This window comes from Miscanthus floridulus, chromosome 3 (genome assembly GCF_019320115.1).
Source record: "Miscanthus floridulus cultivar M001 chromosome 3, ASM1932011v1, whole genome shotgun sequence".
Lineage (NCBI taxonomy): Eukaryota > Viridiplantae > Streptophyta > Magnoliopsida > Poales > Poaceae > Miscanthus > Miscanthus floridulus.
In genome coordinates, this window is record NC_089582.1 from 60,216,886 (window position 1) to 60,288,974 (window position 72,089).

Below are 72,089 nucleotides of genomic sequence, written 5' to 3' on the forward strand. Positions count from 1 at the left end.
CCTACACAAATAGAATTTTGGGACTTTAAACAATTTCAAATAAAAAAGTCATCAACTACAAGGTTGTAGATCTCAACTTTGATATAAAGTTTGTTTTCATTCAACTTTGTTTGAAAAAGTTATGAATTTTATTGTGCTGCAGCATAAATCATCACCGCCGGTTCATATTATGAACCGTTAGTAAAAAGATTTTCACCACCGGTTGGTACCACAAACCAGCAGTACAAATGGGTCCACCATCACTATCGGTTGGTAACACAAACCAGCTATAATGATAGGTTTATCACCGCCAGTTCGTATTACCAGCCGGCGGTGATAACCGCCCAAATTTTCACCAACGGTTCATAACACGAACCGGCGTTGATGAGTATCACCGCCGGTTTTTAGCAAACCGGCAATGAAAGTGGCGGCGGTGATTACCCATTATGTAGTAGTGTCCTCTCGTATCCAGAGCAAACAGGTGTAGCTCAAGCTTAGCCTACGACATCCATGTGGACAGTGAGCGACCATCGGAGGTCATGGCGAGGCTTCATGGCAGGGTTCTCATGACGGCCATTGCATGTGGAACGGAGACCACGTGTGACGAGCCTGCACGAGATCTCACAGCAAAACATTAGCTGATGCGGAGGCTTGCTGCATCTCCCGATGGATAGAACCCTACACTTTTTCTGATTCGACGATGATGGATGACCTTGCATGTTGCACGGACACTACTATTTGTGACTGAGGGAGAGTGAAGGTGAATAGATGAGGCCAAAGGAGAATTTAAAGGGAGGTGATTGGAAGGAGAAGCGATGACGATTGGTTGGTTGCAAGCAGCAGTGGTGATTCAAACCAAGAGGCATATGCAATTAGAGCACGAGTAATCATCGGTTATAGGAGATATTGTAGAGGATTGAATAGTGTGTGTGCGGAGGTCATGTGGTTGTTTGTTTCCCTTTCTCTTTGGATGTGGGCTTGCTTGTTGGGGCATGGGTCTGGCTAGATGAACGGATGGATTAACTAATGGTGCAAATCAGATGGCTTATATTAATTGATGATGCGGGTCACTGTGGGATTAGATAGAATTGCTAGTGGTGTTTATCTTTGTAAGAGTGATTCAGACAAGAGGCATATGCAATTTGAGCATGAGTAATCATCGGTTACATGAGATATTGGAGAGGATTGAAATGGCATGTGTGCAGAGGTCATGCGGCTTTTTGTTTCTCTTTCTATTCGGATGTGGGCATGGGTCACATGGTGGTTTGGCTAGATGAATAGATGGACTAACTGATGATGCAAATCAGATGGCTTATATTAGTTGATGATGTGGATCGCTGTGGGATTAGATAGAATTACTAGAGGGGTTTATCTTTATAAGAGATGTAGATAGATACAAATGGCTAGTCTAGGTCGCAACATGTTAAAAAGAGGCCCAATGCCGTACGTAGGATAGGCCTAAGCCCAGTTTCTTTGTGATGGACCATGAATGCCAGAGACAACTAACACATGTGCATTTTGGGTGTTTTTAGGTTGCCTGATAGCCTGGATGGTGTTTGGATACATGGCATGACTTGATTGGTTGGCTTCTAAAATATGCCAAGCTAAAGATTTGGCAAGCCATTATTTTGGCACGCTTCCTACTCTGTAGACACCTGAAGTTGCCGTCCACTTCAAGCGATGCCCATGACGCTCACAACACCTGCGCCTATGCTCGACCAGTGCTTGCGCCCATGGCTAGGGTGCCTGTGAGACCTCGTCGGAGTCGGAGACGACGACCTCACCGGTATCGGGTAAGTCTAGCTTGATACCAGCTGTCACAGAACCGACCAATTTATAAGAGCACAAGTACAAAAACAATCGCCGAAACGATCAAATTCTCGAACTTGAGCCCATATAAACCCGGTAGTCAACAAAATCTCGAAGGATTTCAAACCAACTTGCATACAACCAAGATCACAGTAATTCAACATAACATATCGTACGTTACACATTTCGCATACGTTCGCAAATAGGTTACATCATCACAGAGTCATTGTTATTACAAAACAAGTCTTGTAAACATGCAGAAGCAAATAGTTTACTCACACCCCGAGTTCAAATACACATACTGGTTTGCTGATTACGGCCTGCAAAAGCATTCAGATAAGAGAACGGAGATCATGCCCATGATCTAGTTTTCATCACCCGCCGGGTGGAGACAATACTTGTAGAATCCCTGATATAGAAGGTCATCTACAACAAGAGGGAATAAACCCTGAGTACGGGAATATACTCAGCTAGACTTACCCATCAAAAACCAAACAAATGACACCAAGGATTATGCATAGCTTAATGTAGTGGAGCTGGCTGACACTTTCTTTTTGCAGAAAAGCATAAGTAGTATGATCAACTCTTATCCTGACTAGCAGTGACTTTTTAACCATTAACCTGTTAACTACATTAGCACCTATACTAAGCAATCATTTTATTAGGGTGCAAACATTAATAACCATATTAGGTATTCATTGTGGCAACCTTATCATCATCATCCATTTAACCATATCGTTAAATTAATTGAATCTATGTTGCCGCTGCTCAGTCAAGTTCTCACTATTCGGGAGAGATGGCGATTCGAATCGATTCCTATCTAGCTGGAGGGGTGTTCCTAAACACAAACCCTGCTTCCCCCATCAGGGTCGCAACAAATCACCTTTGGTACAATTCAGGAGTCATGGGTCCGAACAGATTGGCATTCTCAGAGAACTACTCCGCCAAGGTTGTTCGGGACTCTAACCCACCTTGGACTTATGCCAATGGCTCTCTGCACATCCTTACTACCTCCAGAATGTCGCCACTGCTCACGTCCCTGGCCTGAGTCGAGCTACTAGGCTTCATGGTTGGAACGACTTATCCGGCCAGCTAAGTGTTAGGCTGCGTTCAACATGACATGAGAACGTACAGCGTATCGGTCCTTAAATGACTCAGACAGAGTCACTATGTTCAAACCTACACAAGACCCCGCCCGGTCTTAATTCATTATTCACATGGTTCTTTTCCATAATAGCAAATATAGCCAACTGTGATCCACCTCATCCTAAAGCTCTCAGGTGATAGGAAATCACCTGACTTCTACCACACTAAGCATGGCTAAGCATTTAAACCGTTCCTGAACTTAAATAGGATTCCAGTGCGATATCTGGACAAGGAAGGATATATAATGCAGCAATTGGTTCCAACTAATTCCTATACTTAATGCATCATCAACAATAAAAGATACTCAATGTATTTATAAACACATGGGAGGCTTAATATGCTCCGGAGCTTGCCTTTCAGAAACGAGGAAGGCTGGTGGTTAGGGCACTCGGGCAATTCCTCCGCGGCGACTGCTTCGTCGGCTTCCTGCACCTCGGGCTCCTCCTCCTGGTTGGCTCCCTCGAACTCTAGCAACGTCACTCCCTCCGGCACACCTATTGCATGATTGTGCAAGATAAATATCATCGATGCACATGAACGAATGTCAGGGATGCTCGGGGAATGCACATGTTCGCTGTAGTTGCATATTCCAACTTAAGCCCTATTCAAATCACTTTACTTACCAAGTTTATACAACCTAATGTATAATTGCTCATCTTTAGTTAATGACCTAGCACCTACACCTAAGCATATTCTCAAGTTAGGCTAACCCCTAAACAATCAACGAGAACATTGCACAAGCATACACTCAAGCATTTGTATTTCAACAAAATGGAGACTATGTAGCGGTACAGTAAACTAGCCATAACTAGAGATTTATAAATCCAATTGACATACAATAAGACAATCTGGAAAGCCTATAAAATTGTCTACAATTCATTTTCAGACCTTAGAGCATGATTCAAACCTTTACTAGATCGAATTCATCAATCAACAGAGTTCTACCCTCACAAGGCAGAGAATAAGCAAAAACTGAAACCTAACTTTAAACAGCTGTAGTTTCTAAACTACTGGGCCAAATGCCCTCAAATTTTGACAGGAGCTAGATACATAAATTATCTACAACTCTTGTATTCATTACAATCATAGAAAACCAAAATATCATGGGGAGCTTTCTAAAGTCCCCAGATCTGTCCAGAGGGACATAATGCAAACGAAATAATTAGTAACTCATGATGTAAACATATAATTGGACAAAACTAAATCTACTCACATGTCACACATATTACAATAACACCAGAAAGTATGGTGTTCATTCCCAAAACATTTCCTCTAATACCTTTCTTAATTTATTTAATTAATTAGAGGAAATAGTAAACATATATGAAAACTACACCATTAAATCTACAAACATTACAGTAGCCACTACATGCCCTAGGTAGACTACCATAAAAATTTCACACCATTTTAGTAAGTACAACAGCCTACACAAAAATGGTAAGGCAGAATGGCTCAAAATGGCATAATTAGGAAACCTTAGTGAAAAGTGTCAAGCAACAGATTTCATATTTTTCCTAGCATTCTTAAGGTACTAAGATACTACCTACCAAGTTTCATGGCCATAGGATTCATAGATAATTTACAAAAATTCACACAAGTATCTACCCATGATAAAAGGAAAATCTATAGCTCAAAAACTACACATGCAATGTCTCTCAAATTTTAACCAGAGCTCCTACTAAGCAATACTAGCTTACCCACAAAATTTCACAATTTTTGGATCACAGAAACTCTAGATATGATTTAAACAAGTTTGCATGCATTCAAAAACACTTTTCAAGTTCCTATTTAATTCATCCAAAATTTCTACATAAAATGCTCAAGACATATTTTTCTTAAATACTAGACCTAACTGGGAGTCTAACAAAATTAGAAGTACTCAATTTGGATCTACCAATTTGGAGTTACAAAAATCACAAATCAGCATTCAAAACTGCATTTTTGAACTAGCCCTAGGAATGCACAGCCACTGCCGTGTGGGTCCCGGTGTCAGCCGACCCCACCCGTCAGCGAGACGAAAACAGAGGACACGGCTGCGACGGCGTAGAAGACGGCGTAGCTCACTGGTGGTGGCTCTACGGGCGACGCGAAGGGTACCTCCGTGCTCTCCATGACCTACCACGTCCAATGACCTACTAACCCTAAGCTCTAGCGGACTCTAGGTACCCCGGCCTCGGAGCGCGGTGGCTCGGCCATGGCGCACGGCGGTGCGCGGTGAAGTCCGGCCATGTAGGGCGTGGCCAAGCACGGTATGAGCTTCAGGGGGTCACAAGGAAGCTAAGGGGAGGAAGGAAGGAACATGAGAAGGCTCCGGGGGTGGTCGGCCACGTAGAGCTCCACTCCGACGAGCCTCGGTCATGGTGGGCGACGGCGGAGGGGATGCGATTGGTCCTCACCTAAGCTCGATTGACGCCGTGAATGGGTGGAGATGGTGAAGCTAAGCAAGGTGGAGCTTCAAGCGAGCTGGCTCAGGAACTAGTGGGGCTGTGGTGGCGCACGAGCTCAGCGATGGCAGTGCGCTCGGCAGCAAGGCGGAGGCGCTGCGCTCGGCTTCAGACGAAATGGCGAGGTGCAGAGGCATGGATGGAGTAAATAAGCGAGCAACCGGGTGCATGGCGTCTTCGTGGCAGCAACAGCCTGTCCGGCGGGGGCAACGCCGGTGTATGGCCACCACTTGGCCATCGTGGCCTGATGATGTCGGCCAGCTGGCTCGCCGGAACATTACGTTTCAGAGCCCAACGAAACCGACTGACACAGCAAAAACATTGATCCATATCATCTAAACTGTGCTGATTTCGTTCATGTCATAGTTGACAAAGTTGGAGTACTAAGTGAGATCTTTAACTTTGTCAATTGGAGCTCGAGCTACTATGGCTTTGTTTGGGATCTACAAGGTGAACAAGTTGGGTACACGAAACTGAAATCCAGCCCTTATACTTAGAAAATTTCTAAGTGTCAAATACAACCCCAAAACTGACTTGTGGGTCCTTTTTGAACATGTTGTGCACATTTTTATGACTCGGCTTCTAAACAAAGTTTGTTCCTTATAAAATTTTCCACAACTTTGTTTTAGGTTGCTCAGACATGCAAATAACCTAAGCCACACTTTTTAAATAGTCAAACAAAAGGGTTCATGGGTCAAATTTGGTCAAACCATGACTTGGGAACCTAATTAGTCAAAGTGACCAACATGAACAATATTCCAAATGACATTCTATGTGTAACTAAGTCCCTTACAAGAGTTTTTAGCCACACCATACATTGGTCATACAAGAGTCAAGCAACGTATGTACTGAAACAATAAAAAACACATGAAATGTTACAACTGTTTCATAGTCATGTTTCACTTGTTTCCTAATCTTGTTGCATAGTAATAACTAACTTCGTTTCACTAAGTGAGTGGCACATGTTGCACTTAAGTGTTGCACACTTTACATTTCATAAAAGAAACAACACACATGAAATATACATGTTGCAATGTTTCGAAATCATGTTTCATGTGATATAAGTTCGTGAATGGATGCATGATGCTCATGTTCATGAAATGCAGTGCAAATGTGGAAGCTAAACACCTGGGGTGTTATAGCCCTCCCCCCTTATAAAAATCTCGTCCTGAGATTTGAAAAGAGTACCATTGTTGATAGAATTTCTTATAACCATCCCTCAAATAATCTTCCCTTTCCCACGTTGCATCGCGTTCACTACCCTGATTGCTCCACATGACTTTGTAGAACTTGACTACGAGAGAGTTCCATTGGGGGATATCGAGTTAAAATCTGATTTGACCTTTGAAGAAAAGTCGGTTCGAGTGATTGACACTTGGGAGCGAGTGACTCGGAGTCGGGTAGTCAAGTTCTACAAAGTCATGTGGAGCAATCAGGGTAGTGAACGCGATGCAACGTGGGAAAGGGAAGATTATTTAAGGGATGGTTATAAGGAATTCTATCAACAATGGTACGCTTTTCAAATCTCAGGATGAGATTTTTATAAGGGGGGAGGGCTGTAACACCCCAGGTGTTTAGCTTCCACATTTGCACTGCATTTCATGAACATGAGCATCATGCATCCATTCATGAACTTATATCACATGAAACATGATTTCAAAACATTGCAACATGTTGTATATTTCATGTGTGTTGTTTCTTTTATGAAATGTAAAGTGTGCAACACTTAAGTGTAACATGTGCCACTCACTTTAGTGAAGCAAAGTTAGTTAATACTATGCAACAAGATCATGAAACGTGTGAAACATGACTATGAAACATTTGCACCATTTCTTGTGTTTTTCATTGTTTCAGTACATACCTTGCTTGATTCTTGTGTGACCAATGCATGGTGTGGCTAAAAATGCTTGTAAGTAACTTAGTTACACCTAAGATGTCATTTGGAACATTGTTCATGTTGATCATTTTGCCTAATTAGGTTTCCAAGTCATGGTTTGACCAATTTGGACCCCTAGAGCTCCTGTGTTTGACTATTTAAAAAGTGTAGCTTAGGATGTTTGCATGTCTAAGCAACCTAAAACAAAGTTGTAGCAAATTATATAAGGAACAAAAGTTGTTTTATGGCCATCTCATGAAAATGTGCACAACATGTTCAAAAAGGACCCACAAGTAAGTTTTGGGGTTGTATTTGACACTTAGAAATTTTCTAAGTATAAGGACTGGATTGCAGTTTCATGTACCCAACTTATTCACCTTGTAGCTCCCAAATCAAGCTGATTTAGCTCATACTCCAATTGGCAAACTTGTAGTACTCACTTGGATCTCAAACTTTGTCAATTACACCTTGAGCTATATCACCACGGTTTAGGAGTAAATCAGTGTGAAACTTTGCCTGTCAATCGGAATCGATGAACTCTGAAACGCGAGCTTCAGACTGGTCATGGCCGACCGAGATCAGGTGATGGCCGCCACATGGCTGCCATGCGCCCGGCTCATCCTGACCGCGCTGTGCACTTGCCGGCTTGAAGTGGCGAATGCCCTGCTGCCCTTCGCACGTGCTCTGCCTCCTCCTTCACTTCTTCTGCTCGCCAAAAGCGCCGAAGCGGAGCCACCGCCCACCATTGTCCCGCCGAGCAGCTCCGCCGATGTGGAGAGCGCTCGCCATCGCCTTCTACCTTGCTCCAGCTTGCCGGAAGCTTCGCATTGCTTCGCTCCATCATCTCCACCGACTTGTAGCATCAAATCAACCTTAGGTGAGGTCCCTTGGCCTATTTCCGACACCGTAGCCATGGCCGGACCTCGCCGGTGTTGCGATTCATCGTGGCTAGAGCATCACCGCACCACTCCTTCTTCCCTCGCCTTTGTTTCATCTTCCCTAGCATGCGTAGTTGCTCTAGCGTTGATGTTACCGGTGAAGCCAGTCCGGCCGAGCCGAAACACGGCCGCGCACCGTCGCGCCATGGTCGCCGCTGGTGACCTCCCATGGCCACGCTCGAGCACTTCACCTTAGCCTATAGCGGTAGCATATATAGGTCCGCCGTGATCCCTGGAGGCCTACGAGCATCTTAACCGGGCATTGGGCGCCATACTTCGCCGGAGCTCCACCATGCGCCATGGCCGAGCCACCGTGCGCCATGGCCGACATACCTAGGGTTCGGTAGGGGTTGCGTGTAGGACATGGCTAGATGCGGTTCGTCGAGGCAAGCACACCGGTGCCATCGCTTTCACCGGAGGAGCCACCATCGATGAGCAAGACCACCGTCGTGCCATCAAACACCACCTCCTCTGTTTTGTCTCGCAGACCGGTGGGTCCGGCTGACAACCGGGTCCCCCACGTCAGTGACTGAGTTTGAGAAGATAGTTCAAAAATTCCAGTTTTTAGTGCTGTTTTGTAAATTTTGTAACTCCAAATTGGTAGATCCAAATTGAGTACTTCCAATTTTGTTAGACTCACAGTTAGGTCTAGTATTTAAGAAAAATATGCCTTGAGCACTTTATGTAGAAATTTTGGATGAATTAAATAGGAACTTGAAAAGTGTTTTTGAATGCATGCAAACTTGTTTAAATCATATCTTGAGTTTCTCTGATCCAAAAATTGTGAAATTTTGTGGGTAAGCTAGTATTGCTTAGTAGGAGCTCTGGTTAAAATTTGAGAGACATTGCATGTGTAGTTTTTGAGTTATAGATTTTCCTTTTATCATGGGTAGATACTTGTGTGAATTTTTGTAAATTATCTATGAATCCTATGGCCATGAAACTTGGTAGGTAGTATCTTAGTACCTTAAGGATGCTAGGAAAAATATGAAATCTGTTGCTTGACACTTTTCACTAAGGTTTCCTAATTATGCCATTTTTGAGCCATTCTGCCTTACCATTTTTGTGTAGGCTGTTGTACTTACTAAAATGGTGTGAAATTTTTATGGTAGTCTACTTAGGGCATGTAGTGTCTACTGTAATTTTTGTAGATTTAATGGTGTAGTTTTCATATATGTTTACTATTTCCTCTAATTAATTAAATAAATTAAGAAAGGTATTAGAGGAAATGTTTTGGGAATGAACACCCTACTTTTTGGTGTTCTTGTAATATGTGTGACATGTGAGTAGATTTAGTTTTGTCCAATTATATGTTTACATCATAAGTTTCTAATTATTTCGTTTGCATTATGTCCCTCTGGACAGATCTGGGGACTTTAGAAAGCTCCCCATGATATTTTGGTTTTCTGTGATTGTAATGAATACAAGAGTTGTAGATAATTTATGTATCTAGCTCCTATCAAAATTTCAGGGCATTAGGCCCAGTAGTTTAGAAACTATAGCTGTTTAAAGTTAGGTTTCAGTTTTTGCTTATTCTCTGCCTTGTGAGGGTAGAACTCTATTGATTGATGAATTCGATCTAGTAAAGGTTTGAATCATGCTCTAAGGTCTGAAAATGAATTGTAGACAATTTTATAGGCTTTCCAGATTGTCTTATTGCATGTCAATTGGATTTATAAATCTCCAGTTATGGCTAGTTTACTGTACCGCTACATAGTCTCCATTTTGTTGAAATACAAATGCTTGAGTGTATGCTTGTGTAATGTTCTCGTTGATTGTTTAGGGGTTAGCCTAACTTGAGAATATGCTTAGGTGCAGGTGCTAGGTCATTAACTGAAGATGAGCAATTATACATTAGGTTGTATAAACTTGGTAAGTAAAGTGATTTGAATAGGGCTTAAGTTGGAATATGCAACTACAGCGAACATGTGTATTCCCTGAGCATCCCTGACATTCGTTCATGTGCATCCATGATATTTATCTTGCACAATCATGCAATAGGTGTGCCGGAGGGAGTGACGTTGCTGGAGTTCAAGGGAGCTAACCAGGAGGAGGAGCCCGAGGTGCAGGAAGCCGACGAAGCAGTCGCCGCGGAGGAATTGCCCGAGTGCCCTGACCACCAGCCTTCCTCGTTCCTGAAAGGCAAGCCCCGGAGCATATTAAGCCTCCCATGTTTTTACAAATACATTGAGTATCTTTTATTGTTGATGATGCATTAAGTATAGGAATTGGTTGGAACCAATTGTTGCATTATATTCTTCCTTGTCCGAATATCTCACTGGAATCCTATTTAAGTACAGGACGGGTTAAATGCTTAGCCATGCTTAGTACGGTAGAAGTTAGGTCATTTCCTATCACATGTGAGTTTTAGGATGAGGTGGATCACGGTTGGCTATATTTGCTATCGTGGAAAAGAACTATGTGAATAATGAATTAAGACCGGACGGGGTCTTGTGTAGGTTTGAACATAGTGACTCCATCTGAGTCGTTTAAGGACCGATACGCTGTACGTCCTCATGTCATGTTGAATGCAGCCTAACACTTAGCTGGCCAGATAAGTCGTTCCGACTATGAATCCTAGTAGCTTGACTCAGGCTAGGGACGCGAGCAGTGGCGACATTCTGGAGGTAGTAAGGATGTGCGGAGAGCCATTGGCATAAGTCCAAGGCGGGTTAGAGTCCCGAACAACCTTGGTAGAGTGGTTCTCTGAGAATGTCGATCTATTCGGACTCGCGACTCTTGAATCATACCAAAGGTGACTTGTTTGTGACCCTGACGGGGGAAGCAGGGTTTGTGTTTAGGAATACCCCTCCAGCTAGATAGGAATCGATTCGAATCACCGTCTCTCCCGGATAGTGAGAACTTGACTAAGCAGCGGCAACGTAGATTCAATTAATTTAACAATATGGTTAAATGGATGATGATGATAAGGTTGCCACAATGAATACCTGATATGGTTATTAATGTTTGCACCCTAATAAAATGATTGCTTAGTATAGGTGCTAATATAGATGACAGGATAATGGTTAAAAAGTCACTGCTAGTCAGAATAAGAGTTGATCATACTACTTATGCTTTTCTACAAAAAGAAAGTGTCAGCCAGCTCCACTACATTAAGCTATGCATAATCCTTAGTGTCATTTGTTTGGTTTTCGATGGGTAAGTCTAGCTAAGTACATTCCCATACTCAGGGTTTATTCCCTCTTGTTGCAGATGACCTCCTATATTAGGGATTCTGCAAGTATTGTCTCCACTCAACGGGTGATGAGGACTAGATCATGGGCATGATCTCCTTTCTCTTATCTGAATGCTTTTGCGGGCCGTGATCAGCAAACCAGTATGTGTATTTGAACTCGGTGTGTGAGTTAAACTATTTGCTTCCGCATGTTTTACAAGACTTGTTTTGTAATAATGATGACTCTGTGATGATGTAATCTAATTGCGAACGTCTGCAAAATGTTGTAACATACGATATGTTATGTTGAATTACTGTGATCTTGGTTGTATGCAAGTTGGTTTGAAATCCTTCGAGATTTCGGTTGACTACCGGGTTTATATGGGCTCAAGTTCGAGAATTTGATCGTTTCGGCGATTGTTTTTATACTTGTGCTCTTATAAATTGGTCGGTTCTATGACAGCTAACATCAGAGCTAGATTCAACATTAAACATGTCTTACGGCTATTCAAAACAAAAGCTTTTGTTGTTAAAATGGTTTTCAAACTTATAGTTATATATAAGTGTTCAAAAATCAAAATTTTTATGGTATACTGGTGATCACATCCCTTATAGCCCACTTAAGGACTTCTAGGTGGCTTATATATAATTAATTACTAACTTGGGGGAATTGATTGTTTCTATTTCATCGTCCATGCGGCGTGATATTGCATGGGTGCCATTCGTTAGAATGGTAATGTATGGATCAATTGCCTCTACGCTAAGGTAAGTGTGAGTTGCGAGAGCATGACCGTCCAACCGTCGGTCTAGGGGAGAGCTAGTTGTGGTTACTGGAGTATTTTCATGTTGCATACATGTATATATGAAGGTACTTAATTGTGGGTACATTTGTCGGGTAGTTTGGATACCGAAGTATATATATCGGGGGATGTATATATGGAGAGTATCTTAGTACTACTTGTGTAATTAGCATTATATCTTGTTAGGTTGGGCTGCAATGAAGTTTTTCTGCAGGTACGCTAACAACGCACCATATAGATCGACTAGTTACCGCTAATTGAGAGAACATATGTATGCCACCGTATATTTTGCTAAAGCTTAAATTTCTTAGGTTTGTGAGGACGTACGGAATGAGCATGCATCATATTCACTCATGACATTCATATTGCATTACTCCCTCCCTTATAATTTCTTATCCCAAGTATAAAGTGCAATCTCTCAGCATGAAGTTGAGGAGATTCGCGGTATTGCAAATTATCATCTACAACAGTGGGGTCAAACCGCACGCGAGAGAGACGAGCTTCATAACTAGCTGATGAACCTCACTATTGAGAGCAATGAGGCTGCACAAGAATTGGATCGTGTGACCCATCACAGAGATGCTTCTTTAGAGTTAGAAGAAGAGGAATACCCAGAAGAAGTCCTAGGTGTCTCCGATGTGGACAGTGATCACTTCGACGAGTAGTTCGTTAGCAAGTCTCACTAGTTAAGCTTTTGCAGTCATACTTGTAATGTACTTTAATTCGCTCCCTTCGTGATGCGTATCGTATTGGTGAAGTTTAAAACTTGTCATGTTGGAATGCACTGCGTATGGCGCTAGTAATCTACTTGATGATGTGGTGATTGGAGAATGAATTATTACCTCTGTTTATTGTATGAAGTTTTCATTCTTGTTAGTAAATACAGTTTGGCACGATTATATTGTTCCTCTCCAATGTGCTGACATCATCAATGATTACTGGTTGCGCATTGTGCAGATGCCTCGTACTCGTTCCACCGGTGCGAGTGATGATGATGATCTTCCGCCACCACCACCCACACCAACGGAACTAATAGCAATGCTTGCAGAAGGATAGCGCACTATGGCCGAGGCCCTCCGTACGATTGCGAATTGTGATGGCCGTGGTCCACGCCAAGGACCGGATCCAAATCAATACAGTGATTTCAAGGATTTCCTTGACACGAAACCCCCAATCTTCAAGGAGGCTGAGGAGCCTCTACAAGCTGATGAGTGGTTGAATACTCTTGAGCAGAAGTTCCGTCTGCTCCGCTTGACTGAGGTGCTAAAAACTGGGTACGCATTGCACCAACTACATGGGCCTGCTGGCATCTGGTGGAGTCATCATCAGTCCACTATGCCTGCTAATGCCCAAATCACTTGGGATCAGTTCAAGTCTACTTTTAGGGGAAATTACATTCCTTCTGGTCTCATGGCGATCAAGCATACAGAGTTCATGAAGCTGACTCAGGGGAACAAGAGCCTGAATGAATACCTATAAGCTTTCAACAACCTGGCAAGGTATGCTACCGAGTTTGTGGATACCGATGCCAAGAAGATTGCAAGCTTCAAGCAGGGACTTAGCCCCAAACTGATGAAGACCATGGGAAATTGCAAGTGCGCTCATTTTAATGAGTTTGTGAGTGATGCTTTATCGCAAGAGAACAACAATGCTGTGTATGCTGCTTCAAAAAGTTGTAAGAGGGCCTATGAGGCGGGCGCCTCACAATCTAAGGCTCCCATCGCACAAAGGGCTTCATTCTGTCCTCCAGCGTCAGCCGCCAAGTTTTGCCCCCTGCAGAAGAAGAATCCCGCCAAGACTAGGTTTCACAAGGCATTTACAGTTGCTCTTCCCAAGGGCATGACCAGTCAGGGCAGTTCCAGGGCTCCACCAAGCAACATGCCATGCTGGAACTGCAACAAGACAGGCCACTGGGCAAGGGAGTGCCCTTACCCTAAGAAGAATAATTACCAAGGTGGCCGTCAGGGACAAGTGAACCACACTAATATTACTGAGATTCCTTCAGGAGAGGTAGTGACTGCCGGTAAGTTCCTGATTGACCAATACCCCATAGTTGTACTATTTGATTTAGGTGCTTCGCATTCCTTTATTAGTCCATCATTTGCATCCAAGTTTATGCAGAAAACATATACTGTTGAGGGTGAGGGTTATTGTATTAGGGCTGCCAGTGGTATTATCCCAACCAAGCTGGTAGTTGGGGATGTACAATTTGTGATAGAGGGGCGAAGTTATTAGGTTGATCTGGTAGTTTTACCGGGGCTAGGTATCGATGTGATATTGGGAATGAATTGGATGAGCCATCATGGAGTGCTTATTGATACATCGACTAGGGTAGTTATGCTCAGAGATCCTAGCAATTAGGAGGGTTTTCTAGTACAGTTACCTAGGGACATTAATCTTTCTTGCACAACCAATGCGGTGCAAGCAAAGTCTCTGGCAGATATCCCCGTCGTGTGTGACTTTCTGGATGTTTTCCCTGATGATTTACCTGGATTGCCCTCGGATCGAGAAGTAGAATTCAAGATAGAGTTGCTTCCTGGTACAGCTCCCATCTCTAGAAGGCCATATAGGATGCCTCCTAATGAACTAGCCGAACTTAAGACCCAGTTGAATGAACTGCTAAAGAAAGGCCTTATCCGCCCTAGTTCATCTCCGTGGGGGTGCCCAGCCATCTTTGTGAAGAAGAAGGATCAATCTCTACGCATGTGTGTAGATTATAGACCCTTGAATGCAGTTACAATCAAGAATAAGTACCCTCTGCCATGCATCGATATCTTGTTTGATTAGTTGTCTAAAGCAAAAGTCTTTTCCAAGATTGATTTGAGATCTGGGTATCATCAAATCAAAATTCGGCCTGAGGATGTCCCAAAAACCGCATTCTCAACAAGACATGGTCTATATGAGTACCTGGTTATGTCTTTTGGATTGACCAATGCCCCCGCACATTTTATGTATCTAATGAATTCGGTGTTTATGCCCGAGTTGGACAAATTTGTGGTGGTATTTATAGATGATATCCTGGTCTATTCTGAGAATGAAGAAGATCATGTTGAACATTTACAGGTGGTTCTCACTAGATTGTGGGAACACCAGCTGTATGCAAAGTTCAGCAAATGTGAATTCTGGCTTCGTGAGGTACCTTTTCTTGGACACGTGTTGTCCGATGGTGGAATTATGGTTGATCCCACCAAGGTGCAAGAAGTATTGAACTGGAAGGCTCCCATCTCGGTGCACGAGGTTCAGAGTTTTCTGGGGTTGGCTAGCTATTATCATCGCTTCATCCTGGATTTCTCTAAAATAGCCAAGCCTATGACTCGATTGCTGCAAAAAGACATGAAGTTTGTCTGGACTCCTGAGTGTGATGCGACTTTCCATACCCTGTGAACTCTTCTAACATCGGCTCCAGTTTTGGCACAACCGGATATCGAGAAACCTTTTGATATGTTCTGTGATGCATCAGGTATTGGGTTAGGAGGTGTTCTTATGCAAGAGGGTAGAGTCATTGCTTATACCTCTCACCAACTTTGGAAGCATGAGGTAAATTATCCCACGCATGACTTGGAACTCGCTACAATTGTTCATGCTTTGAAGGCCTAGAGACATTATCTACTGGGCAATGTGTGCAACATCTACACTGATCATAAAAGTCTCAAGTACATCTTCACTCAACCTGAGTTGAATATGCGTCAGAGGAGATGGCTTGAGTTGATCAAGGATTATAACCTCCAAGTGCACTATCACCCAGGAAAGGCAAATGTCATAGCGGATGCCTTAAGCAGGAAGTCTCATTGCCACTCTTTGATTGAGAGTGATGTCCATTTATCAAAGCTCCTTTATCCTGCAGTTCTTCACAACATCACTGTCAGTTGTACTCTATAGAGTCAAATTATTGAGCTACAGAAGACAGATGCAGGTGTGTTTCACATCAAGCGCAAGATGAAAGAGCAAGAAACCAAACATTTTTGAGTAGATGAGGAAGGCGTGTTATGGTTCAAGGATAGGTTGGTAGTTCCAAAGGATAGAGAGCTTAGAAATCAAATCATATCCGAAGCTCATTCCTCTAAATTATCTATTCATCCTGGTAGTAGTAAAATGTATCATGATTTGAAGCCTCAATTTTGGTGGACCAAAATGAAGAAAGAGACAGCCGCTTATGTGGCTAGGTGTGACACTTGTTGTCGGGTCAAGGCTGTACACATGAAAGCTAGATTTCTTCAGCCACTATCTGTTCCAGGTTGGAAATGGGAAGAGATCAGTATGGATTTTATAGTTGGACTCCCTACTACTCAGAGGAATTTTAACTCCATTTGGGTGATTGTGGACCGACTGACCAAGTCGGCACACTTCATTCCTGTCCGCATAGACTTTTGTCCAACCGACTATGCGGAGTTGTACTTCAGCTAGATAGTCCAACTACATGGGATCCCTCGTACTATTGTCTCAGATAGAGGACCATAGTTCACTGCTCGCTTTTGGGAGCACTTGCATGGATTATTAGGAACTAAGCTAGTAAGAAGTTCTGCCTATCATTCGCAAACCAATAGGCAAACTGAACGAGTGAATTAAATCTTAGAAGATATGTTGAGAGCATGTGTCATCTCGGCTAAGGGCTCATGGGAAAAATGGTTACCCCTAGCTGAATTCTCGTACAATAATAGTTATCAAGAGAGCATAAAGATGGCACTGTTTGAAGCTTTGTATGGCCGGAAGTGTAGAACCCCATTGAACTAGGTAGAAGCCAGTGAAAGGAGATATTATGGAATTGATTTTGTTCAAGAAGCCAAAGAACAAGTCCATACTATCCAAACCCACATGGCCGCAGCTCAAGCTAGGTAGAAAAGTTATGCTGATCGACATAGAAAACCTATTGAGTTTGAAGTTGGAGACTTCGTTTATCTGAAAGTCTCACCTATGAAGAGTGTCCAACGCTTTGGTGTGAAGCGAAAGCTTGCGCCGAGATATGTTGGTCCGTTTGAAATCATTGGACAAAGTGGTAAGGTGGCGTGCAAGATTCAATTACCTCCTGAGATGAGTGCTATCTTCAATGTCTTTCATGTATCCCAATTGAAGAAATGTCTTCGCGTCCCTAAAGAGAGAGTTCCATTGGGGGATATCAAGTTAAAATCTGATTTGACCTTTGAAGAAAAGCCGGTTCAAGTGATTGACACTTGGGAGCGAGTGACTCAGAGTCGGGTAGTCAAGTTCTACAAAGTCATGTGGAGCAATCAGGGTAGTGAACGCGATGCAACGTGGGAAAGGGAAGATTATTTAAGGGATGGTTATAAGGAATTCAATCAACAATGGTACGCTTTTCAAATCTTGGGACGAGATTTTTATAAGGGGGAGGGCTGTAACACCCCAGGTGTTTAGCTTCCACATTTGCACTGCATTTCATGAACATGAGCATCATGCATCCATTCGTGAACTTATATCACATGAAACATGATTTCAAAACATTGCAACATGTTGTATATTTCATGTGTGTTGTTTCTTTTATGAAATGTAAAGTGTGCAACACTTAAGTGTAACATGTGCCACTCACTTTAGTGAAGCAAAGTTAGTTAATACTATGCAACAAGATCATGAAACGTGTGAAACATGACTATGAAATATTTGCACCATTTCTTGTGTTTTTCATTGTTTCAATACATACCTTGCTTGATTCTTATGTGACCAATGCATGGTGTGGCTAAAAATGCTTGTAAGTAACTTAGTTACACCTAAGATGTCATTTGGAACATTGTTCATGTTGATCATTTTGCCTAATTAGGTTTCCAAGTCATGGTTTGACCAATTTGGATCCCTAGAGCTCCTGTGTTTGACTGTTTAAAAAGTGTAGCTTAGGATGTTTGAATGTCTAAGCAACCTAAAACAAAGTTGTAGCAAATTATATAAGGAACAAAAGTTATTTTATGGCCATCTCATGAAAATGTGCACAACATATTCAAAAAGGACCCATAAGTAAGTTTTGGGGTTGTATTTGACACTTAGAAATTTTCTAAGTATAAGGACTGGATTGCAGTTTCATGTACCCAACTTATTCACCTTGTAGCTCCCAAATCAAGCCGATTTAGCTCGTACTCCAATTGGCAAACTTGTAGTACTCACTTGGATCTCGAACTTTGTCAATTACACCTTGAGCTATATCACCACGGTTTAGGAGTAAATCAGTGTTAAACTTCGCTTGTCAGTCGGAATCGATGAACTCTGAAATGCGAGCTTCAGACCGGTCATGGCCGACCGAGATCAGGTGATGGCCGCTGCGTGGCTGCCACACGCCCGGCTCATCTTGACTGCGCCGCGCGCTGGCCGGCTTGAAGTGGCGAACGTCCTGCTACCCTCTGCACGCGCTCTGCCTCCTCCTTCACTTCTTCTGCTCGCCAGAAGTGCCGAAACGGAGCCACCGCCCGCCATTGTCCCGCCGAGCAGCTCTGCCGATGTGGAGAGCACTCGCCATCGCCTTCTACCTCACTCCAGCTTGCCAGAAGCTTCACATTGCTTCGCTCCATCATCTCCACCAACTTGTAGCGTCAAATCGACCTTAGGTGAGGTCCCTTGGCCTATTTCCGACACCGTAGCCATGGCCGGACCTCGCCGGTGTTGCGATTCATCATGGCCAGAGCATCACCGCACCACTCCTTCTTCCCTTGCCTTTGTTCCGTCTTCCCTAGCACGCGTAGTTGCTCTAGCATTGATGTTACCGGTGAAGCCAGTCCGGCCGAGCCGAAACACGGCCATGCACCGTCGTGCCATGGTCGCCGCCGGTGACCTCCCGTGGCCACGCTCGAGCACTTCACCTCAGCCTATAGCGGTAGCATAGATAGGTCCGCCATGATCCCTAGAGGCCTACGAGCATCTTAACCGGGCATTGGGCGCCGTACTTCGCCGGAGCTCCACCATGCGCCATGGCCGAGCCACCGTGCGCCATGGCCGACATACCTAGGGTTCGGTAGGGGTTGCGTGTAGGACATGGCTAGATGCGGTTCGTCGAGGCAAGCACACCGGTGCCGTCGCTTTCGCCGAAGGAGCCGCCGTAGGCGAGCAAGACCACCGCCGCACCATCAAACGCCACCTCCTCTATTTCGTCTCGCTGACCGGTGGGTCCGGCTGACAACCGGGTCCCCCACGTCAGTGACTGAGTTTGAGAAGATAGTTCAAAAATTCCAGTTTTTAGTGCTGTTTTGTAAATTTTGTAACTCCAAATTGGTAGATCCAAATTGAGTACTTCCAATTTTGTTAGACTCACAGTTAGGTCTAGTATTTAAGAAAAATATGTCTTGAGCACTTTATGTAGAAATTTTGGATGAATTAAATAGGAACTTGAAAAGTGTTTTTGAATGCATGCAAACTTGTTTAAATCATATCTTGAGTTTCTGTGATCCAAAAATTGTGAAATTTTGTGGATAAGCTAGTATTGCTTAGTAGAAGCTCTAGTTAAAATTTGAGAGACATCGCATGTGTAGTTTTTGATCTATAGATTTTCCTTTTATCATTAGTAGATACTTGTGTGCATTTTTGTAAATTATCTATGAATCCTATGGCCATGAAACTTGGTAGGTAGTATCTTAGTACCTTAAGGATGCTAGGAAAAATATGAAATCTGTTGCTTGACACTTTTCACTAAGGTTTCCTAATTATGCCATTTTGAGCCATTCTGCCTTACCATTTTTGTGTAGGCTATTGTACTTACTAAAATGGTGTGAAATTTTTATGGTAGTCTACTTAGGGCATGTAGTGTCTACTGTAATTTTTGTAGATTTAATGGTGTAGTTTTCATATATGTTTACTATTTCCTCTAATTAATTAAATAAATTAAGAAAGGTATTAGAGGAAATGTTTTGGGAATGAACACCCTACTTTCTGGTGTTCTTGTAATATGTGTGACATGTGAGTAGATTTAGTTTTGTCCAATTATATGTTTACATCATGAGTTACTAATTATTTCGTTTGCATTATGTCCCTCTGGACAGATCTGGGGACTTTAGAAAGCTCCCCATGATATTTTGGTTTTATGTGATTGTAATGAATACAAGAGTTTTATATAATTTATGTATCTAGCTCCTGTCCAAATTTGAGGGCATTTGGCCTAGTAGTTTAGAAACTACAGCTGTTTAAAGTTAGGTTTCAGTTTTTGCTTATTCTCTGCCTTGTGAGGGTAGAACTCTGTTGATTGATGAATTCGATCTAGTAAAGGTTTGAATCATGCTCTAAGGTCTGAAACTGAATTGTAGACAATTTTATAAGGTTTCCAGATTGTCTTATTGTATGTCAATTGGATTTATAAATCTTTAGTTATGGCTAGTTTACTGTACCGCTACATAGTCTCCATTTTGTTGAAATACAAATGCTTGAGTGTATGCTTGTGCAATGTTCTCGTTGATTGTTTAGGGGTTAGCCTAACTTGAGAATATGCTTAGGTGTAGGTGCTAGGTCATTAACTGAAGATGAGCAATTATACATTAGGTTGTATAAACTTGGTAAGTAAAGTGATTTGAATAGGGCTTAAGTTGGAATATGCAACTACAGCGAACATGTGCATTCCCCGAGCATCCCTGACATTCGTTCATGTGCATCCATGATATTTATCTTGCACAATCATGCAATAGGTGTGCCGGAGGGAGTGACATTGCTGGAGTTCGAGGGAGCCAACCAGGAGGAGGAGCCCGAGGTGCAAGAAGCCGACGAAGCAGTCGCCGCGGAGGAATTGCCCGAGTGCCCTGACCACCAGCCTTCCTCGTTCCTGAAAGGCAAGCCCTGGAGCATATTAAGCCTCCCATATTTTTACAAATACATTGAGTATCTTTTATTGTTGATAATGCATTAAGTATAGGAATTGGTTGGAACCAATTGCTGCATTATATATTCTTCCTTGTCCAGATATCGCACCGGAATCCTATTTAAGTGTAGGACGGGTTAAATGCTTAGCTATGCTTAGTGCGGTAGAAGTCGGGTGATTTCCTGTCACTTGCGAGTTTTAGGATGAGGTGGATCACGGTTGGCTATATTTGCTATCGTGGAAAAGAACCATGTGAATAATGAATTAAGACCGGACAGGGTCTTGTGTAGGTTTGAACATAGTGACTCCGTCTGAGTCGTTTAAGGACCGATACGCTGTACGTCCTCATGTCATGTTGAACGCAGCCTAACACTTAGCTGACCGGATAAGTCATTCCGACCGTGAAGCCTAGTAGCTCGACTTAGGCCGGGGACGCGAGCAGTGGCGACATTCTGGAGGTAGTAAGGATGTGCGGAGAGCCATTGGCATAAGTCCAAGGTGGGTTAGAGTCCCGAACAACCTTGGCAGAGTGGTTCTCTGAGAATGTCGATCTGTTCAGACTCGCGACTCCTGAATCGTACCAAAGGTGACTTGTTTGCGACCCTGATGGGGGACGTAGGGTTTGTGTTTAGGAATACCCCTCCAGCTGGATAGGAATCAATTCGAATCGTCGTCTCTCCTGGATAGTGAGAACTTGACTGAGCAACGGCAACGTAGATTCAATTAATTTAACGATATGGTTAAATGGATGATGATGATAAGGTTGCCACAATGAATACCTGATATGGTTATTAATGTTTGCACCCTAATAAAATGATTGCTTAGTACAGGTGCTAATATAGATGACAGGATAATGGCTAAAAAGTCACTGCTAGTGAGAATAAGAGTTGATCATACTACTTATGCTTTTCTGCAAAAAGAAAGTGTCAGCCAGCTCCACTATATTAAGCTATGCATAATCCTTGGTGTCATTTGTTTGATTTTTGACGGGTAAGTCTTGCTGAGTACATTCCCGTACTCAGGGTTTATTCCCTCTTGTTGCAGATGACCTCCTATATCTGGGATTCTGCAAGTATTGTCTCCACCCGGCGGGTGATGAGGACTAGATCATGGGCATGATCTCCTTTCTCTTATCTGAATGCTTTTGCGGGCCGTGATCAGCAAACCAGTATGTGTATTTGAACTCGGTGTGTGAGTTAAACTATTTGCTTCCGCATGTTTTACAAGACTTGTTTTGTAATAACGATGACTCTGTGATGATGTAATCTAATTGCGAACGTCTGCAAAATGTTGTAACGTACGATATGTTATGTTGAATTACTATGATCTTGGTTGTATGTAAGTTGGTTTGAAATCCTTCGAGATTTCGGTTGACTACCGGGTTTATATGGGCTCAAGTTCGAGAATTTGATCGTTTCAGCGATTGTTTTTGTACTTGTGCTCTTATAAATTGGTCAGTTCTGTGACAGGCCCTCCTCCTCCTCTACCACCTCCTCCTTCTAGATCTATGCCCACCGGAGATGAAGACGACGGCGACGGTGGTTAGGGTTCCAACGAGCCTCTCCCCCTATTTCTTCTCCAACTCCGACGCTATAGAAGGGGCCGGCCTGAGGGAGATAGGGAGGCCAGGCGGTGGGATGGTGATCGGGCGGTTTAGGGGCCTTGACGCTAGGAACAACGGCCGGGGCTAGATCGGAGCGGGGGGGAGAGGGGGGGGGGGGGAGTCTCGTCAGAGTTAGAGAAAATGGCGGCGGTGGGGGAAAGGCAGGTGAGGGAAAGAGAGAGGCCGCCGCTGGGGCGTTAGGGTCTCGCCGGAGCTCTGCCCCGGTGAGATCTACCATGCCATGGCAGGGAGGTGGGCGACGACGGGAGCGAGTGCTACAGCCTCGAGCGCTGGAAGAAGCGAAAAGCTGAAGGAGGAAGATGAAAAGTGACTGCCTAAGATCCATCGCATGTTAATCGAACGGTTGAGAATCGTCGTATGAAAGAAGGCTGATTCTCATGCGCCTGAAGATTAGCTGTTTTCTTATTTTGGACTATTATTTAAATTGTTATCAAAACTTAGCAACTTGATAAATTTTTTCACCTAACTTTGGGCCTTGTTTAGATTGTAAATTTTTGCAATCTAGACACTGTAGCACGTTTCGTTTGTATTTGACAAACTTTGTCCGATCATGGACTAACTAGGCTCAAAAGATTCGTCTCGTGATTTACAACCAAACTGTGCAATTAGTTATTTTTTTTATCTATATTTAATGCTCCATACATACGTCCAAAAATTGATGTGATGGAAAGAGAGTGAAAAAACTTGGAATTTGAAGGTAATCTAAACAAGAACTTGGTATGGTAATTTTTGTTGTAAACCAAGCATGCTCCTGAAATATTGCGCCTGTTTGGTCCAAGTTGCCCAACTAAAACCACGGTAACCAAAGCCTGCCGGCTCGGTCTTCAGGGAGTAGGGACCGACCTCCCCCCGTGCGCGAGGAGGAGGCGGCGGCCGCCGTCAATCTCAGCGGAGCGCCGGTCACCGGCCGCCGGCCGTCCTTCTGCTGCTGACCTCGCGGGTTCGTTTCTAGTCCCTGTCTGCTTCTCCATCCACCAAACAATGAGACAATCAATTGCTTGCCATGTAGATTGCTCGCTGGATTTGCGCGTGGTTGCAGTAGAATATCGACTTGTCCCCAACTCCCTATCCTGAGCTAAATGACCATCCGGTGCTTTGCTTGTGCGCTCCGACTTAGGCTTCTTATATAACGCAGAGATCGGTAACTAACTGCAGCTGTGATTTCCAGTTCCAGTTTCAGCAGTCCACTACAGCGCCGGCAATATTCCTCTCCTGCAATCATGGATGCCAGGTCGCAGCATCTGCTTGGTGCTGCAGGCCCATGGATTCGTGGGTGGGTGGGTGGGGGGGGGGGGGGGGGGGGGGGGGGTGTAAGAATCACTCGCCGCCTGCTGCTTCTCTCCTAACTTCCTGATTATTTATATTTTCCCTTTTTCTTTCATTTAACAGGCTGGGAGGTGGCGCGGGACTTCACAGTCGAGGACGCCAACACAGTCTGCGAGCTTGTGCATCGAAATGAATCCTTGGTCGTTGAGAAACGGAGGTTTGTTTTTTATAGCCCGCGATGCCGACTCTTAGAATTGTACTAGTATATTCTTTTTGCAGTCCTGATTTACAGCTGATCATTGAATTTGGCGTTGCAGATATCTGCTGTCAATGCTTCAAGGACAAGATGGACGCGTCAAGGTGTGAAGAGACCTGAGTTCATGGAACAATTGTGAGTCTACTCTCCTGCGTGCGTGATGAAAATTGATATGGAACTAGCAACTATACACGGGGCTGGTCCTGATTCCTGAGACTTATGGGGCCTGGAGCAAAACTTAAACCGAGGCCCTTAAAATAAACATAATTATTTGGATATATATATAATGCTATCAACAAACACTTAAAATGCATCAAAAAGCAATACTTATATAAAATAATTTAATGATATTTTCTTGCTGCTTTCTGTCATTCCTATATGCAAAGTCACCGATATCAATACCAATCTCATCGATTAATTTATTCTCAATGAATAAGGTTACCCAAACAATTACAAATGGATTCTCCATGTGATTCAATAAACTCATTTTCTCCCATTTTTCCCCATTGTCACTGTTGGATGCATACCTTTTAGATGACATGACAATGTTGAAATTTAAAGAAACAATGAGGAATTCAAATTTGCTCAGATATACAAAGGTTCTAGATTAACTCATTAAAATCTTACCTATTACCACCTAGAGTCACAAATCCAATAATATATATAAAGGGCGTACCCAGTGCAGAGAGCTCCCGCTCTGTGCGGGGTCTGGGGAAGGGTGTTAATGGCAAGCCTTACCCTCGCCTGTGCAATGCGAGGAGACCGCGACTCGAACCCGGGACCTTCCGGTCACAGGCGGTAAGACTCTACCGCTTGCACCAGGCCCGCCCTTCAAATCCAATAATATATATCCCTAAACAATATTCAGTCAGCCTGATGACCTAACCCGAAGCCTGAAGGTCCAACGACCCAAACTAAAGCTTGATTTAGATTGTTAGTTTGTTTGTTCTTCAATCATCTGGATCCCCTTTGCTATTGCCAAAATCTCTGCTGCTCAGTTTCTTCCCTTGTAGAGGTAGCCTCCCCATCCATATATGTACGAGTGAGAGATGTCTTCCGTCCCGGAGAACCCTCTTCTCTCCCTCATTAGTAAAAGTGAGACTAGGTAGAGGAGGTAGAAAATAAGGCCTACCGTCTATATGGGACTAGTCATCAAAAAAGCACTGTAATAACAAAAATATAGTATTGGTCATCATTTATAGCTAATTGTTATGTACGTAGAGTTATGATAAAACCAGCCAAACGGCATGACCTATCTGTAGTCTATACACACATACCTTCTAATTATACATAGTCCTTCGCCAAATATCAATCATTCAATCGTGTTCTGCTGCATGTTCATCAATCACCAAATTCTGAAATTCATGGATTCACAAGTAATGAGTATGCAACTTCACGGGCCTACGGCTTCACCTGAATACCTGATTGCTGGATTTCATGGTCTTCTGGTCTATCACTTCGGTAATAAGAATTAGCTAGGGGTAGACCGCCAGACTGGCAAGCGTCCGATGCAGCAGCAGCGCAGTGTCGCTGACTTAGACGTCTGAACCATAGGCGTTACCGTGTGGCGGCGTGGGTGTCTTGGTGTGATGGGGATTGGATTTTGGGGCGTTGCCGTGTGTTGCCACATCTGCTCTCTCAGCGTGTGGGGCCAAGTAAGATGAGATGATGGAAGCATCGAAGAATGATATCCCGGATTTGTGATGCCCGTCTGAAAACTCCGTGACTAGTCAATCTACTATTGGACCAGGCCCTGATACTAGAATGTGCATGCCTGGGGAGGGCCCCTTGGTTTTGGGGGCCCAGAGCAACTGCACCGCTCAACCCCCGTCGGAGCTGGGCTTGACTATACATATATTTAGTGTGAAACTTTTTGTGCTCTAGTACTGATTAGCTTCTTCACTAGGTGAAAAAAGGGACGATTGGGGTGTTTTCTCAATTCGTTTGGGTGCTATATTTTGTGAGAAAAAAAATATCCCTGCCATATTGTGGCTAGTGTTCCTCTCCATGTCAAACAGGGGCCTAACCTGCCTTTCTTTGCTAAAGAAAAATCTCCATGCCATAATCTATGTGCTCTCAGTTTTCTCACTTCAACTTTCTCTCTAGTCATCAGTATTTTGGTAACAAAAAAAAGACTACATTTCTCTGCTTTACAGATTTTTGGCTGAATCAGATGTCAGGGGGGATGAGGTAAGTCTGCAATGCCCAAATAACATAGACTGTAATTCGTGTAAGGTATATATTTGCATTTCCCTATCCTGTTACTTGCTGTAGCAAATAGAAACTGGTATGAGCTTTTGTATCCATTTAAGTGTCAGCTGGGGATCTATTTCGCGTGCTTTGTGAAGTACATCATGCCACCCTTTGCCTGGCATTTTGAAATACCTGCCATTGCTACTATTCCTTTCTGTTCTATTCTCTCTCTCTCTCTCTGTCTCTTATTATCCACACAGCATCATAGGGTAGTCTGATGGCGAACTATTTCTGTTTGGGACACAACATATTTGTTATGATGAAATCTCTTACTTTCATTTGTAATTTACTTGAGTTGTGTTGTTTTGTGTACATCCATGTATGTAAAATGAGCTTAGCTATGCATCTTATTTAAGAAATATCTTTTTTCAGCTGTCCTGTGAGAGAGTTAGAATCCATGTCGACAGATGTTTTGGTTTGGAACAAAATGGCTGGAATCACCATGTAGTTCAGGATGGTGTGCAACTTTTTAAATTGCAAAAGGAGAAGGATGGCTCTCTGAGTCCGGAGAGTTTGAAGTTTGTGCACAATACAATCAACAAACTTAGCCTTGAAGCTCTTCATTCAGTGGCTTGTATTGTTAACCAGAATAGGAATAGTTTTGAGAAGACTAGGCCAAGAATGAAAAAACTTGTAAAGAATAACCTCCCAGCTTACTTAGCTGATTTGGGTAATGAAAATAACAGCTATCATCAGCTATCGCAGATCTTAACTAATCCGTCAAGTTATCTATCTGACAGCATGAGCCTTGCAACACCAGTTAAGCCAAGACTGCTTTCATCATTGGTCCAAGCTTTAGGTGAACTGGATGCATTGCCATTGCAAGCTCTTGTTGCAATGAAGAGGAAGCTCAAAGGAAAATCACGTTCCCCAAGGTTTGAGCTAGAATGTCAAGCTTCCACAAGGCAAGAAATTTTTGAAAAGGTACATAGAAGGTGCAATAAGATCATATCAAAGCTTGAGAAGGCTGTGAACTGCCAACGAATTTAGCAAAAGCCATGTCCGTGGTGAACCTATAACGGAAGAAAGAACTGAGATGCATGGATATTTCACTGTCGGAGTTCTTTCCATTTTCCAGGCATGTTATCTCCTTGCAGAATGATGTAATGAATGCTCTATGGTCGCTAGAAAAGATGAGACATGATACACTGAAACTGCTGCGTCCCATGTTATGTTATGGCTCTAAGGAAAAGAGAGAGCACACGAAGTTCATGATAACTGTGAGAAAGTATCTGTTAGAATGTTTGTTTGAATGCGATGAAGGTAAATTACCAGAGAAAGCACTGCAAGTCATTGCTTTTTTTTATTGGATGTCTCGACATCAACATATGCTCACAGAAGAGAGAAAGGAAGTAGAGGCAGAGTCTGTCTTGAATTTGAGCAGCAATCTCAGAGCTATAGGATGTTATGATGTAGCTGGAGACCCAATCAATGATCAGTTAATGAACTCAGGGAGTGCATGCATAAGTGATGATCAACTTATAAACTTAGACCATGATGACCGCAGAGAGGACAATGACTTTGTACTCACAGAGACCAATTACTTCAATTTTTGTCCTCAGCAAAATATTGATGAACCATGCAGTTCCAATAGCTTGCACAACACTACTGTTGTGAGTTCTAGGCATTCTAGAGACACAGAAGCGGCTGTTAGCATGATGGATTCTCATTTGAATAAGGCTGTTGCTAGTGTGGAAACAGCAAGTTGTTCTAAAGATCTCCATGAGCTTTGTGATGAGACTGCAGTGATGGCCCACAAGCTTATTGGACAGATTATAGAAAGTTCGTTGCGTGCAGATACCAAGGAGGTTGATGAATGCACCAGAGGTTATCTTCGAGGGGGTTCTGTTTCTCAAGGTCCTCAAGGTACATCATGAAGACATGAACCATTGTTAACATTTTCTTTTCGTATAGCCTTTGTTCATTCATCACAGTTCATCACACTTGTATGTTGATGTATTCTTTGTTACCATAGCTCCTGCAGTGGAGGATACGCAAAGTGCTGACATTATGATTAATGCTGTCAAGACTTTGTTTCCTAAATTATCAGAAAGGTCTTTCTTGTTCCTCCCTTCTTGTCCTCCCTTGTGTTCTGCACATGAATGCTCTAATACTTTGCATTTCAACAGCTGCTTTGAAAAGGTCCGGAGGATCCTCAATGGTGGTGAGCAATGGGGAGTCTTAGAGTACATTGTGCTGGCTTTGCAACTTTTTTTTATTTGTACTCTATACTGTGACAGTGTGACTTGATATTTACCTTGTGGTATGTACAGCTAATCTCTTTGGAGTGAGCATAACATTAAAGTAAAAATAATAATTAAAAAGGGATTGAATTCATTCTTTTAACTGACAAAAAGCTAATCATGTGATGCCCATCGAGCTGTTTTGAACCATATAAAGCCAAGCAGAAATATCATGAAAGCAGGGACAATGGCATCTAATGAAAAATATTGTTTAGATGTTCAATGCAGGATTTTGGTCAATTTTCTCTTATTCTTGTCCATTTCATGGAGGGAGCCAAATATCTTTGTTTCAGGAAAAAGAGACATAAAGCCTTACATGCTTCTATGTCACTTTCAATTTCCTTTTCTTCCTTATTAGAATAAAAGAAATTTCGTAGTGCTGTTTTAATGCTCTCATCTTGCAGAATTCTGAGACATTTAAAATAATTTGTTTTTTGTGATATGGCAATTAGAATATCGGCAGACACTGTGTAGGTGAAAGCCTAATGATTGGACTTCACAATTAGCACTTGTTTAACTTCTTTTCTCTGTGAGTGTAAAGCCTAGGAATGACATTTTACTGCCAGACATTTTCTCTTTCTGGACCCAAGTTTTCATCCAAGTTGATTTAATTATAGTAGCAGATGGCTCAGTTTAAGTAGTACCTATAACTCCAATTTAGTATAGTAATGCATTTTTATCCTGAATTGTTCACTACATTAGTCTATCTTTTGTGAACAGGTATGGTACATTCATCCGAATATAGTTTGTGGAATGACCAGTGAGTAGTTATTGATTCAATCTGTGAATGATTCCTCAGTGAATGCATTTTGTGGGTGAGAGTGGAATGTGTTTGCCACTATTGTGAAGATTCACTAACATCATCTGCCACTGGCTTGTGAATGTGTGGTTCAATATGTACAACAGTACAAGTGTTGCATGCAATGACATATGAGCACCAGTATGATACTACTCTTGAAATTATGTAATAACTGTTACAATTTCATGCATGATATGATGATACTAAGAGGTTTGGAATGTAACAGTTTGATGGCAGTCAGACCACCTACATTCAGAATCTTCTGGTGTAAATAAGCACTTTGTAAATGGGAATTAGGAAAATATTTTCAGTAATGATGGGAACATATGGTGACAAAATTAACATTTTGCTTCGTGGTCAGAATGGCCAACTTATTTCTGATCCCAGGACCATGCATGTTACATAGCTGTTTACCTTCTCTCTTTAGAAGTCTAATAATGTATGTAAACTGCAAATAAATAGTCACGTGTTGTGATGGTTACATCTGGTTTTGGTATGCGAAACAATAATGGTTTCATATTAATGCTTTCTTTGTATTTACACTGGCCAAATCTTCTTGAGTCTTTTACCTGTGAGTCATTATAAAAAATCATAATTTCTTCTGTTCGACTAAAAAAGTTTGGGAGACTTTTGTGGCACTGTACCAAACATTCTTTCATTCCATGCCACTACCTGTGTTTGGGCTCAAACGGCGTTAAACAACTGGCTAAAATGACCAATTTGCCCTCAACTCAGCTAGCCTTCAATTTTCTTATTACGTTTACTCCCATGCTACTGAAATCAGTTGTAGTTTGATTTTTTTCTGTTTCCTCTGGTGTCACTCTGAGCTGCTATTGATACCAAAATTTAATAACTATTTTTATTAACATTCTGAATGGTTGAGGGGCTCTATAATTGTAACAAAATATTCTATTTTTTTTAATCCAAAACGAACATGTAGTCCTTTTCTGTCTAATACCAGTGAATGTCCTGTGAGTAGATATAGGACAAGTTGCTGCTCACTAGGTGTCCACATCAGAACAAAACCAACCCAAATAGCAGTGCAAGCTAATTCTGTAATGCAAACGACTAAGGGTCCGTTCGGTTAGCCTGGAACGGAGCTAGAAACTATTCCGTCTTATTAATATTATACAAATTAGCGAACAATTCCAACCGGGAATCGTTCCAGGACTCGATCCTAAGCTACCGAACAAGCCTTAATAGTGTTGAATGCTGCTATTAAAAGAAATAAAAAATCTAGGAAAGACAAAAAAATCTAGGAAAGACGTATAAATGATTAAATATACAATACATCATCTGAGATGAACAGGAACAATTAGCTTCTTTCAGCTGAGTTAACACCTCACAGGGATAGCCCTCAACAACAATACAATGAAGTACATAAAAAAAGCGAAGCCTCTTATTTCTTCAAATCTGCAAAGTTCAAACACAGAAGCTTTGATCATCAGAATTGCAGGCCTATAATATGAAGCCCCAGCCCAGCTTGGTTGCCCTCTCCTGGAATTTCATTAGGCTCCCTGCAATTTCAAAATTGAGATGTGACCATTCGACTACTGATCTTTTTCACTGAACCTAGACTACATACTACTGATCATTTTGTGCTGATGCTTTGACTGACAGGATTTTTGACAGTTCTAAACCCACTCGACTCTTTTAACCTAACTAGAAAAGAAAGCGCACTTCGCGGCGCCCTACCAGCGTACAGTGTCCAACAGTCCAAATTGTGAAGCAATACACACGGTCATATATAGATAGATAGTGTCTATATAGTCCAGATTATAAGAAAAGAATTCATTACTACAAACCGTTTTTTCCAATAGTTTAGACTACCAGTAAAATTTTTCATCCAATGCACTAAAACAGTTCAAAATGCTCATATGAAAAAGACAATGCACGTTTTGCAGCCATGCTCATATTCGCCCTCCTTCATGGTTTGTAGCCACCGCAGAAGGTTCCCTTTAGGAAGTTCAGAATAAGTTCATTGGATGAATCTTGAATTCATCATCCTTCTGTGGCACACCTTCCAGCATAGCCTGATGAAAGAAAGAAAGCACGTGTTTATTCAGGTCTTACATCAGGAACGGACTTACACACTCAAATGCTTGGATCCATCATAGCGTGTTGATATTACCAATGCACCCCACAATGGGGTCATGGGAACGAAAGATCCGAGGCAACCTCCATCTACGAGATGAGGTTTTGTCAACATTGCTTTAACCTAAGTGAGTAAGTAGAGTGGAAAGCATGCGCAGTGGCCAGTGGGTCGATGGCATGCCTTCAAACAAATCCTGAACGTTGTTTAGCACATCCTAGAACCTAACCTAAACGAAGATCTGCATGTGAAGCTGTACGGACTCTCACGAAATTAAAGTAAGCTGCTAGCATGTGGCAATCCCTTGGGATATCAATACCGTGAAATATGTTACGTGTGTAATGGCCTTTGGATACATTATAGAATGATATCCCTCTGGATTGGGTAGCCTTCTTTATGCACGATTAGCTAACTGCTCACGAGCCAGAAGTAGTATAGCGTCATAGGTCACACATAAAAGGTTAGCAGCTAATCTCATCAGTAAGTAATATAATACAGTGGTCACAATGCACGTTTAGTTAATACACCAGTTGTAGTATATTCAAATTGGGTTTATAGTAGAATTGTTCTTCCCTAACGGTCGATGCCCAGTTAATTGCTGTGGTACCTATGTTCACATAGGAATCCTCGCTGTATCTGGATGGGACCACCAGTGAAACAAATATCTGCAATTTTTTCTCATATAGGTTTCGTAGACATACTGAAAATGAAAATTGTTGATTAGCTAGCATTTAGTTTAATGATAGATCTCAAAAAATCTTATATAGGGATGGAATCATAGAATAAGCCATGCCATCGTATGATATATAGTTTCATTCGTACACTATAGACAGCATCCCTGCAATCATAGTGTGACCAATGAGGATGTTCATAAATCATATTAGGCCCTGTTTGGATCCTTGGAATTGAATTAATTTTAATAATCATAATTTAGACACATATTAATTAAGCTAATATGGTTGTATATGGATTATATTTATATATTATTGTTGGCTATACGAGAGAGATACTTATGTGTTGCATTTCTACCGTAGGCGAGCGAGCTGAAGAACGTGTTATAAGTTACAAAGTAGAAACATAACATGGTGATCTATAAAATCTATTTTCATCTCCCACTCTATGAATTTGAGATAGGCTTATAAATGAATTTTGGAAAGTGGTGGAATGTCAAATTCTAAGCTCAATAGCCTAATTTATTATGTAGATTTCAATTCCTCCAAATTAAAAGATCCAAACATGGCCTTAAAGCAAATAAGTAGTTTAGAGGAGATCACTCGGTCATGTGAGGAGGTGGAGTCTAGATGATAAAAAGTGATCATCCTCTTAGTGCTTGTTAGTGAGTAATTACTGCAAGAATAGGCATAAAGAAAATGATGCATGGTCCTTGCTTCCTTGTTGCTGCTTCAAGGAGTGCACCAAATGCCTTGGAGCCTTATTAGGACCTTACCTACAGCAAGCTTGTCAACCCTCCGACTTGTTGAAGAGGTAGCAAGAAGTTATAAACGGATGCAAATCAAGTGACAGGAACAGAGATGTTCTGGTGAGACTTGCCTTTTTATGGCTAGTGGTTTGTCTATCTTGGTGCCTGCCATTGTGGTGGTAATCCAAGTCCTTGTATAGAAAAGGCTTGGTGACAAAGGAAAAATAATACTTGGTGTAGCTCCAACATGGATTATGGGTAGAAGATTGCTCACTGATACCACAGGATAAATCGTTATGCCTAGTTAGTTTGCTCCCTCTTTATATTATGCCTAGTTAGTTTGCTCCCTCTTTATAATTTCCGCATTTATGTTTGCACTTTATTATTAACTTGTTGCTACTTGTGTGTATTTACTTTCTTAAAGTAGCTTGACATGTTAGCTTAGTATGATTGGCACTAAATTGCAGAATTATTTGTGTGGTCAGTGCACTAGGTAATTCATAGAACACATCTTAATAGACATGTGTGTGACCTTGCATTGGATAGATGATGCGTGGCAAATTCAGAAGAGGATTGTGGGTTTGTTTCATCTAGAAGGACGACATACTGGCCATAGGTTGGCAGATCGAGGCCTTTACTGAAGTATTGTTAAAATGGTTTGTTGAGAAGAAAATATTTGCCTTGACTTTGAACAATGCATCAAATAATTTAGTAGCAGTCATTGATATTATTGATGATCTTAAATTGAATGGAAATGGTTCTTTGGTTTGTGATGGCATATTTTTTCACATTAGATGTGCATGCCACATACATACTTAACTTGGTTGCTAGAGATGGGATGGTTGTTATTTCAAAAACACTAGACAAGGTTAAAGCATTGGTTGGGAGGAGCTTATGAAATGTGCTACCGAGTGTGAATCAGATACATCAAAGGGCATTCAACTTGATGTTTCAACTGGGTGGAACTCAAGTTATTGGATGCTTAGGGATGCCAAAGACGTGTGTGATTGTGATTGTGAGTATAAAGATGTGCGGTATTCCGGCTTTTGACCATTTCCGTTGAATTTCCGGCCGTATTGGTTTGTTTCCGTGCACCTGCATATATATCCCGATTCCGTTTTCGAACCTGCATTTTCCGAACCCGATCCTCCTGTTTTCGCCAAAAAAAAAATAGAAACAAAAGTAGAAATGAGGTTTTTCTGTCTATTTTCATCCCTACCCAGATTACGCTTTAAGTGTTCCAATTCCCCCCCCCCCCTCCATAGTTAATTAGGACACATTGCCATTCAGTTGGGAGTGTCAATTGTGTAACTAGGCTTGTTTTATTTTATTTCGGCCACACTGTCAAGAGTGTTTTGATTTGGTTGGTAGGATGAGGTGGAATAGGATGGGATGGGCAAGCCCAATTCTGTGGGTGTTTGGTTCAAAGAGAAGTGGAACAAATTCATCCCTAGAGGAGAAGTACTTTTCCTCTAGATAGGGACGAGTTGGTCCCCAAAAATCAAGTACTCATCCCACCTAGGACATGATTAGTACCTGCGAGAGCATGGGTTTACCGCCGGGGGGCAAGCATGTCCGGAGAAAAAGAGCAATGAGTAACTCAGCATCTAGAAGTATGAAGAAGATCATGATGAGTGAAGGGAATATGAGGTCCCTGCAAGGGTCCAAACTGTGACCCAAGAAGGGGGGGGGGGGGGCTTCACTAAGAACTTTATTAACTGCTCTAACTTACCCACCCACAAAGAGTGTTGCAACCTATAGAAAATCCAATCAACTAGCCTGTAAAGGAACACAAGCAGAAGCACAAATGTGGAGCTGAAGTGATGAAGGGCACACTCCCAGACATGGCATCCCAATGTCGATTGCCAAAATACAACCCATATTCCAAGTTGGAACTCCTCAAAGGATATGTTGGGTCACCGAGCCTTCCCCAAGTCATGTTGTTGGGATAGTAACTAAGTCTCCGTAGTGGATTGCACCTTGGTGTCTAGGAGAGTAGAACGACAAATAGTGAACCTAAGTGGCTTGCAGCACTTGTCTTTGTTGGCAAGAGCCTTGGTGGCGAGCACAACACCATGACCGGGAGCATATATCGTCTTTTGTGAAGCACCAATGTGGACTACGGATTGAGTTTCAACAACTAACACCATGAGATACATCGCCTTATGTTAGAAGTTTGCTCTTCCTAACATTACTAACCACATTTTTGCCACTATGTGCATTTACCTTTTCTAGAGTAGCTTAGACTAACCACATTTTTGCGACTATGTTGCGAAACTGTTTGTGGGCGGAACATTAGAGACACTAGATAAACTTGTAGTTTCCAACCTTTTACTAGATAGTTGTTTCGTTTATGTAATGTAGTTCAAGCTAGAGAAATAGTAGGTTAGAAAAGTTTATAATGACCCAATTCACCTCTTGTCACCTCTTGGTTCACAGTTTAGACCCTTTGAAAGGTCCTAATGGCTAGAGGGGGGTGAATAGCCTATTAAAAATTTCTACAACAACACTAAAACAAATGATTAGTCAATAAGATGACGAAGTGAATTTTACGCTATCACTATACTTGGGGTTGCAAGCCACCTACCCAATTCTATTTTCTATGATCTCTAGTATATCACAACAAAGCTATGTCACTAATATACACCTAGGTGATCAACCTAGTGAGAGTAATACAATTAAATGATACACTATCTAGTCTTAACTACCATTAGCTCTATCCAAATGAATGTATAATGAAATATAAGTGAGTGGTAGAGAGGTATACCACCATGGCAAGTGACCAATGAGTGAATACCAATGAATACCAAGGAGACAATCAAGACACAATAATTTTTCCTCCGAGGTTCACTTGCTTGCCGGCAAGCTAGTCCCCGTTGTGGCGATTCACTCACTTGGAGGTTCACGCGCTAATTGGCATCACACGCCAAACCCTCAATAGGGTACTGCACAACCAACACAAAATGAGGATCACACAAGCCATGAGCAATTTACTAGAGTATATTTTGGCTCTCCGCCAGGAAAAGGTCAAGAACCCCTCACAATCACCATGATTGGAGCCGAAGACAATCACCAACCTCCGCTCGACGATCCTCGCTGCTCCAAGCCGTCTAGGTGGCGGTAACCACCAAGAGTAACAAGCCAAACCCGCAGCGAAACACGAATACCAAGTGCCTCTAGATGAAAACACTAAGCAATACACTTGGATTCTCTTCCAACCTCACAAAGATGATAAATCAAAGATGGAGATGAGTGGGAGGGCTTTGGCTAAGCTCACAAGGTTGCTATATCAATGCAAATGGCCAAGAGAGTGAGCTAGAGCCGGCCACACGCCATAAATAGAGCCCCCAACGAAATAGAGTTGTTGGCTCCTCAGTTCTCTGAAATTCAGGCTGACCGGACGCGCCAGTCAGATTGACCGGACGCTGGACCCCTGCGTCTGGTCGCCTGATGATCGCCACGTGTCATTAGCTTCAAATGTTGAACGCCTGATCTCAACGGCTAGTCTGCTTCATGCCACGTGTTAAATTGCGACTGGACGCACTGCTCAAAGTGACCGGACGCTTCACCACTAGAGTCCGGTCGTTTCCAGTAAGGCACCAGAGCCCGTTTTTCTTGATCGGACGCGCCGGTGCGTCCGCTCCTCCTCTTCTCTACGTGCCGCCACGTTAACAGGACCGGACGCTGAACAGTGTTTAGCCAGAGTCCGGTCACCTGCGTCCAGTCTCAGGCCGAGAGTAGCCCGAGCACACCACTGATTTTATAAATGACCGGACGCTGCTTCCCTGAGTCCGGTCACTGTTTTTCAGTGACTATTACCTCCTTCACTTCACCAACTTCTCCACCCTTGCTCAAATATGCTAAACACCAAGTGTATCACCTTGTGCACGTGTGTTAGCATATTTTTATAAATATTTTTAAGGGTGTTGGCTCTACACTAGATTCTAAATGCATATGCAATGAGTTAGACCATCTAGTGACACTTTGATAACTGTATTTCGATACGAGTTTCACCTCTCTTAATAGTACGGCTATCGATCCTAAATGTGATCATACTCACTAAGTGTCTCGATTACCAAAACAAAAAAACTCCTATCAAGTTTCACCTTTGCCTTGAGCTTTTTGTTTTTCTCTTTCTTCTTTTTCAAGTCCAAGCATTTGATCATCATCATGTCATCACCATCATCATGATCTTCACTATCGCTTCATCACTTGGAGTAGTGCTACCTATCTCATAATCACTTTGATAAGCTAGGTTAGCACGTAGGGTTTCATCAATTCATCAAAATCAAACTAGAGCCTTCACCGTTGCAAGGACTACGGATCCCCTTCACAAGGTAGCTTTGGTCTTTTGGACAAAGTGATATAAGACAATGCATTGCGAGTGGTCTAGCAATTCAGCTTGACAAAGGTGTGTTGATGGGCGTCTGGATGTCCGCATAGAACTTAGAAGATAGGTATCTGTAACACTGTTGGCCATTCACAGCTCTGTTAGCAGCGCTGGCTGCTCACAGGCCTAAACTAGTAGTGTCAACACAGTGAGAACTTCTATAGGTATCTAATACATTACAATGGCTACAAACTCAAAATGGCACATAAATTATTCTTTAACAATCAGTGGCTTTATTGTTGTTCTAACTATGTTGACTGGTGTTGTTTTATAATAGAAAATTTTTGGCTCTACCGTGGGTGCATCAGATCACAATTATTACAAAAGGTAGCGAATGCTAGGCAAATGTAGCAGCCCCCATTGTTGTGCAAACAATGTTCACCTGTGTTTCTCTTTATGATGAATTATTTTTGGCTCTACCCAGGGTGTGCATCGGATCACAATTATTACAAAGGTAGTCAGTGCCAGGTGTCTAAAATTAAAGGACAAAGCCAATACACCACATAAATATGGTGTAACTAAAAAAAGAAACAAAATGAAGAAAAAACAAATTTCCAACAGGAACTTGAGTAGTCGTTTGTGGCATTCCGGCTTTCTACGTGATGCGAGCTCAACTTCACCATAGTTCTGGTGAAATTAGAAACAGAAATAGAGCATGTGCCAAATTCAGGATAGGTGAAATAACACAACAATCCGCCTATTGAAAGAACTCTAACCATCAAATCGAGAATTCATCGCTAAGCAGATCACTACTGGAGACTGATCGCTGTTGCATCGCATGGATCCAGGTACTGGAACCTAGCAACTGCACCAAGGCCCTGGTAAGCAGCCAAAGCAGGGCAACCACCGTCAAGCGACGCCAGTGGTTCGCTGGTGTATTTTTTTTTCTCAAACACGTGGTTCACTGGTGTATATTGACGAAAATTTCAGTTGACTTATAAATTATAAGATCTTGCTATAAAATTCCTTAAAAGCCTATAGGTTGAGAAAAAGGTTGGAGAACTGATGAAGCGTAAAGTTATTTCTTGTTATATTCATCGTTTTGACGTGCGAATAACAATGGAGACCATGAATGCGAAGAAGACATCAATTTTCCAAAGACCCTGTTGAAGAAAGCTACTCCCTCCATAAAAAAAATGCAATTATGGGATTCATGTCAGTCAAACAAGCTTAAGTTTGACCAAGTTTATAGTAAATAGTATTAACATTTATGTCTCCAAATAAGTTTATTATAAAAGTATATTCCTTAATTAATCTAATGGTATTTATTTTGTATTATAAATATTAGTACTTTTAGTATAAACTTGGTCAAAGTTTAAATCATTTGACTCCTCAAGAATTTCTTTCTTTTGGAGACGGAGGGAGTATTCAGGAACAGCTTGAATGGTTTTCCTTTCAAGAATAAACTTAACTATAGCACAACAACTTTGTGTCATTAGAAGAGTAATCTCTGAGAGATTTTTCAGCACTTAGTCACCTTTGAACGGATTTTTTTAGTCATGCACAAGTGCCTAAGGCCAAAGCACCCTATGATATTTCCGGATTAAGTAACACGTAAGGTGAAGTTGTGGTCAGGCAGAACCATAGCAGCCTCCCATAAAAAGTAGGCTAGTTGAGGTCAGTGTAAGTTTAACAATGGTCGGTTTGCTTTGGGCATGCAATCGAGCTATTCTAAGTTATGCCGACCGATTCACAAGGGGACAACACACGGCCGGCCTGAAAAAATAGTCACTGACCCTGTCAAAAGCAACGAAACGGGAGCCTAGACAATGCCCAACTTTTGTTGCTTTCTCTCCAGCAAGAACTGGACTCTGAAGGATATATCCAAGCCCGTCACTGGCCTTTATTTGGAGTCAACAGTCTAATAATTTGATAAAAATAGTTTTGATAAAAAAATCGGTTGAAGGTTTTCGATTTTTTTTTTTTTTTTGGGGGGGGGGGGGGGGGGGGGGGGGGTTTAAAAAAATCGGTTGAATATGAACGATTTTTTGTCGTACCGGATCACGGTCAGAATTTCCAGCTATTTGATCTGATTTCATTCCAGCACCAGGCACGACAGCTGTAATCTTAAAAAACTATACACGGCTGCTCTATAAAGGCGACCCAAGTGCAGTGAAGGAGCATTCAGACGAAGAGAGCCAAGAGCATAGAACGAGACGACATGGCATGGTATTGACTTGGCTCATCTCTCATCGACAGCAAACTTCACAAGTGCCAGAGGTGAGCCGAGCTAATATCACTTCATGTCATCTAGCGTTCTGCAACTGAAGAACTACTGTGAGTTCATCGTCGAAACCCTTGTTTGCCTGTGTTCGAGCTCCTTGGTTTCCATTGACATGACGGTGCAATTCACCCTTACAAGCAAAGAGAATTAATTGGGGGTAATGATGCTCTACCGGCTTAGCTGTTTTGTGATGTTTTTCTTGGCACAATCTTTTGTTACCTGTGTTGCCTTCTTGCTTGGCTTGATTTCAGAAATTCAGTTTATGGCACCCATTTTTCTCCCTTCGTTGATTCTAGTGTGTGCATTATATACATAGTATATATCCTTTGACTTTCATAGATTGTTTTCCCCGGGGTTTACACAAGAAAAGACAAATAGGTATGAAACTATCATTTGGGCAGAAGTTTATATAGTAGATAAACAACATCAGAATAGACAGGAGATATTGGCACTGAGACTTTTGAAGGAGCACAGGTTTGCTTTCTAGCATACATCAGTTCTCATTTTCTGGCTCTAGATACAGCAAATCTGCCATTTAATAAAAGTGTAACAAGTAAATATTGATTCAGTTTCTCATAGCTAATAGCCATAAATACCCAAGTCCATCCCCACTTTTCACTTAAGTAATGGATAACTTGATTATTATGACCACATTGTGTGAAGCACTGTGGGGACTAAAAAGATAACCACAAAGAGCACAGTAAAATTTTAGTACAGAGTTTGTATTCCCTCCGTTTATTTCTGTAAGGCCTATTAGTTTCAATCTTGTTACCAATTTTGAGGCCTACATGCTCAAACTAATCTCTTTTCACATTTCCTTCCCTAATTATTCATGGTTGTTAACCACAAAAACTGATCTCTCACACTCCCAAAGAGCTTAAAGGAAGGTCAAGCATTATGTTAGATGATTTCCTAGATCTTAGTCACATATCCAGTAACATGAGTAATAACTAATTTGTTCAGATATTGTACAGAAAAGGAAGACTTGAAGGTTCTGGTTGTGGGCTTGTGGCTAGCAACTACAGGGCAAGGCATGGCGTGCTAGGCCCCCATTTTTGAAACACTGGAGCATGATTTCTTGTGCTATCACTTCAGTGGATGGCAATGTAAACCTAGTGCATGGCCCACAGGTTATACATGAATGTTTTGAAAGAGATAGCGCAAGTTTGAACCTTAATCAATGGCCAAATGAGATAGATGCTGCAACTCTCATTTTTCTTGTACTACATATTTATCGTACCTGATCGTACATTCCTGACAAGAGATCACTTGAGTTCTAAAATAATAGCAAACATATATTTTAAAAATGAGTGCTTCTTCCTCAATCTGAAACACAAGAATTACAGCAAGTAGCCATGCATTTTTAGAAAAGTATAGAAGTATATTGTAGAAGAAAAGTTAATCAAACAGTTGCAGGAAGCACACATTTTAATGTATCAGTTTATAAATATTGGGCTAGTAAAAGGAGCATCTACGTAAAATAAACTACAATAGAATATCCCCAGGTTGCAAGAAACCAATAAAACAACTTGAGTAAATAAAATGTTATCTCATTGGATTAGTTAGCATGGTCCATGTGTAATCAAGCTGAAGCACACTGCTATGAATCTTGCTCAGTGAATTAACAACAATACCGATGTCCAGCTCCAGCCTTATCGTGCCAAGACTATTTATTTATTTCACAGTATTGACCACTTCCTTTTTTTTAACGCAAACGACCACTAAAACTTAATTGGGTGGAAGTGATTTTACAAAATGTTGGCTCTTGATGGCCAGTTTGCTTACAGTAGGCAGTGCCCCTCATCCTTGACAATAGAGCAAGTAACTTGTAATTCATCAGCTGGGAACTTTATAGCGCCTTTGGCAAGGATGTCAGCTATTTTGTTTTCCTCTCTTGATCAGTTTTAAATTTTAAGTAAAATTAAAATATTACGGATGTATCAACCAACTTTTGTTTTGTGCCCCATTGGTTTCTCAAACAGCTTGGTATTGTTTTATTACTCAGTTGGTAATGAGGTCTACACTTCAAGCATTGCCTGAAGATTGGCTTCCAAAACAGAGTACTGACTGGATTTGACCATCTTCCTTACAAACTGGCAACTTAACTACTACACTTTACCTTTTAACCATATCAACAGTGGAAGTTCAGAATGAAGCATATACATTATATTACCTTCATACAAAATATAACATTTTATTGCATCGTCAAACTTCCTTAATTTTGATTTTTGATTGCTAAAACACACTCTCTACTTTTTTTTGTTTAACACATAGTCCATGCCATCAAACTAGTTTAACCACTAGTGTCTCTAAAACTATCAATTTCAGCTATACGAAAATTATATTTACTGATTTTTTTTTCTTTCAAAATGCTTTCCTAATTTTTTTTTCACATATACTTATGTGAAGTTACAAAAAGGACAGGTCAAAGTTGTATATCGTAGACTGCAAAGAAGTAAAAAACATCACATTTAAAAAGAACGAAGAGAGTACAAAATTACTTATACTGTTCGTGTGAATATAGTATATTATATTATTATACAATATACATACAAAATAAAATATTTCGTACTTTACTCCCTCCATTTCAAATTATTGTTCACTTTAGTTTTGCCCTCAGTCAAACCTCACTAACTTTGATGAAGTTTATTAAAAAAAATTACATCAACACTTATAATATTATTAATATAAATTAGTTTCGTGAAAATCACCATAAATATGTCTTAATAGTGCATTTATTTTATCTTATTAATATTTTTTTAAAAAAACTTGGTCAAAATTAGAGAGCTTTGAGTTAGGACAAAGCCAAAGTGAATTACAGGTTGGAATGGAGGGAATACCATACTAGTATATTAGTACATGAATTACAGGTTGGAATGGAGGGAATACCATACTAGTATATTAGTACATGAACTAATTAACTATCAAACTTTATTCATTCGCGATCACATCCTGTACAATGGTTTATACACTTTTTTTTGCAGAGGGGTCAGCAGCCAAGGTCCTTCCAGCTTTCTATGTTAACTGTGAGATCTTAGCACAGTGCCTGACTAAGATATGCACCAGCAGTTCTTCTTGCTTTCTCCTCAATCGGTGGGTGTTGTAACTGCCGATATTGTCAGATTTTTATTGCCACCACTGAAGCTGTCTGGCTACATTCTCTCCCTTATTTAGCATTATCTGATTATGAAATAGCCTATAATATTTGCAGCACTTAACACAAGCTCGATAGAACTTGTCTTGTATTATTTTCCATATAACCTATTTGAATACATATCTTTTGCTGTTAAATGAACATATGGTTGCAAAGCTAAGGCTCAGTAATCACTACAAGTTCCAGATGTAATTTTATTTTTGAAAGATTCCAGATGGAACTTAAGATAAGCTGAATTCATATGCATATTTGTTTCCAAACAGAAGCACGGCTCCTGGTAGCGTTCTGTTGACCAAAACACGGAAATCCACCTACCTTCAGAAGATTTACTTGCATTAATATGGAACTTCTAAAAGTGCCATCACTGCACCTCATTGTAGACTCATAACATTAACACAGAGGAATACTATGCACATTTCAGGAGCACAATGGCAGCCTGGTAAACTGAGTCCGAACAATGAAGCATGTAAAAACACTTCAAAACTCACCTAGCTTGCTCGCTGGCCGCTACTACACGGAAAATCCACACCCGGGACGCAAACCGGACCTCGCCTTTCTCCTCCATCTGGGCAACCTGCGTCGCCAACGCAGGTGAGCCGCCAACTCTGCCCAATGGGGCGGACCGGAGTCTTCCTTGTCCTTTTGTCCCGGCCGCAACTCCAGAAGGTTACTGCGACCGTTGGCGACGTTGACGCCCCGACGATGGCTTTGTCAGACTGGGAGTAGCCCCGCGGACGGGACTTTGCCGGCGGCGGGGATGGACGGAGCTGCGACTCCGGTAGTACGGGGACTACGGGAAGGTCCTGAGAGGAAAAAAATCAGCTCCAAGTCTTGGGCCATAAAAGCCAAGAAGTTGGGCCTGGGCTGTGCGATCCGGCCTCTCTTTTTTAGATGGGCCTCCCATGTTACTAGTAGTTGACTGGATGACATGGTTCCTTTGTGTGGCGGCTGTGCTCCAGCTCCAAGTCTTTCCGGCGAGGGGAGGGTTTTCTCGAAGCGCGGACAGAGATGGCGGCGGCGACGGCAGGGTCGACACCGGCGAAGGAGGTGGTGGAGAAGAAGGTGGAGCTCATGAAGGAGGTATTCTCGACCTCCCCATACTTTCACACCTCTGTCGGTGTTTCGTATAGTTCTCTTCGCGAGGTTCCTGTTATTGTTCTCCGAATTCGGCTGGTGACAGCAGAAATAACATAATCTGATTTGGTTTGGTGTTCCGCAGATACGGTCGCACGAGGTGGCGATCGCGGAGCTAGGCAACCTGAATCCCTCCCGGGTCAGCCTCTTCCCGTGTCTTCCTCCCTTGCTTGCGATTTCTGTCATGGTACCAAATTACCAATAGCACTCTTTCAAAAAGTCTAAATTACCAATGGCAACCACTAGGGTTGTTGTCCAGTGATAAACTGACGCTACACTTTTACATAACCTTATTTCAGTACATTGGTAATCAGATGACAATTGCAAAGCACTTGCAGAAGCTTTGATTATCCGGTTTGAGAGCAAGAGCATGGATATGCTTACTGGATCAAACTTTCAGTAGCTTGCTTTGTCACCAACTCACAACTTGTCCATCTTACTCACAGAGTCATAGTTTATTGGTTTGCAACAGGCGGTGTACCAGAAAGCTGGCAACATCTTCTTTCGCAAGAGCGTCAAATCAGCGGTCACAACGGAGCAGAGTATGCTGAACTGCCCAGCACTGCTATTGCGTTGCATCTTTCTCCAGTAACTTTCTCTCCTTAGCCTGCCTTGTCTAACATTACTCTGGTTTTACGATTTGCTATGGGTTACAGAGCAACTTGACCAAGCCAAGGCTCGGCTGAGCAAGCTGAACCAAGCCTGATGGGGGCAGCGACTCTGCAAATGTTGGCCCTCAACACAATCGAGCATGCTGATTCCAATGGTAACGCTTCATCGTTGCCTCGTTGCTCATTAGTTCTGCAATTGGGCGTTGTGGACCTAATCCATGTGTAATGCTACGTTTTTTTTTTTCTTCTTGAGATGCAGTGCTGGTGTGCTCGTGAAACTAATTAGAGGCTAGATTTTACTTCCACAGTTCCACTAGCTTTGTATTGTCTGTGAGGCATTACAAGTTTGGTTCCTGAAATAGTGACAGGAAACAAATCCTGATTCGTACATCAATACATGATAGTTCGTTCGCAGGGTTTTAGCCTACTTCGACACGAGGCTTTCTTCGTGTCTAGGGTCTACTAAAATTCTAGCGTCACTGGTTTTTATCTTACTATTTTGGTTCGTTGCTTGCTACTGCTGCAGATGCAACCGGAAAACATGTCTGATTCAGATTCTACTTAAGTCAGCTTCAGCTATTTCAAGTGCATGTTCAGCTTCTTCTGGATCAATGTCACAGTTTGTATGTCAATACTGAAACCACAAAAAAAAGGGGGCAAGGAGCATCGGCAGCATGCAAAATGAACCGGAGTGAAATGGGGTCTGAGTTTTGGACGATCATAGAAAAGTTCATCTTCAATCTTTAGGGAAAATAACTCTAGAGTAATAGGTAGCATATTACATTACGCTGGTGTGACTGTCAGATTAAGATCTCTAAGACGGAACAACAGTTTAGCATCCGATGGCCTGCTTTGCTACTGACTGAAGTCATGAAAAAAAGGGTTACTGATACCGATAAACTCTCCTGATATTACATGCTTTCCTATGCTCATGAACTATCATTCGATGTTTCTATGTGTCTGTACTCTACTGATTATCTATGGATGTTGAAACAACGACCACACCATCACGACATGAGGATTCAACTGTCCGCTTGATGTGAAGAAGGCTATCTGAAAAGGAAAGGAAACACATCTTAGTATCAAAGGAACGTTGCCTTCACAGCCAAATGGAAAACTGGCTATATCATACAGGGGAAAAAAATATATCAATATGTTACACACAAGCTTTAACAAAGTCAATTAGGTAAATGTTGAACATAGGAAAATGGAATACTACATCAATATGCACCAGAGAGGTGAGAGCGAATTGCCTTAGTATAAATAAAGCTTTTCATTTCTTGTCCAATATAACTTTTATTGAACACTGCATGAAATAGACCATAAGTTTAACGGTGTTCACTGCACAGGCTAATTGAAAATATTTCACAGCCAACCAAATTAAAATTGCACTCTATTTTCGAACACTACTTACAGCAACAGAAGTGAGTTCGAAAGTTTAACTACAAATGTGTAGTTATCAGAAGTTATTGCAAAGTTTTTGCATTCCTGACTTGCTTATTAAGCACATAGGAAATGATAACAAAGCATAACAAGTTTACAAAAAGGGAAGATACTAGACTAATTTAGCAAAAAGGTTACACTAAACTAGAGATAGGGATAAATCCATCATCAGTTCATCAAAGGATAAGTAGTGGTACTTACTCAAAAGTGTAGTGAACAGAACTTGTACTTGGTAACTAAACTGGCATTGAGATATTATAACGGGTACACAGACCATCAATAGCTTTCTCCACAGATTTTGTCATCACAGGGATAGTCACCTTGCACACTAATTGTTAGAGACAAATGAGAATGGAGAAGGCCAACATAATGTAAGAGTTGAGATATGATAGTAACATGCAGAGATTAGTAACAGTTTATAAAAACCACATTTATGCAACAATTTAGGATCAACCAAATCATGAATGTTAAAACCAGAGGAACAGAACATGGCCATAGATATGTCCTGCTTTCCACCTATCATTATTTAGCTATGACCATATTCTGCAATCTGATGTGGTCGTATCAGTCAACTCTAGAAGCAAGATAGTGGTGTTAAGTCGAAGAGAGAGAACAGGAACTTGAAGTATAGTATGTCGTAGTACCACGAGTTGTGGATGCCTGTGCCTCTGCGATGATCTGCTTGTACTTTGCCTGAAAATGACAAAGAAAAAATTAAAATAGAAAAAAAAAAGAATAGAAAATTTCCGGATGCTGACAGGCCTACAAATTTTGTACCCTGGCAATCTCAGAACTTTCTTTTATATCATCAGACATCTTCTTGTGCTCCTTGTCAACTTCATCTGCTAGTTGCTGACAGGCTTTGTTTTGGGTCTGAAAAGAGAATTAAGATCTTACATAAGTGTACGCTCGTGTATGTGAGCGTCTACGTTTGTAACTAGGTCTCCCAAAAAAAATGTTAGAGCATATAGAACACCAGAAGCAAATAAAATGCATTAGCTGTGGATTAACTAGATTGTGCACGCATCAGAGCGTGGGTTGACATTTTGGTGTGGAAAATGCACTGTTATACAAAATTTGCATGGAAAAGCTCACCATGCCATTTAAGCAAATTTTTACCTACATAAATGAACTACAAGCAAGGAGAGTGAATGAAATCTATTTGACCATGTTATTGCACCAATTGCAATTATAATTCCATAGATCTCCAAAGGCAGCATGGGTTAAATGCTCCTGGGAAACTAATTGCATTTTCTACTGATATCAAAATTTGTCCTCTACAATGAATTAGCAAAACAAATAAGCGCCTCATTCAGTGCCGTTTCATGATACAACACTTAAAACATAAACTCTTGCCAACAAAACCCATGTATCACTATGTACACTAATGCCACAAGCCTCTAAAGGGAGGGGATCCAGATACACTACTCATTTAATGGATTTATATCTTATCCACAAATGTTAACATCTATGATACAAAACATCTTATATATCAACTATCTCCACCAGCAGATTACGCACATTGCGCATGTTTTAATTGTATAAACTCAGACATAGCAATCTCGTGTACCAATTTTTGAAACTCAGATATAGTGTCAATGGTAGAAATCGGATATAGTAACCTCATAGATCAGATGTTCAGCACAACTGAGAAAATTTCATATATGTTAACAAGCAACGTCTTGCTTAATCTACAAATCGATAGAGACCATAACATCTGAAAATGACACGTAAGCCATTCATGCAACAATGGTTATCTCCAGTTCCTCACACGCTACCACTCTACAACATCAACCAATATGGAGCACTTCGTGTTGGCAGGGCCCGGACAAGCAAACCACGAAGCTCGAAACCAAACCCCAATGCGACTGGGAGGGGAGCGGAGTGCGGGAGAGGCTCGCGGCGGGCTCACCTTGATTCGCTTGGAGACGCGGGAGAAGGACGCATCGAGGTCGGCGTGAGCGCGGGAATGGAGCGCGTCGAGTCGGCGCTTGAGGTTCTCCATCTGTGAGGCGACGGCGGTCCTGAGGTCTCCGACGCTGGATACCCCCGTCGCCGCCACCGACGCAGGCTGGGGAGACGCGGCGGGGGAAGGTGTGGCGGCGCGGGGGCTGGCGACGAGGGGCGCGCGCGCCGCGTGCTTGGCCCTGGCACTGGGCTTCGGCGGGGAGGTGGGGGAGCCCGGCGAGGAGAGGAAGCTGATGCTGAGGTCGGCGGGGGAGGACCCCGGCGACGACGACGCGGGTGAGGAGACGACGCCGCGGACGGCGCGCTTGCGAGTACGCGGTGCGGGCGACGGCGATGGCGACGCGAGCGGGGAGAGGAAGGAGGGGTCCGGCTTGGACTTGGGCTTGGCCCTGGACCTTAGCTTCGGCTTGGGCTTCGGCGGGGAGGCGGAGCCCGGCGAGGAGAGGAAGCTGATGTTGAGGTCGGCGGGGGAAGAACCCGGCGACGACGATACGGGGGAGGGGCCGCCGCCGCGGATGGCGCCCTTGCGTGTGCGGGTGCGGGTGCGGGTGCGGGTGCGGGTGCGCGGTGTGGCAGACGGCGACGCGAGCGGGGAGAGGAAGGAGGAGTCCGGCTTTGGCTTGGGGTTGCGCCTGGGCCTGGAGGTGGCGGCGGCGGCGGTCGCTCGTGGTCTCCCCATGGCTCCGCTGCCGCCGGTGGGGGCTTGGCCTCTCCGCTTCGCTTCGGCTCTCGAGGTTTGAACTGGCGGGCAGCACGGAACGGGAAGCCGGGGCGGGCACGGGGTGGGGCCGTAGGGGTTCTGAAGCTGTGAGAACGGGGAGCCCGCACGCTTTTCTCAGGGGGGCACATGTCATCGATACAGGCTCCAAAGTATATATTTAAATGCTCTTAAATTAAATACAGATACAAAACAAATAACTCGGATTGGAATTATTGATAGTTTTGAAACAACAATATCACTATCTAAGTTACTGAAGTGGATGAGGACACCTTTATCTTTTTTATTGATACTAAGATGTCAAATAATTTGGATTCAAAACATTTTATGGAGAGTTTTGAAAAACAATATACTATATAGTATGGGTAGATAAGACGAATTCTATATACATATACTCTCCCTCAATCCAGGAAAGAATGTAATTATGGGATCCGTGCTAGTCAAAGTAACTCAAGTTTGACCGAGTTTATAGTTAATAATATTAGCATTTATGTCTTCAAACGAAATTTATTATGAAAATATATTTTATAATTAATCTAGCGGTACTTATTTTATATCATGAACGATAATGGTTTTTTATATAAATTTAGTCAAAGTTCAAATCGTTTGACTTCTCGAAAAGCAAGAATTACGTTCTTTCCTGGACAGAGGGAGTATGAATCTTCACCGATATTTCGGTGGAGTCATGATGTATACCATATTTGTATCAGTATATATCCTAATTAGTAATTTAGTAAACAAATGGTGTAAACGAAGATTGAGATGATTTACCTCTCACATCAAAAGAAACGTAAGAAGATTTTTGTTCCATAATCAAATGATCAACAAATTATTTTTTATTGACCTTTATTATATAGTGTCTTCGTAACCAATGAAACGGCATGTGTCAATGCTTGCCCGTGTCAGTGCCAAAGATGAGGTTGTCATGCGCTTCTATCCTCCCCTCCCCTTCCCCTTCCCCTTCCCCTTCCCTACTTGGCTCAACACACCCACGCTTCCTACGATCGTCGCCACGGCCACACCCAGACCCAACGACGCCAACACCTCCCATCTTGCCTCTCTGATGCCCTTTCTTTGCTCTCCCCAAGACTGCGACCTGAGCTCTGGCCAATGATCAAACTGATGAGGCAGCAACGACAAACAACGCTAAGAATTGTTTGTCTGCGCCCTGCCTTGCAGGGTGCAAGAAGGGGATGCAGATGCGGATGCCAGATTGTGGCCTTTCAACTGCTTACTCTGTTCTATGGTCCTGTTCGCTTGTCCTATGAACCGTACTTTTTCAACGAGCGAACAATGTTTTTGTCTCACAATAAATCAACGAATAGTACTTTTAGTCATGACTTTTCAGCGAAACGAACAGGGCCATATCCACCTCCGACCATATCTTACTTCGTCTTGGGTGAGGGTTGTCGTGAAGTTCTTGCTCTTGATGACTTGGATTTGCGGGTGGTTGATCTGTCGAGGGCGGTTAAGGTTCCTACATTCAGAGCTTAAGCATAGACCCAAAAAGATTGGGTATAAACACTAGTGTACCTGTTTTGGGACATGGGATGGGTAAATAAAAAGGTTTCTAGAGATCAACTAGGGAGTCACCCCTTCTAGCTTGAGACAAATAGAGGATTTGTTTCGACGGTCGGCGAGCTGGATCCGGCCACCTGGGGCCTAGATCTAACATTTCCACCACCAGATCCGCGCCCCCTCCCCTCCCTGGCGCAAACTTGTTCGGCGGCGCTGAGATCTGTAGACATGGCTGCGACCCCCCCCCCCCCCCCCCCCCCGCCGCCGCTTGGATCCTGACGATCGGCACTCGCTCCCCGCCTCTATTGCGGTGCACCCGACCTAACGCGGTCGTGTCCACAATCTGGTGAAGCTGCTCTGTGGTACGGTGTTCTTCTTGCGTGTGTAGGAGCCCGGGCACGCGGTTTGGCTGCGGCCATGGCGGCGGTGGGGCTGTGTGCTCATGGGCTTCCACTTTGTTGGATCCGATGACCGCGCGTCTGGATCTAGTGTAGCCGTTGTTGTTTGCTTGGACACGGGGCACAGGTAGTGCCTTGGCAGCGGTGTGTCTTCTACACGTGCATGCGTGGTGCGCTCAGTTTGGCCGTGAGAAAGCCGGTGGTGGGGCTGTGTGTCCGTGCGCACCCTCCCCCTACACCTCTTGTCGAGGAGGGCAGAGCGTCGTTCTCCAGAGTGACGACGTCACCCATGCTTGTGCCTGCAGTGGCGGTGACAGCATGGTGGTGTCGAGGCGTCAGCAGTAAGAATGCTTGCGAGGGTTCTGGGTGAAAGCTCAACTGGGCCAGCGACGATGATTTCCTTGTTGAAGGCGTTGCTGAAGAACCTCATGCTGCATCCTCTCATCGGTCGTCCTGGTCAATGCGGTTCTCCTCGGCACAAGACTCGGGCGAAAGCCTTGCTAAGCTCCATGCTTGGTTGACGATGATTACGCTCTGACATCATTCACCTCCTTGGAGGCATCGTCGAAGAGCTCATGTGCCATGATGTTCTTGTTTTTATCCTTGTTTGTTGTGTTTGTGATTGTGTCACCTTTCGCCCTTACCCTGGGGCTTGGTGTTATTTTTTTCTTACTCGTGGATATGCCACAAATTTGCCTGTGTCCTGGGGCCATTGTACTGGTTTTAGCCCGGTTTTTCAAAATTAACCGGACGAAAGGGTTTTGCCTCGTTTTCCCCTAAAAACGAGGCTGTTGATGCATATATCAATATATATTCAGGTCAGGATTTAATCCCCTGTGACAGTTAAAAAACAAATAGAGGATTTTTCCTCGCTTGCACCTAATTTCAAGGCTTAGGTCCCCTTTGGATTACATGATTTTTAAAGGAATTTTAGAGAAATACTGTTGATAAAGGAAAGTTTCCTATCCTATGGTTTGGCTGACAAGAACCACCACTACCATTCCATAGGATTTCATTCCTTCGCGTGTTGATTCCATAGGATTTGTAACATCCACCTAGAGTTCTTGAAAAAATTCCTACGCACGAAGTACGAGAAGTTGAATGCTGATGCTAGCAAATAATGATCTATTCTGGCTTGTTCTACCCAATCAAAGAGAGGAAACACATGCAAAACATGCACTTGGTGTTATCTTTTATTCAACCTTGACATTCCTACAAAACGAATCCTTTGGTTTTCCTGTGGTGCTACCAAAGAGCTTCTCATCTATTTTCCTGTACTTTTGAATCCTATAGGATTAGAGGAACATAACATATCAATTCCTACGTTTTTCCTATTCCTACATTTTCCTATCATGTGTTCCAAAGGAGGCCTTAAGGTGTTAAGTAAAAAGCTCACTCTTGCTTAACAAGAGGGTTTTGTAAAGTTTTAATTGGGGTTGTTTTCAAGTCCATAATCCAACCACCTGCGTGGGGATTAGATGACGGTTGGTATTTCTTATGCTCATGTAGAATATTCTGCAAGCGCACAGAATACCGCTGTAGCATTTCATCTAGGAGTATTCCAGGGTATTGTATTTATCCACAGGGAAGCAATGGTTAAAGAAGGTGGTAGTTAACCATCATGTATCTAATAACTTAGCATACCGACTAAACTAAAGTGGGGGTAAGTGATATACGATAAAATAGGGTGACACACAAGAAGTTCTACTCCAGAAAGGATAAAGTGAAAGCATAGCTAAATAGGAGGACAACGAGTGAGGGAGTTTCCTAAGTTCTTCTCTATCACAAAGGACACTTCTCTATTATTCCAGTTCCATTCGAGAGCGGACCATATGGGATAACTGGGAATGGGTAAGGCATAGCCACTAGTACACTCAGACATTTCACAGTCACATCGTAACCCCCATCGTAGTCCAATTTTGGCCTTGGCAATAAGCTATCGACATTGATAGTCATAACCATCACCGTCATCATCTGAGATCGACTGCAGTGTACACTACACCACCGTATTGGCTTAGCATCCGTCCATAATAAGGTCCTTGCTTCTGTCGCATTAGAGCACGACCCGGCTATGGGTATACACTAACACCGCCGCATTGGCAAATTATCCGCCTGTGTCAAGGCTATCAAAACCGTCGTGTGGGCACATCAACCGCCTATGTAGTGATCACCAGCACCATCACCTTGTACTTTGACTTGACTATCTGCGGTGTGGGTTCGTTGTCCCTTCGACGACCGAGACGTCTGTGTAGAGGTTAACACCACCGTCGCTTCAGCGTATGAACCACTATTACAAAGGTTATGGTCACTGTCGCCTTGCACCACGATTTGCCTTTGATGATCGTTTAGTCGGTGTCGGGTTACTAAATGATTCAGCGGTGATATACTTTTGATCCCTGTCGCATCATACGTATAGCGACGGTGTTGGACGTTTGCACCACCACCGGCGGTGGTGATAAGAAAACAATGAACGACGCTTACATCCAACAGTGACAAAATTTCATTCGGTTTCACAATAGTTACTAATTCAACTGGGCCCTTAATAGCTTCATGAACACAAAGCATACATATATATAATCATTGCATCCAGAAATCATATTTATAGACAAGAGTACTTTTTACAATAACAATAGACGCTACCATAACATCTTCCTCAACTAATGTCCTAACACAAGCGGTACATAGAGCATACTAAAGGTACTGATCTATATAGACTTACATAACGAAACGACGTAGCTGTGCTCCTTCTATGTGGCACTCCTGCTTGTAAGGCAAAATGAATATAATTAGTGCATCCTTCGGATTGGTAGCCAATGCACCATGGAACCCCTCTTCTTCATCTTTGATCCACAACCTAAATAAAGCAGCAGAATTAATGATATTGAACATACCATTCCTTTAGTTAACAAGCCAAAATTGGCCTATACATACATAGAATGAAAACAACTCCCTACCTGAACAAAGACTGTCGTGACGACGAAATACATCAAATACACCTTTACTGCTCTGCTAATGACTCCATAAACAAGGGAACATAAGGAAGATAGTAAGACATGTTCATATGGAAACACCCTCTTGATCTACAAAAGCGGATGACATAGGCATGGATGACATGAACCTTTGTGCGGTCTATGTCATATGCAATCAGTGTTCTATCCTTCCCAACAAGGAAAATAAAATTCTATTCTGGGTGAATTGTAATCACTCTGTACTCCGCTGCAATTTTAGATGAGTAGATCTCCACACCTACGCACGCACCCTCCACCTCAACAAATTTAATCACATGGAATCGCGAGGATGTTAGGTCAAAACCTAAGCGAGCCTGACCAACGGAACAGATGTTATGCGGTAGTACATGCCATTTGTGGGTCGGCGGATTGCAGACAACATAGCATCGTAATCCATCAGGCCCAGCACACCAGCAAAAGGATGAGATCGCTGCAACAATCTGAGTCTAGGACGTTTTGAAGGGGAAAAGGTAAGAGGGGCAAGGAGGGCTATTCACAGGTGATGCTAGTGAAGTGGCAACTGCCCTTCCACCAGCTGCCATAGAAGAAGCCGACGACAGTCTATGAAAGTTTCTTATGGTGATAGGAGTCGAAGATGATGCGCTTCTAGGAGTGACAGACACACTTGCAGTAGCACATTGTCTGAGAGCCTATCCACAACGTTCCTCATGTTGAGGGCCTCCTTCATCTAGAAGGACACCGCTAGCCGAAGAGATGAGGTCGCCCTACCATGGAATTGCATCAATAAACATTAGTAAGGAGATGAGTTTTGAGGAGAAGGGACAGTGATGCAAGTAAGGCCTTATTACACTTGCCTTTGGATCCAATGGCGGTTAGCACAAGTGGCAACTCCGGTGATAGCAGCAGTTGGTTCGCCGGTGTATCTGTGCGGGCAAGCCGGCGATGTGCACCAGCACGGAGCAAGAGCTGAGCAGTGCTAATGAGTAGGAGCGGTGATGACAAACAACAACAATAAGGACAAGAAAAGCTATGTGTGTGTGGGGGGAGGGAGGGGCGGCAAGGGTTGGGGGATGTTGGGGTAGGGGTTGCTTGCTCTTTGCGTAACTTTTACGACACGTGGGAATCAAACTTTCATCAGTTCCGTGTAGGAGGGTTCAAACGTGGGATTAGAAATTTTGCAACTAAGTGGCGATGAATCCATAGTACCATCACTGGCGGCTGGTTCCTAGTACCACCCGGAGACCTCCGTATGATACCGTGATGAACAGTAAGGGCACACAATTTTAACATTTGGCATTGAAACAAAGCGAAACTGCGCACTTATAAAACTAAGAAAAGCACAATTTCAGTACTCAGATTGAAAGGAAGCCAACTTGAGTTTGATGGTGAATAATAAGGCACACAGATTTACATTGAAAGAAAGCCAAACCGCGCACTTAGAAAACATAAGGAAAGCACGATGCCAGTACTCTCAGATTGAAAGGAATCCAACTTGAGTTCCATACATTCATACCGAATAAGTAGGTTGACACTACCAAGCTAACAAGCATGCCGAAAAGCTAAAATGCATATACTAATTAGGCTGACACTATGCAAAAGTTAAAAGGCCTTCACATGTACATCATTGGTTGCATCATTAATCATTCTCCTTGCAGATCCTAGTCAACCTCCATGGGATCATTCTGAATCTCCATAAGATCTTGCAGATCGTTGTAGACCCCCATAGGATTGTTGTCAATCTCCTTGTCATCCTAAGCCTTGATCACTACAACCCTATCCACATCCATTGGTACACTTTCATTTAGCTCATCGACTTTGTTCACAAAGCACTGATTCGATGAAATCACCAATCCAAACGTGGTGGATTGCAAAGGCCTTACAGAGCTGTCACCTCTAGGGCTACCACAACTATCCATGGGATTGGATGCAAACTCAGACAAACACTAGCCTAGACACCACGTCTAAGCTAATGATTACTACTCTAGTCACGTACGATAACTAAAGCACTCGATGCGAGTAGAGATCACATGCTAAGGTGTGATACAACTATACTAACCATACTTAGCTAAACAACAAGGGAATGAACTAGATAAACATGAAAGGCATATAAGTAAATAGAGAAAGTAACTATATCCAAAAGTAATACTACAATAAAGGAATAATGACACTCAGACTAGGCAAGATAAGTGAATAAAGAAGATACTAATATATTGCATAGAAAGTAATATATTGAAATAAGGAAAGTACTACAAGAGAGATATAAAGCTATACCAGACTCCTGAAGACTGCTCTAGACTCAAGGAAGAGCTCCTCTTCACTCTAACTCCCACTAAAGGTCACACTAAGACTATATCTTGAGAGTAGAAAGAGTTTCTCTTGTGGTGAGTGTTACAAGTGAGGGAGAGGGTCCTATTTATAGTGAGAGGTGGAGTAGGGGTTACTCCAATGCCATGACATTGATCTAGGTGACACCCTCTCCTTGCCCTTGGATCAAACCGACCTTGAACCGCATTAAATCAATGCATAGGATTTCTCCCAAGTGTGTTTCCTTGCATGTGTCTGAAGGAAACGCGGTGGAGTGAAAGTGGGGCTCCTTGCGATGTGTGGAGGGCGTCAGCCAGACCCCCACTGATGAGTGGGCCCTCCTCCTTTGGTGTGGTGGTCCTAGGGATGTAGTAGAGTGTGGGTATGAGCGTGTTTTGTCCATTTGAGCACCAACATAAGGATGATGAGTTCAGCAATCCATGTGATGCCTCTTTTCGGCCCATCATCTTGAACCGACTTGAAATCAACGATGGAGAAGGCTTGGAGAGTGTGTTTCTTGGCCACTCCCATGGATTGGTGAGGTGGCACTAGATGTGCCACGGTGGTTGATGCATGGTGGGGTCAGTCAGCCCCACCAAGTGTCCCATTGTAGGGTCAAGATGGCGGACTAGAGGGGGGGGTGAATAGTCCTTTCTAAAATTAAACATGTCAGCTAACCGAAACAAATACAGAATTAAAACTATCGGTCTAGCCAAGACTACACCCCTCTATCTAAGTTTTTAAGCAACTTAAGAAGATCCTAATTAGGCAACAAAGGTGTCGGGCTAGCTAGAGTTCACCTAACCAATTCTAGGAGCAAGGCCACATAAACCTATGCCGCTAGTACTTCACACAACCGAGGGAGCTCCTACACAATCAAGTAAGCAAAGGCACAAAGCCACTAAGCTCACTAGCAATGCTCAATAACAAGGCTACACAAGCCAAATTAGAGAGCTCAAATTACTTAGCTACACAAACTAAGCAAAGTGACTAACAAGGTTACTCAAACCAAATTAGTCATGCAAGGGAGCTACTTCTATGCTACACAAGCAAGAAGGTAACTAGCAAGCTACACAAGATTACTAATTACTAGAGCAACTACACAAGCACAAGTATATGAAAGTAAATACAAGCTTATGTTGGGGAATAGCAAACCAACGGGATGAATGTTGATGGTCATTAACACCAATTATAAACCATCAACAGAACCTGCATATATATTTAATTCCATCACCAAATATAGAAATAGAGGTTTAAACTAATGAATTCCATGAGCTTCGGTGAATATGTGATTGTAGGAGGATTTATCTAGAAAATAGCTCATGGGACCACTGTCATACACTCTAAACAAGCAAACCGATGACAACAAGTGATTCAACCCACGAAAACTATGAAAGACAACTCTAGAAGGTTCTAGAGGACACCACGCTGAAGCTTGGGCCAAATGGCCACAATAGTGGGCCGGTCGGCCCAATAGGGAGGCCGCCCAGCCTACTTTGGAGCCCGCTCATCCTTCGCTACCTTGTATGTGTTTCCAAGATCTACTCCATTGATTTTAAGGCAGTTATAGGTCGGTTCATCCAATGGTGATTGAGGGAGTTGACGTAGATCGATGATGTGGGGATTCCTTGCCCCATACTCCACCTTAGGCCTATATATAGCAGCCCCTACCCCCCCTCCCTAGAGCCATCGCTAAAACCCTAATTCATATCTCTCATTCAAAGATCAAGATACACCAGGAGGATTAGGTCTAAAGCTCTCCAATGTAGTAGATTAGTAGCTTGGGAGTGAGGGTCAAGTTGGGCTCATGCTCAAGTTCCGGATCTAGTCTTGGAGGCTCAGCAAAGCCTTGAATCTTCACTTCTACATCTTGTAAGACTTATTATCAATTTATCATATTCCTATCTACATTGCTATGCTTACTTTGAATATGTATCTTGCTTAGTTAAGGTTATCATTACTTTTGTGTGTAGGTTCATAGAGCGCTTAGCCTGCTAGTTTACCATGGTTGGGCTAAGTAGCCGAGCCTCGTGTAAGCATGGCGCTTATACGATGCTCTGCCTGTGAGTACACCATGTTCTCTGGTTGTGTGGTAGCAGCGGGTGGTGACAGTCCAGTCTATCATTTGTAGTCCACACTGAATTGAGTAGGTTCTTCAATTGTAGAACCGTAGTCGCGTCAGCAGAGTTATCTATTGTGGATGCTCTATCATCTAAGCGATGTCCCGAAGTGCATAAGAGTAGAGTCTTAACTATAGTCGGGTATATATATACTTTGATCCTGTAATAAGAATATCATAGGAATCTACCTCACCCGTTGTTCTCCTGAGTTAACTAGTTTACATTATCTTAATGATCTATCCCCTGAGTGTCATTATCCTTAATTCCTATCATTATCTCTACCCCTTGCTCTAGCTATGTTGGTATGTTGATTAGTAGACATTCCTTTGTTATCCAATAAATCTTTACTCCATTGTTTCCCTATGGTAAAATATAAATAACAATACATGGAATACTCTCGGTAAAATGCTACAATGGTATTTTGTGCGTTTGCGAAATCCTTCATATTCTATTTGCAGTTATAAATACCAACAAGCATTTTTGGCGATGTTGCCGGAGATACAATTGGTGTAAAGATTTAGATCATTAACATACCGCTAGCTTTAGTAGGATTACCCCTGTTCTGTTGAATTGTGGAATAAGACAGGACAACAGACGTCGTTTCTACCTTCCGGCAAGCTTCCACAAGAGAAGAAGAAGAACCCCATGGTGCCTGAACATTCAAGATCCATCAATGTTGGAACCCTGCTACCTCATAGGTTTGTATATATATATATATTATTCTAACCATGTGTAGATAGGAGAAAAAGGTCGATGTCACAAGAATTCAAATCACATCTCAAATGACGAATAAAGACATTGCACTACTCACAAGTTTCATCATGTGAGTCATGGTAAGTATGATCAAGAAAGCTGAGATAGTCATGCTCATGGACTTTAAACTTAATGAGTCATTATCTTTTTAACATTTTGTTTTCCACTACATGTTTACTTGGAATAATCCATGCATCCATTCCATTTAGTTTGAATTCTCTCATATCAAATCCACAACATGTTTAGTTCCATGCATATATCGAAGCCACCTGCATCCTTTATCTTAAAAAAATCACGCACCATGATCATGCACTTTCATCTCTATTTGAGTAAATCTCTAAAATGCTTTCATGCTACTTTTGTCTTCTATAGTATGCTTTGGTTTGGAAGTACTATACATACTTCCATTAGCTTTTAAATTAAGCACGGTGCTCAGGTTAAAATGCCTTCCTTAATCAAAATTAGACATGGAGTCTAGTTTGGGGTTATTTTTGTTGGACTAACCCATGCAGGAAACTCTGAAAACCAATCTGGGTAAGTCAAGAGATGAATTCACATCAGAGATGAATTAAGGCATGTGATGAACAACAACTTTGCGCAAAAGAAGGCACAATTCATACTTCATGAAGGAAGAACAGTAAGTATCAAAGTTTATTCACTTCACCTTTTGCTACAAGTAACTTTTGCCTTGAACCATGCTAGAATACAACAAACACATAAAATTTGCTAATAAACAAAACCTATGCTAAAGTAATCCTAAAACCATCTTTTCATAGCATAGATGAAAATCACACAAATTATGGATAACTACCCATTTTTCAAATTTGTTGTATTCCCTCGGGTATGTGTCCATTGACATTTTGCAGGAAAGAATGAATCTACGCTGTGCCTATCCATGGTTTGGTAAGAACCTACCAAACCACCACTTCGTCTATGGAACAAAGAGAAATGAGACAAGTGTCACAAAAAGGATCTACAATAGAAGCAGTCACTCATAGAAAGTGGACAAACAAATCAATAGGGCACAAGTAATGTCGAAGGCAACCTAGCATTTCTAGGACTCAAGCTAGGAGGCTGATGAGAAGCAGGGTGCAACTCACCTCATATCAGCTAACATGATGTCTATTTTCAATATCTTCAAAAAGACCAACTCACGCGTCGATAGCAAGGACTAGGATGACAAGAGCCACAACATCATGGCATGCATCCTTGGATCATCAGACGTCAGAAATCAATGGAGGTTTGTTGACGGTGTCTCATAAGGCTATGACCATGGTCATGAGACAACATCCCACAGTTGTTGAAGATGAAGCTTCAATGCAAGTACCAATGAGGTTCTTTCTTTGACAATCAAGATGGATGGCGTATCGCTTATAAACGAAGAAGAACAACTCTCTACCACGCCGCTAGACAATCAAGGAGGAACTTGAGTTTGCATCTCCATTGAACCCTAACTCGTCAACCAAGAATCAACAATAATCAAGAAAGGTTGATGGAAGGAGAATACGCAATTGTCTATATCCTCATCTCTAAGATCGGATGGTGTAAAGAAAAGCTAAAAGCAAGGGAGTGGTCGTGCTCAATGAACCTAAAACCATGAGTTTTCACCGATAGTGTCAAGTGACGTAAAGGTCCAAGTGTGGGGGGAGGAAGGCTGACTTTTCTATAGTAGATACAACCCTGCTCTTCTTCCTCCTAGGCTCCCGTTGCTCTGACATGCTGGTTTGCAATCCCTCTGCTCAATATTGCTTTGTTTCTACAAGTTTGAATATGTTTACAAGTTTCATACATGAAAATCAAACTTAAGTTGTAAAGTAAAATCAATCCTTGCAAGAAGAAGTTTTTGCAACAATTGAGGCATATTATTTAAAACATGGGATAAAAGTACTATGCTAATTAAAATGTTAAAACCAACTCTGTTATAGCATAGAGGTTGACCTTTAGCTCTACGATAACACTACCCTTGCTTCAAATCACTTTTGTATACTCCTTCAGGTATGTGTTGTCCACTAATCTTTCATAGGAATGAGAGGAGCAAAAGGTCCAACACAATGCCAATATCCACAAAATAAGAAGAACAAAAACATGGCATGACAAAAGGATGAGAAAAGGAGTGCGACATAGAAGACAAGATGCTCATGAACAGCTCAAGCAAGGAAAGCTTCAAGCAGGAAAAGAAGACCACCATAAGTCATCTACCCTCCATCACATGGTGTCATTACACCACACTGCTAAAGGTAGCATCTTAAGGTAAGTGGTCATTATTTAAAAAGCTTTCCCTTGATCCTGCTATTCACATAAATGAAGAAACAAAACATGTTTGGGTTATAACTTTGCTTGATCCAACCTGACTAACTCAACATGTTTTGTTCCTTAAGTTTGTTCATAGCACCACTTTCTTGATCTCATAGTCTTAACCAAATGAGCTAAAATTTTGCATATCTTATCTTTGGAAGATGATAGTCATAATTATGTAAAGATTGATACATTTTGTAAAGATAGACAATCCTTCCATAGGTTAAGCAACTCTACTCTTTTTGACAACTGTATTTAAATGCCACATTAATACTCATCCTTCTGATCTTATTACCCATGGTATAAGAATGAATGCACATAACGTCAACTATAAATGATTCAATGTGCCTAAGGCTAGAGAAGAGTAAATAAAGTTTTGGTTCTGTTGGTGTTTTTCCACCAATAGAGCCCATGATATCTACATTGTCTTTATGAGCAGAACACACTTTGAGCAAGGTGTGGGGGAATCAATCTCCCAAATTCTATGAGTGAAAGTTCTGAATCAGCAATAATGATGCACACAAGAGGTCGCCAGTTTCTATTACTGATGGTTGGTTTCAAAACGCTAAGCAAGGAGGAGGAACAAGTCAAGAAAGGATGAACCTATCAAACCTAAATCAAACTCAAAACCAAGATAGATTTGGCAAAATAAAGTGGCACAACTAGTGGAAGCGCCACTACTGGAGGCGTCGCCTCAAGAATCCTCATCATCAAGAGCGAACCGAAGTACTCGATCAATGAACTTCCACAACTACCAAGGGCAAGATTATGAAGCAACCTCAAGTGGGCATCAGGGAGGACGCATGTCTTTCTCTGGCCAAAGGTAGGCATGGGACATGAGATGGCCACCCTCCAGCAACATGTTATTTAGGCTAGGAAAACTTCCATATATATGTTGCTTGCTTTTGCATTGAGTTTTGTTAAGCTTTGTTGACCCTTGTGAGAGGTTTGTCATGGTCTTAAAATGAAGATCACGTACACACCACCCACATATGCACTACTCCTACACTGGGAGTTTGTGCAAAAACATGCCATTCCATTTAGATCCACCCAAAATGTTTTACTCCTACACTGGGAGTGAACACCAAAAATATTCTTGATAGGTTTTCCATCCCTCAAATAAATGCTCTAAGTTCTTGTTGCTATCTCACAAAAGTTTTATTACAGAAAAGAGACAGGGGGCTATGCAAAAGTTATTCATAAAAAAAAGAAAAAAAGTTGAGAAAAAAATGGACAAGTGTCCAAGATATTTAAAACAATGGGTACTCAGATGCCCGCCTAAAAAAGAAAGAAAGAAGAGATGAATAAGATAGCCCCTGCTCTCTAGCAAGTTTTCCGAGTTCCAAGAGAGAGATATGTTTTCAAGGAGCAAAGTAGAATTAGGTTAGCCACCATATACATCCACCATACTTCCACACACATGCACATCTTGATTTGATTGTATGACTTGACTCTCTTTGGATCCGAGGTTTGGCTTTACAACATATGCATTGTAAGTATGCTCTTTCTAGCTTTCTCCATACCTATAAACTTCACATAAGCCTTAGTGGTAGGAAGAGAAAAGGCATAACATCTTTATTGCCTTGGTGAGAATCCACGAATACCACAGAATTGAGAGACTTGAGAGTGTCATACAATGGAACCTTTGAGTTTTATTTTGAAAACTTATAAAAACTCTAGAACAATGGTTGAACAAAGAACTTGAGACATAGTGCTTGACTTGATCATTCTGTCTTTCAATTACTCAAGACCCAAGTGAAGGCTAAGAAGCCCAATGGTTAAAGGTAATATGGGTAAGTTTGAAAGTAAGACCAGTTTATTCTAATCCGGAGGAGAATTCTTGATTGAACGCATGTTACTTTTAAGGTGTGAAAGCATTATAGCAACACCTGATCCAATGTTGAGTTTAGTTTTGCTCAGGGACTAGCAAAGGTTAAGCTTGGGGGAGCTTGTAGATGGTTATTAACACCAATTATAAACCATCAACATAACCTGCATATATATTTAATTCCATCACCAAACATAGGAATAGGCCTTTAAACTAATGAATTCCAAGAGCTTTGGTGAATATGTGACTGCAGGAGGATATATCCAGAAAATAGCTCCTAGGACCACTGTCATACACTCCAAACAAGCAAACCGATGACAACAAGTGATTCAACCCACGAAAACTACAAAAGACAACTCTAGAAGGTTCTTGTGGACACCATGCTGAAGCTTGGGCCAAATGGCCACAATAGTAGGCCAGCTGGCCCACTAGGGAGGCCGCTCGGCCTACTCCGGAGCCCGCTCGCCATCCGCTACCTCATATGCATTTCCAAGATCTACACCATTGATTTTAAGGCGGTTATAGGTCGGTTCATCCAATGGTGATCGAGGGAGTTGATGCGGATCGATAATGTGGCGATTCCTTGCCCCTACTCCACCTTGATTCGTTGCCCCCTACTCCACCTTAGGCCTATTTATAGTATCCCCTACCCCCTTCCCTAGAGCCATCCCTAAAACCCTAATTCATATCTCTCATTTAGAGATCAAGATACACTAGGAGGATTAGGTCTAGAGCTCTCCAATGTAGTAGATTAGTAGCACGAGAGTGAGGGTCGAGTTGGGCTCATGCTCAAGTTCCAGATCTAGTCTTGGAGGCTCGACAAAGCCTTGAATCTTCACTTCTACATCTTGTAAGACTTATTATCAATTTATCATATTCCTATCTATATGGCTATGCTTACTTTGAATATGTATCTTTCTTAGATGAGGTTATTATTACTTTTGTGTGTGGGTTCATAGAGCGCTTAGCTAGCTAGTTTACCATGGTTGGGCTAAGTAACCGAGCCTCATGTAAGCATGGTGCTTATATGATGCTCTGCCTATGAGTACACCCTGTTCTCCGGTTGTGTGGTAGCAGCGGATGGTGACAGTCCCGTCTATCATTTGTAGTCCACACTGAATTGAGCAGGTTCTTCAATTGTAGGACCGTAGTCGCGTCAGTAGAGTTATCTATTGTGGATGCTCTACCGTCTAAGTGACGTCCCAAAGTGCACAAGAGTAGAGTCTTAACTATAGTCGGGTATATATATACTTTGATCCTATAATAAGAATATCATAGGAATCTACCTCACCCTTTGTTCTCCTAAGTTAACTAGTTTACATTATCTTAATGATCTATCCCCTGAGTGTCATTATCCTTAATTCCTATCATTATCTCTACCCCTTGCTCTAGCTATGTTGATATGTTGATTAGTAGACATTCCTTTGTTATCCAATAAATCTTTACTCCATTGTTTCACTATGGTAAAATATAAATAATGATACTTGGAATACTTTCAGTAAAATGCTACAATGGTATTCTGTGCGCTTGTGGAATCCTTCATATTCTATTTGCACTTATAAATATCAACAATGAACAAGGTTGACGCGATGATTTTTATCCTGAGGTTCACTTGGTTGCCATCAAGCTAATCCCCGTTGTGTCGACCGCTCACCTGATGGTTCGGCGGCTAACTGGCATCACTTGCCAAGCCCGCATGTCGGGCACCACAAGAACTTACCCCAAAAGTGAGGGTAGCTCAATGACACATTCAACTAGAGTTGCTCTTCACGATCCCCGTGGGGTGAGCACAATCCCCATCACAAATTCTCCTCCGGAGCACCACACAATCTTCTTGCGTGCTTCAATGGAGTCACAATCCACCAAACCATCTAGGAGGTGGCAACCTCCAAGAATAATAAGCACCACTGTCTTGCAACTCGATCACCTAGTGCCACTCGATGCAACCTCATGATGCAATCGCACTAGAATCACACTCACACTCAATTGTATGATACTATCAAACGTATATGAGTTAGAGGGCTCCCAAGCACACCTACACAAGCCACCAAGGCTTAAGGGTGCTCAGCAACCAGCCTAAGGCCGAGCTTCACCTCTATTTATAGCCCCCAAGCTAAATAGAGCCATTGGAGCATAGCTGCAGGTTTCTGTGAGGGCACTAGACACAGGGGTGCCCTCCCTAATGATCAAATTCCAATGGCTAGAAACTAGCCATTGGTCACCGAATAGGGTGGCGGCGGCATTGCCCTAGGGGTGGTGGTGACCACCCAGCCAGCTCCCCGATAATCCACCTCTCTAAAAAAAGGGGCAGTGCACTACCCTAGGGGTGGCGGTGCCCGTGGTGGTGCACCACCCTCACCATGGCGGTGAGCACCAGTCGCAGCGGTGCCCACACCCACTGTTGCTACTCTTGGCCTTGGCCAGGTTGGCACCGCCATAGGGGCAGCGGTGCCACTAGACTAGGGGTGGTGGTGCTAGCCCCAAACTGCTCGCTCTTGACCACCTGAGGTGGGCACCGCCCTAGGGGTGGTGGTGCCACTGGACACCTGTCTGGTGCCCCCAGGGGCAGCCCAGTGAGTCTGTTTTCACCTCCTTCTTTTCCAAATTGATCCACACCAACTCAAAACACTTCTCCTTTATAAATATGCTAACACCACCAAGTGAACACCACCTTGTGCACGTGTGTTAGCTTTTCACAAACATTTTCCAAAGGATTAGCACTCTTTTCTCAACACCACTCGATCCTAACACGTATGCAATGTTAGATCGCTCAAGTGGCACTCGATGACCGATATGCAAACAAGTTTGCTCCTCTTGATAGTACGGCCATCTGTCCTAAACCTGGTCATAAACTTTTCTACACACCTATGACTGGTGAAATGAAATGCCCTACAAATATACCTTTGCCCTTTGCGTTCCATTTCATCTCCTTTGATGTTGATGCAACACATGCAACAACCAATCACCAAATGATATGATCCACTTCATATCATCACATGACCATATTGGTTCATCGATCTTGACTTCACTTGCTCTTCACTATTGCTTTGGTTCATCAATGCCAAGTCATCACTCAACTTGCCCTTCACACTTGCAACTGGTCCATCGAGCCAAGTCTTGTCTTGATCTTCTCCATCTTGATCACATGACTCAATGACATGTCTCATATGCAGTGAGCTCCATCATCACATGTGTGAGCTATGCAACATATCCAAGCCATCTTCACCATCATGGCGTGAGTTGCTCACATAAGTGTACCTGTGGACTAATCACCTATGTATCTCACATTTAAACACATTTGTCCACCTGTGTAATTACTACCAATGATGCTAAGGTGTATAGAATAAACCTTTGATGTGTGATACCAATCGAAGTTGCACTTTTAACACCATCCTTAGCACCATGAGTAGCTAGATATCAAATATACTAGAAACCCCATGAGATCAACATTATAAACAAGGTTCTAAAACCACATGTAGAAATACAAGTCTAGCTACCATCCTATGCATACTAGTTATCAAATCATCACTCAAATTCTATCACTAGCATACACCACACAAGCATGTGTCAAATTTAAAAACTTATGCAATGTAAGCAAGCACATGAATATGCACATCAATGCAACCAATCAAGGTTCATGGGCTTGCTCCCCCTACTTGTGTGCTTCTCTTGTCCAAGAATTTTGATCCTTCTCCATTCTTTAATGTTGCTCCCTCTTTGTCCATCTTCCATGTCCAAATCCCCAATTGTAATATCTTTGTCTCAATCTCTCCCCTTTGTCATCAATTTCCATAAAAGGTGTGCATCTCTTGATACAAAGGGTTGCATTTGGGTAGATGGTTGACACTTGAATCTTGCATTTTTTTATGGACACCACTACATATGTTGAAATGACACCACTTGTATAGCTCTTGAGATACCACACATAGGATCTTTGACCTTGATACCAATTGGTGGGACACCTCCCCCTATGTCATAGCATGGGTCATCCACTTGATAAGTTTGAGCTCTTGTACCACTTGTTGATGAGGGATGCATCCTTCACTTGATGATCACTTAAAGTTGAGGATCACTTGTGGAACCACCGTCTTGTATGATTGATACCATGTGTAGGAATGTGATACCACGTGGAAGAACAATCATGGAACCACTTGTTGGATTTATCAATGAAGCACTTGATGTGAGCATACACCTTTTTCTCTTCTTGATTCTTGCTCATCATCTTGGCATCTTGTACAAGCATTGGATGCCTTGTATTTGCTCTTCCACCTCTTCTTATCTTGTTCTTCTTCATCATTAAGTCACCACCATCTTCATGGTTGATCTTGATTTGAACTTGGGGCTTCTCTTCTTGCTCAACTTGGGGCTTTGGTTGAGGCTTCACTTGTTGCTTCACCAATTCTTTGGTTGGGCACATAGAGGTGAGATGACCCCATATGTGGCATTTGAAGCATTTGACATGCTTTAGCCTCTCTTCTTCTTTCTTCAACTTGAGCTTCTCTTTATTGGGGCAACCATTTGCAAGATGTCCTACTTCACAGCATTTGAAGCACATGTAGTGAGATAGCTTCTCCTTTTCTTGCTTCTTTATCTTTCTTGCCCTTTCTCTTTTTCCCTTAGTCATCTTCTTGATGAAGCCAACTCCACCCTTGTCACCATAGGTTCTTTGATTCTTCAACATGTGCTCAAAGGTGACCTTTGAGTTGTAGCACCTCTCTAACTTGTTGATCCAATTCTTCACTTCATTTTTGAGCTCATTGCTCTTCAAAAGGTTAGTCTCACAAGACAAGGAAATAGAACAAGCATCTATAATTGAAGAATATGGTATAGCTAACAAATCATCACAAGAGGTGGATACATTCTTCTTGCCTACATCACAAGGGTTAGCAACAACATGTGATTGATCAATTGACACATGTGATGAGCTCTCACTAGTTTTAGATTTTTCATTTGAAAGCTATTTAGTGAGAAAAGCATGGTCTTGTACCAAGTTAGCATGAGCAACAACAAGTTCCTCATGAGCCAATTTTAGCTCCTCATGTGAACAAGTAGTAACATAAAGTAGATGCTTTTGTTGTTCACATGTGTTCTTTAGAAATGAGTTTCCATTTTCTAATTTCAAGGTTTTACCTATTTCATTTTCTAAAGACATGGTCATGCTAGCAAGTCTACTCACAAGCTCATCATATGAATCAACATGATCAACCACATTATCATTTTGTACCTTTGTGTCACCTTGTGACATGAAGCAATGTGGTGTAGTGGATGGGCTTGTAGTATCATCACAATCATGGCTCGAGCATGAACCAACATCATCAAGATCATCACCAAGTGTGCTTGGGGTAGAATCATCATGTGCATCACTTGTGGCATCATCAATCTTGTCAAGTGATCTTGTGGTAGTATCATCATCATCACTTGACTATGAGATGGAGCAATCTTCCACAATCACCAAATTGTGGTCATGCTTGACACACTCATGCACCTCCTCCTTGGGATTCTCCTTCTTGAACTTGCCATCATCCCATGTGGAGGAATCACCGAAGGTGTGCTTGATTGATTCTCATATCTCACGAGCGGTTCCCATGTAGTTTATCCTTTTCATCAATTCAAAGCTCAAAGCATCCATTAGATAACAACAAGCATGTGCAACAAGTTCAAAGAGAACTCTTTGAGCTTTGGTGAGATTTCTATGGTCCAAGACATGAGTGAGACCACTAGTGACAATCCACCAAAACTTAGGTCCCTTTGCATGAAAATGATCAAGCATGTGATTTTCCCATGTGCAAAGTTTGTGCCATAAAAAATGTGTCTCATAATCATCTAGCCCACTAGACGCCATCCTCTTGGGTCAGTGAAGACCACAAATGAGAGACCTAGCTCTGATACCACGTGTAGGGTGGAGATGGCAAACTAGAGGGGGATGAATAGTCCTTTCTAAAATTAAACGTGTCGGCTAACCGAAACAAATGCGGAATTAAAACTATCGGTCTTGCCAAGACTACACCCCTCTATCTAAGTTCTCAAGCACCTTAAAAAGAATCTAATTAGGCAACAAAGGTGCCAGGCAAGCTAGAGCTCACCTAACCAATTCTAGGAGTAAGGTCACACAAACATATGCTGCTAGTACTTCACACAGCCGAGGGAGCTCCTACACAATGTAGTAAGCAAAAGCATAAATCCACCTAAGCTCACTAGCAATGCTCAATGACAAGGCTACACAAGCCAAATTAGAGAGCTCAAATTACTTAGCTACACAAACTAAGCAAAGTGACTAACAAGGTTATTCAAACCAAATTAGTCACACAAGAGAGCTACTTCTATGCTACACAAGCAAGAAGGTAACCAACAAGCTACACAAGCTAACTAATTACTAGAGCAACTACACAAAGCATAAGTATATGAAAGTAAATACAAGCTTATGTTGGGGAATTGCAAACCAACGGGATGAACAAGGTTGACATAATGATTTTTATCCCGAGGTTCACTTAGTTGCCACCAAGCTAGTCCTCATTGTATCGATCGCTCACTTGGTCGTTCGGTAGCTAATTGGCATCACCCACCAAGCCCGCACGTCGAGCACCGCAAGAACCTACCCCAAAAGTGAGGGTAGTTCAATGACACGCTCAACTAGAGTTGCTCTTCGCAATCCCTATGGGGTGAGCACAATCCCCCTCATAAATTCTCCTCCACCTCTATTTATAACCCTCAAGCCAAATAGAGCCATTGGAGCAAAGTTGCTGGTTTCTGCGAGGGCACTAGACACGGCGGTGCCTGGCACCACACACGGCGCTGCCCTCCCCAATGGTCAAATTCCAATGGCTAGAAACTAGCCGTTGGTCACTGGACAGGGTGGTGGTGGCACCGCCCTAGGGCTGGCGGTGACCACCTAGCCAGCTCCCTGACAAACCACCTCTCTAGAAAAAAGGGGCGGTGCACCGCCCTAGGGGTGGTGGTGCCCATGGTGGTGCACCGCCCTCACCATGGTAGTGAGCACCGGTCATGGTGATGCTAGCGCCCACTGCTGCTGCTCTCGTCCTTGGCCAGGTTGGCACCACATAGGGGTGGCGGTGCCATCAGACTAGGGGTGGCGGTGCTAGCCCCAAACTGCCCGCTCTCAACCACCTAAGGTGGGCACCGCCCTAGGGGTGGTGGTGCCACCATACACCTGTCCGGTGCCCCCAGGGGCAGCCCAGCTCTCCTTTGTAAATGTGCTAACACCACCAAGTGAACACCACCTTGTGCACGTGTGTTAGCTTTTCACAAACATTTTCTAAAGGATTAGCACTCTTTTCTCATCGCCACTCGACCCTAACATGTATGCAAAGTTAGATCGCTCAAGTGGCACTAGATGACCTATATGCAAACAAATTTGCTCCACTTGATAGTACGACCATCTATCCTAAACCTGGTCATAAACTTCTCTACACACCTACCTACAAATATACCTTTGCCTTGCGCATTCCATTTCATCTCCTTCGATGTTAATGCAACACATGCACCAACCAATCACCAAAGGATATGATCCACTTCATATCATCACATGATCGTATTCGTTCACCGATCTTGACTTCACTTGCTATTCACCATTGCTTCGGTCCATCGGCGCCAAGCCATCACTCAACTTGCCCTTCACACTTGCAATCGGTCTGTTGAGCCAAGTCTTGTCTTGATCTTGTCCACCTTGATCACATGACACAATGTCATGTCTCATATGCAGTGAGCTCCATCATCACATGTGTGAGCTATGCAACATATCTAAGCCATCTTCACCATCATGGCATGACTTGCTCACACAAGTGTACCTATGGACTAATTACCTGTGTATCTCACATTTAAACACATTAGTCCACCTAGGTTGTCACTCAATTACCAAAACCAAATAAGGACCTTTCACTCATGGTGGCCCTCCTTGCTCCAATTGATTCTAGTTGCTTGATTTTTAATATTTTTGTATCATTTTCCTGCATGACCAAAGATCTCCAAGTACAAGTGAAAATAGGTGAATTATAAACATAAATCACTACTTATGGTGTTGTATAGACCCATTTTTGGTGCAACGTTGAAGGTCAAAATAGGCATTTAGTGACTGTCAACAAGCTCCCCCCCACTAAACCTTTGCTCATCCTGAGCAAAGCAGGAAAACCAAGATTCAGGTGTAACTAGATATGTAACAAGACTTCCAAAGATATGATGCTAACATAAAAGATATACCAAATCATACTTCATACCTTATGGATTTTGAAGTGTCTACCGTGTTGCCATGAGCGGTTGAAAAGTGGAACAGCTTTGACACCAAGTCATCACTATCCCCTATGAAGCTTACTTGGAGTTTTTATAACTTTTGTAATTGAAAACTTAGCTCATAATTCTCCTCAAATGGTACACTCAAGTCACTCAATGGTGTTTATATCCTCACCAAGGCATTGATGTTTTGCCTTCCTACTTCTAATAGGCTTATGTGGAGTTCAAGGTAGGAGAAGAATAAACCACACTTGCAATGCATATATTGCTAAGTCAAACTAAGGATCCATGGCAAAAATTGTGATACCCCTAGATCAAGATGTGCATGTGTGTGAAAATATGATGATCATGATTACTCCATAGCATGATATATGATTCTCTCTCCACCTTTTATTTAAGAGCATGGCTATGTTTCTCTCTTTTTTCTCTTTTTTTCTATGGACCTTCTTGTGTCCACATTTTTTTCTTTCTTTTTTTTCCAACCATGGACTTTCATGTGTGCATAATCTTTTTTGCATAGCCCATGCCTCTTTTGTAAGAATAATGTAGAAAGATCATGCTTGAAATCATGGAGTATTTATTTGGTGGAAATGGAATGGCATGTTTTTGTTTACTTCCAGTGTAGAAGTATAGCATATATTTGGTGGAGTGTATGTGATCTTGATCTTAGGAGCATGATAAAATTCTCAACATGGGTCAACAATGTGTGACAAAGCTCAATACAAAAACAAGTAGCATATGTGGAAGGTTTTCAACATATAACATGATATTTGGCCTTGGTAGGAAATCTCACCATTGACGAGAAGTGAGGCTATTGGTTTTGATGTTTTATGAAAACAATAAATCTCCAAGATCTTACATAGAAAAGATAGGATTTCTTTAGTCTTTACCATATCTCACTTCACAACAACTTAGTTGACATGTTTTCTTAATAAATATATATCCACAAGTAACAAGTATATGAAGTAGGAATAAAGTTTATGTTGGCCACCCTTTATAAAGTCAAGTTCATAGTTTGGCATGGTTTTATTTCACATTTTAAGTTTGATTAACATGTATGGCATTTTTAACACAATCAAACCTATAGAAACAAAGCAAGGGTGAGCATAGGGAGTGCAAACC

At 42.3% G+C, this 72,089-nt stretch overlaps 2 protein-coding genes and 1 pseudogene across 4 annotated transcripts; 2 read left to right on the forward strand and 1 right to left on the reverse strand.

Moving 5' to 3' along the window:
• Positions 1-22,687: 22,687 nt before the first annotated feature.
• LOC136543800 (uncharacterized) lies at positions 22,688-29,758 on the forward strand (annotated as a pseudogene).
• A 13,847-nt stretch (positions 29,759-43,605) lies between these two features.
• LOC136545833 (uncharacterized) lies at positions 43,606-45,132 on the forward strand. 3 transcript variants are annotated; one of them, XR_010781167.1, is made up of 5 exons: positions 43,606-43,744; positions 43,884-43,937; positions 44,271-44,340; positions 44,455-44,564; positions 44,936-45,132. XR_010781167.1 is itself a non-coding variant. In XM_066537814.1 (4 exons), exons 1-4 carry the CDS (start codon positions 43,673-43,675, stop codon positions 44,502-44,504), a joined length of 246 nt encoding a protein of 81 aa, XP_066393911.1. In that variant the 5' UTR covers positions 43,606-43,672; the 3' UTR covers positions 44,505-44,662. The 3 variants fall into 3 exon arrangements, 1 of the variants encoding a protein (XP_066393911.1); XR_010781168.1 differs by lacking the exon at positions 44,936-45,132 and adding an exon at positions 44,669-44,869; XM_066537814.1 differs by lacking the exon at positions 44,936-45,132 and having other exon boundaries at positions 44,455-44,662.
• Positions 45,133-45,327: 195 nt separating this feature from the next.
• On the reverse strand, positions 45,328-48,561 carry LOC136545832 (uncharacterized). Its single transcript, XM_066537813.1, has 5 exons — positions 47,765-48,561; positions 46,630-46,725; positions 46,497-46,545; positions 46,054-46,180; positions 45,328-45,462 (listed from the first exon to the last, which is right to left on the reverse strand). Exons 1-4 carry the CDS (start codon positions 48,497-48,499, stop codon positions 46,089-46,091), a joined length of 972 nt encoding a protein of 323 aa, XP_066393910.1. The 5' UTR covers positions 48,500-48,561; the 3' UTR covers positions 45,328-45,462; positions 46,054-46,088.
• Between the last annotated feature and the right edge of the window lie 23,528 nt (positions 48,562-72,089).

Excerpts from the sequence above, each read along its gene's own strand:
- LOC136545833 (XM_066537814.1), top strand. The coding sequence starts at position 43,673 with ATGGCGGCGGCGACGGCAGGGTCGACACCGGCGAAGGAGGTGGTGGAG. Across the intron at positions 43,745-43,883 it reads AGGTGGAGCTCATGAAGGAG|ATACGGTCGCACGAGGTGGC; the intron begins GTATTCTCGACC and ends GGTGTTCCGCAG. Across the intron at positions 43,938-44,270 it reads GCAACCTGAATCCCTCCCGG|GCGGTGTACCAGAAAGCTGG; the intron begins GTCAGCCTCTTC and ends GGTTTGCAACAG.
- LOC136545832 (XM_066537813.1), bottom strand. The coding sequence starts at position 48,499 with ATGGGGAGACCACGAGCGACCGCCGCCGCCGCCACCTCCAGGCCCAGG. Across the intron at positions 46,726-47,764 it reads GCGTCTCCAAGCGAATCAAG|ACCCAAAACAAAGCCTGTCA; the intron begins GTGAGCCCGCCG and ends TTCTCTTTTCAG. Across the intron at positions 46,546-46,629 it reads AAAGTTCTGAGATTGCCAGG|GCAAAGTACAAGCAGATCAT; the intron begins GTACAAAATTTG and ends TGTCATTTTCAG.